We start from the raw sequence: 51410 nt of genomic DNA on the forward strand, positions 1-51410 counted from the left end.
GATATTATGAATATATATGTATCAATTTGTTTTTAATAAAACTAAGTTAGAGTCATAGATGTTAGATAAATTTCAAGCTTGATCCAATTTTTAACTAGGGTATTACGAAGATTCACTGGTTAACTAGAGCTGTACCGTACCAAACATTAACGGTCTCTCGTGTAGTTCGTTAACGTTTGGTACGGTACAGCTCCTGTTCTCCGATATTTTGGATGTTGTCCATCTAGGTACACATTAATATGTGTATTATACCGCAGTACTATTATATATACGTATTGCCGAATGTAACATGGCCATCAAGCTGTAACATGCTTGTGAGTTGTGGCCATACAAAACGAATCTTGTCGCGGTCATCTCCCTCGATCGATCACTCTGAGATGCTTCATTCGTCTCAGATCCTTTTCGACCGCGGCCTGCGGCAATACGCCAGTACTAGCTGGCCGGCGGTGCATGAATCGTGAACATGAACAACGTACGTACGTACGTACGTCTTGAGAAGAACAGCGGAATTCATTCCAGGAAGCGCCACAGTTCCTTGAAAGCTCATGGCCCCGTTTATTTCCTAACACGTATTCATATATTATGCGGACGTAGGTACGCACTGTTCCGCCAGACACTCGACGTTTCTTGCACTGCTAGAAAACCAGAAATTTCTTGTACGACTACTTGAAAACCAGGAAATTCTGAGAGTCGGTTTCTGTAAGGTCTGCATCCACGTACGGTGTTGTGTTTTTTCTTGGTTTGCTTGATTGCTTATAAAAAAAAGGGAACAGGCTGTATTTGGGGGAGAAATAGGAAATTGGCTCGTGACAGTGTGATATTGAGAACCGAGAACGTTGTTTCTATGTTCGCAAAAAAACAGAAAACCTTGTTTCTACGATAAAAGTTGGCATCTTTCACATGTACAACCATGCCTATATATGCAAGTGCGGCTTAGATAAGTCGACCTTCATATGCTGATACATGTGCATGGGCGCGCCCCCGTGGTGCATATATACACATACATGAAGCATGAACGTGCAAGGTAAGTTTTTTTCAGGCAATCACCGGAAGGAAGAGAGTCCCCACCTGAATATATGCCTTCAAAGCAAGAGTTTTACAATATAAAAAAATATAGTCACGCCACAGACTGGCGGCTATCCTTTTATCGTTACATTTCAATCTGAAAATCCAAATGTTAAGTCATCGACAATGAGTCAAAGAAAAGCCTGCAGTGGAATGTTTTCATTTGAGAATACTTTTGCGTTTCTAGTCATTCAAATTCTCCATAAGACGATCATTAGCATCGATGGCCAAAAAATCGTTGGGAAGTGCATAGGAGTAGGGATCGTCCATAGTGTGCCAAATATGAGGGTGTCCGGCTGAATATTGATCAAAACCCAGAGTGTTGACCAGAGAAAATCATGTACGTACGTATCTATCCGACGAGAGCAAATCCGAGCTTGTTCAACGTGTACGTCACTTATCGATTTTGGTGAGAAGTTGTCTTTTAGAGATCAGTGTCGGCGTGATTGGCGTAGAATCTTAATACAACGACAATATGTGAGTGAGAGATGAGGAAGCGGAGATGAAATCTAGATCTTAATCCAGTTGATGTGTCCACTGAGATTTAAGATTTTTGTTTAAAAAATCAGGTGACTTGGATATACCCACACCCTTAACTTAGCGAGTACTTAATTTATCAGGATGTTTAATCGTATACAAGAAAAGTGGCCTTCAAAAATGTAAACCAATTGTCAAAAAAACGTTAACTTAAAGAAAACTTATCTATATTGAATATGATTAAAGTGTACGTTTGATATATAATACTCACAATACTATTCATGCATTAAAAATCTTGATGCAATGAACCCCACAAAGTATACTTGCCATAAGTTTTGACGTCACAGCGAACAATCAGGGCCACGGGAAAATCGTCCATGGCATTCGATAAGCTAGCAGCATTTTCGCCCGATAAAAAAAAACCTAGCAGCATTTTCATGTGCGGCCTGTCCTTTCTTCATATTTCCTTCTCTGATTAACACGGCAAGAGCAAATTTACCAGCTAGATAAAGTCATGCATGCTAGGTTGAAATGAGCGGTGGATAGGAGAGGGCAAGGCACTCCGTGCCCTGTCAGAGCCTCTGGCAGGGCACTGGATCTCAGTCCATGCATCTAAGTCTATCCCTCCCATGTGTGTACAGTGTACCGTGTACTACTACTATATGTATGACTGCATCCTCTGGAATTCTCTCATGTCGCACGTGCACTTTCTGATCATATGACATTGGGATTACAGTGAAAATCTGAAAACTTGCGGGCAGAGCCATTAGATGATAGATGGACGGACCAGGTGAAAAGGTGGGATGGCCCCGTAGCCACCTAAAACACAATTTACGGAAACCTCCTTGCTTTGCTGAGTAAATTTCAAGAAACCACAGGTTTTGGGGTTAGGTTTTCACGGAGACACAGGTTTTGCGTCTTGCCACAGAAAACCACAGGTCCAGAACCTAATTGTTTCAGAAAACCCAAATGACCCGGTTTAGCCGTTTTGACAGAAATTCCGACATGAGCGGCCCACATCTCAGACACCACGTAGGTTCTTAACGGGCGCCCGCCCGACCCGACCCGATAAGCTCTTTAATCCTTCTCTTTGCTCGACCTGATTCACGAGTGTTTGTCCGAGGCCGACCGACCGCGTGTTCTTGTCGGAGGCGAAGCAGCGGCGACGAAGGTGCTGCCGCCGTCGAGCCATGGCGTGGTGGCCGCCAAAGAAGTCGCTGGACTGGTTGGATCCAATCGCCGGGCTCGAGTAAGTTCTCCTCCTCTCCGCCTCATTTCTGCCTTCTCTATTTCGATTCCCCCCTGACCCCGAGCCATGTCCGTAGAACCCTAGCCTTTTGTAATTTGAAATCCGCAATGATTGACGTGAAGTTGACAAATCCTTAGATTCTCGGTGAAATGGCGCTAAGATTTTACTCTATTAGCCGATTTTGCTTCCAGATTTCTACCGAGGGCACTAGGGTTCCCAAATTGGGGATTTCTCGAGCTAGGTGTATCCTCTTCATTTCTAGCTTTTGCAATCCGCAACGATCGACGTGAATTTGATGAGAAATCCTCAGATTCTCGGTGAAATGGCACTAAGATTGAACTCTATTAGGCGATTTTGCCTCCAGATTCCTGCCGAGAGAGCTAGGGTTCACAAATTGGGGATTTCTCGAACTAGGTGTAGTCTTTTTACAATTTTTACAACATTTTTGCAATGTCTCTTTCGTAGTTTCGACGACCAGTTGTGGTCGGTGAAGGTTATGTACCGTGGCAGAGAGATGGTACAGAGGATAGTGGGAAGAGCTCATCTTACCTTCGTCAATATACGTCAGTTGGTTGGTTTATCAGGAATGGCGTGTTGGGATCATATATATTATGTTGAAACACCAGATTTAGGGATAACAGGATGGGAATTGCTGAACCATCAGAAACAAATGGCACATATTTTGGAGAAGTTTGGGAAAGAAAGGGCGTTAACCCTGTATGTTCTGGAAAGGGGCAGCCAAGAGATTAATTTCTCTCCTGTCAGGCCATGTTCTGTGAGCAGCTCTTTTCAGGAGTTTTATGCTGATGTACCAGTTGGTGGGAAGCAGAGAATGGCTAAGCCACCTGGTGCTGATGAGGAGAGTGTCAACAAAGACCATGCAGGGGAGAGCAATGCCACAGCAAAGAGGAAGAAGATACACCGAAAGAATAAAGGAAAGAAGAAAGCTGAGGAAGAAGAATCAGAAGTCAGTGAGGGATATGCACCTGAGTACAATGAGTTCGATGGTGAGGTATATGAAGGAGACACAGAAGTTGATGATTTGTATGCAGCAGATCATCAGAAGAAGAAGATGATGAGGAATCAGATGAAGATTATGAGCCAGAGCCTGTTCATGTTGTCCCTGAAGCAGGGATTGACTAGGAGAATCCTAAAAAGAAAAAGAATTATGCAGAGAGATGCAAGGTTGCAAAGGAGAAAAGAAGGAAACATTTGCAGAAGGCATCACAGAGGAATAGTTCAGATGAGGAATATATCAATGCACAAGATAGTGAGGACTGTGTTGACCTTGTACATTCTTGTGATGATGATGGTGCTCAGCCCATTCCTACCTTCTTACCAAAACCACAGAGGAAGAGCAGAGCAAAGCCAATTAAGGTTAGGGTTTGGTACAATGAGAAACTGCCACTTGCACATGAACAATTTCAGGAACAGTTATGCTTCAAGGATGTGTATCAGTTCAGAGATGCTTGTAAGAACTATCACATTGTGAACAGAAGAGACTACACTTATCTTAGGAATGACAAAGATAGGGTCATAGTATGCTGCAGAAGTGATGGTCCCTATCCATTTTAAATGGCATCATCACAGATTGCAAGAGAGAGGACACATTGATTGAGGGAGGTGGTTATGCCACATACATGTGGGATAACCGATGAGAGTTCAAGGATAAATAGCACTTGGCTAGCTAAAGCATACCAAGAAAATGTGAGATCTGATCCAGATTATAAAGTGCAGTCCATCATTGATGACACAATGAGAGCACATGGTGTTGATGTGCACAAGATGATGGCATACAGAGCTAGGGAAAAAGCATGGACAGAAGTTTTAGGTGATCACAAGGGCCAGTACAAAAGGATAAGAGATTATGTGCAGACAGTTATGGATACCAACCCTGGAAGCAGAGCTACAGTTTGCACAATTAATCATCCTAATCCAGCTAGGAACTCCAGGTTTCATGGGCTGTTCATGATGTTGAATGCATAGAAGGAGGGGTTCCTTAATGGTTGCAGGCCTTTTATTGGTATGAAATAGTCTCAATTAGAAAATTTATAAATCCACAAAAACAGTTGATGCATATAACTGACAATATGATTAATGCAGATGTTGATGGATGCTTTGTCAAGCTAACCACAGGTGCACGAGTGCTGGCTGCCACAGGAAGGGATGGGAACAACAACCTATTCCCACTTGCATTTTGTGTAGTTGGGAAAGAGGACACCCAGTCCTGGTGTTGGTTCCTGGAGCAACTCAAGTATGCTCTTGGTGGAGACAGCAGCAAGTTTGGTAGATTCATATTCATGTCTGACAGACAGAAGGTAAGCTTTGTCTTACTTAACTGCATTGTTATCTTTAGATTATTAGGGTTTGCTTACTGCAATGGATATCTGCCTCTACTGCAATGCTTTGTTATTCCCACTTGAACATTCATGTGCTACTTAACTGCAATCTTATCTTTAAATTAATAGAGTTTGCTTACTGCAATGCATAGAGTATTCCCAAACTGTCCTCAGAGATATTGCACAAGACATAACTATGCCAAGGAATTGAAAACACATTTTGATGTTGCTGCCTATTCTTGGAACAAAGCATATTTTGATGCTGCAATGGGTAGGCTTAAAGATGAATCCGAAGAAGCTTGGGAATGGCTTAGTAAAATCAACCCAAAACACTGGGCTAGGTATGCCATGGATACTAATTGCAAAACTGACCTAGTAGTTAACAATCTGAGTGAAGTGTTCAACAACTTCATTATCAAGGTTAGGGACAAGCCAATAGTGACAATGATAGATGGCATTAGGACAAAATTAATGGCTAGGTTCCATGCAAAGAGAGTTGGACTTGAGAAGGCAGAATGGGACATAACACCACACTATGCAGAGAAGCTGGAAACTGAGAAGAAGTGGTACAAATTCTGCAAGCCTGTGTTTGCAGCAAAAGGACTATGGCAAGTAATATCTGGAAACAATGCATATGTAGTGAACTTGGAGAACAAGACTTGTGGCTGCAAGAAGTGGGACCTCACTGGAATTCCCTGCAAGCATGATGTTTATGCCATCTACAAGGCTAAAGAATCACCAGAAGATTATGTCAGTGATTTCTTTAAGAAGCCTCTGTACATAAGCACACACAGCCACACTGTATTCACAGTGCCAGGGCATCTAGATTGGACAAAGACAGGAACAAGAGATGTAGATCCACCAGTTTTCCTAGTCCATGTTGGTAGGAAAAAGAAAAACAGAAAGAAGAGCCAGTTTGAAAATCAGAATCCAGTTGAAATAGGAAGGATGACCACATCCACTTGCTCAAACTGTCACAAGTTAGGGCATAAATATACTACATGTGCAGTACCTCTGAAGCCTGAACTTGCATTGAGAAAGAGCAAGCACAAGGTATAAATTGTCAGTGCCACATTTTAATGCTATAATGGTTTTTGACATATCTAACCCAACACTCTTTTTTGTGTGACAGAGGAATTATGCTTCTACTATGCATGATGGAACAGCAGGGCAATCAGAGGCAGCCCCATCTTTCAGAAATGAAGCTGGACAATCTTCCAAGCATGATGCAACTCCCCCTGGTCCCTCACCTCCTGCTCCACCAGCACCAAAGAAAGCTCCAGCACCAAGGAAAAGGGCAGAATCAATACCAACAGTGAAAGTTGCCTTCAAGCCACCAAGGAAGAACTCTGCCTCTACTGCTCTAGCCGCTTCTACTGCTCCTGTTCCTACTGCCCCAATGACAAGATCAAGGAAAGCAGCCCAACAACTAGAAGCTCCAGCCAGACCAAGTGTCGCACCAGTGGCACCCGGGGTACCACCGCTGCGCGACGCGTGGGCCCCTCCCCCGGGTTCCCGGGAAGGTCTCATCCCGGGGAGCGCCGACGAGCTCCCCGACAAGCTACCAGCCCGAAAGGGGCTAGCGGGGCTTCTGGGAATATTCCCGCTTAGGCATCTCCCGGGAAGCTGCTTCCCGGGAGGAGGTTCCCGGGTGCACTAGTCCCGGGTGCTTCCCGGGCCGACTTGCGGGGACTGGGGGTTCCCGGACGCGTGCCCCCGCCTCGGGTCGTGGGGCCCACTGGACAGCGCCACACGGGCGCGTGACGGGCGTGGAACGCACGGTTCCACCAAGGCAAGGGGTAAGGCGCGCGGCTCAGTAAACGAGCCGACCGACGGGTAGTTACCTGTCCGATCCAAGGAATAGTGGTTGTCCAATCCTACCCTAGGGCCCTAGGCCCCTAGCAGCGGAGGTGGCACCCATGCATGCCACCAGCTCACCAGGGAGAGTTGCGTGCCTCCCCGTTGGACACTTGTAGCCCATGCACCGTGGCACGTGTGGCATCCCCTTGTGTATAAACGGAGGACCCATGCCAACGGTCAAGGGGGTTAGAGGGTTGACGGGTCAGACAGTTGGGGGATAGTGAGTTGATCAGTTGGTTCCAGTAGACAGCAAGCAGAGAATAGCAAGGAGTACTTAGACATTGAGAGGAAGCCCGGGAACTGGCCCGGCAAGAGCTTGTAAATGCTTGATCCGCAATCAATATCAGCTCAGACAGGCAGGACGTAGGGTTTTACACCTCCGGGTGGCCCGAACCTGGGTAAAAAACGTGCGTGCATTTGTTCTTGGACTAGCGCGTACCCCTAGCACTTCGTCTCGCCGGCCCTGTAGGGCCTCATCGGCCGTCCCGGCGATCACCGGGTCTCCGCCCCAGACGCCCCTACCGAACCTAAAAGGGGGACGTGGCCGCACGCCCCCGGTGTCGGAGCACCGAGCGACGACACCAAGTAGGGCCACAACAAGTAGATTGCCTGCCAGGTATGCCCTCCCATGAATGAAGGAGGTGGCTGCAAGTCCAAGGATGTTGAATGTTGTGATGAAGATGATGTAAAACTAAGTTGTGATGAAACTTGTTGCCTTTTGGTGATGTTTTGTTGGGATGAGATGATGTAAAACAATGAAGTGAGTTTGCTGTCAAACTAAGTTTGATGTCATTTGCTGTAAAACTATGTTTAACTTTCCTGTCATTTGCTATAAAACTATGTTTAACTGTTGCTGTCAAACTAAGTTACACTGTTGCTGTGATGATGGTGCTCTTTTCTTGCATTTTGGTGCTCTTTTGCTGTGATCATTTTCATATCTCAGAAAAGTATGCTGTGATCATTATCAATTTCATTCACTGTCAAACTATGTAGAACTATGAAGCTTGTGATTTGCTAGTGTTTTATCATAAATGGCTCCATACATGGACACTCAAAAAATGCTACCTCATTCACTGTCAAAAAATGCAGCTTAGCTAGTGTTCTATCACAAGCTTCATTCACTGTCAATAAATGCAGCTTAGCTAGTGTTCTATCACAAGCTTCATTCACTGTCAAAAAATCCAGCTTACCTAGTGTTCTATCACAAGCTTCATTCACTGTAAAACAATGCAAATTAGCTACTGTTGTATCATTATCACAGGTTAATGGTTAATTTTCATTCATTGTCCTATGAATACTTTGAACATACACCCAAAACTCAACTCCCACTGCATCAACATTAACAGTACATACGCATTACAGTTGCATGGATACATCAGCCATTATAGTGGCTACCATTACAAGTTCATGGATACTAAAACATTACAGGTTCTCTGTTACATGAACCATTACAACAGCCATTACTTCAGAACTAATGCAACTACTAAAACAGCTACTGTCACAGATACCAGCAACCAGTGTCCAACTGTCCTGTTATTCTGTTTATGTTTTGAAGCTTTCTCCATTTCAAACCTCAGCTCTGCCATCTCCAATTCCAGCCTCATCCTGTCTTCAGTTGCTTTCTCCTTCTCTGCGATGGCTTCTTTCAAATCTTGAAGGAGAAATCTTATATCAGTTCCAGTCAGCTTAGGAATGGCATCATATCTCTGCCAGAGCTCACGCAGAGCAATCTCTAAATGTGGCGGCCATTTTGGATCAATCCAATAGACATAACCACAGTCATCTACTTCCTACAGAACAAGTGGAGCATGGTTCACATTTTGATACAAGGTTCACACAAAAGGTTCACATTTTCCTACAGACACTACACCAAAAAGGCCTTGTAGAGTCGTTTTTTTAAAGACGCCAATGTACTTCGTCTCAATACTCAACGATGAACCCCACATAAAGACGTTTTTTGAAACGTTTTACATAACGTCACAACAGTCTCTTACAAAACAAGAATTTATTAAAGAAAATCATATTCACGTTTAACATAGAGACGATATTTGAGACGCTATATAAAACGACTCTTAATTTTTATTAGCAATTAGTTAAACAATTATATTTATGTTTAAGGTAAAGATGACATTTGAGACGCTATATAAGAGATGAGTCTTAATCTTTCTACTGTAAGTAATTAAATCTCTTTGCCGCTCGCAATTTTTTATGTTTGCCGGCCTCGTTTTTCTTTTTTTTCTTTTTTTGATAAGTTTGCCGCTAAGATGAAATCTCCGCATTTTTGTAGGAAGAAAATGTAATACCCCGAAATTTATAAAGTTAACCGTTGGATACACCGGAAGGGTTGACCAAAATCTGACCTTTTGGAACGTAAGACGTTTGGAAAATCTGAGAACATGGTTGGATTCGTCTCATCGAGTCAATCGAAAATAAAGTATATGTTTGTTAACTTTGAAGTCCCAACTAATAATTTGGAGGACCTTTTATTTTCAGTCTTTAAATGGATTTAGGGTCAAACAGAAATAAAATGATTCAACGGAGGATTTTCAGATAAATTCCCTTGGGCCTTGCCTTGCAACCGGAAGCCCACACGCACATCCCCTGTTTATTCCCCAACTGCCAGACGCCGCCGCCTAGGTTCCTCTAGCTTCTGCCGTCAACTTGTCGTGGCCTCCTGCCTGCACCTCTGTTCTGCTTCTTGGCCGTGATCTGGCCAACCCGATGGCTGCCGAAGGCCACCCTGAGCATCCGCTTGTCATCTTGATCCATCCCCTTGCAATCCTTATCAGGTATGAGTTTGAGCATGAGATTGATCTAGACCGAAGCCTTTTGTTCTAGGGATTTGATTGGAGATGGATTAGATTGTTTTTCTGCCGGCATTTAGTTCTATTGTTTGTGCTCAACTTTGTCGTTTCTGGTGTGACTAGTAATTTAGTACTACTTGCAATCAACTATTTAGTATTACTTGCAATCGAAGAAGAGAAACATGTTTAGAACTGGAGCCTACTGCGGTTGTAATTGGAGGGTTTGATCTTCTAGTTGTGTCGCCGCTTATCAATTCAGTGGCTAATTTTGTGTGTAGCTATTTAATCTAAGCTACTAGATAGCTCTCTGTACAAATGAAAGCATCGAGTAAATTTTGTATTTGTGTGGGCTACTGTGTCATGTTTGGTTGCTTCAATCGGTATAACTCATAGGCAGCAACAACTTAGATTCAAAACTGGGTTTAAACGGCTGAGAATTTGGAGATGCTACTTAAAGAAAAGTCGTAGATGTCTTCAGTAGCTTTCCATCGATATATTGCTTTCTCAATTCCGATAATCTATGTTGAAGTTATTGGCAAAACAGTTGTACTCCTTGACCGTTTTTTCTTGTCCACACAGGTTATTGTCAACATTCCTTTTAGAAAAAATAGTGTCATACCTGAACTAATGCCATAACCTGAAAGTTGTAGTTATGTTCCTGCTAGTCATCATAGTGTGCTTGTTCTCTTGGTTTGCTGGACTTTGACCATTACTTAGTCAAGAAACAAAACTGTACAGAAAAGGTTTCAGAGGCTAAATTAAAGAGAAAGTTACTAGTCTGGTTTTGTCGGAGTGCCATGTGAGTTATATTTACCTCTTGGTTATCAAAGGGCTAGTTCTAAAGAGGCCTTTATACAGGTTTTGGATGTTCTAGGGCGAAGGCTATTTGCTGGATCGTTAACAGGAATTGAGGCAAGTGCATGACAAACCTCTTGTGGTATTGTTTGCCATTGTGGGTTGGTTATTCGAGTTTCTATTTGTCCCCTTTGGTGTTCATGCTATTGGAAAGATGTGTTTTAAGCCAGGGCGGTGGGTAAGTTACAAGTAACGGCCTGACTATTATTCTTTTACCTGAAATTGCAGTAGTGCAAATAGTTCTCAAGAAATGCAGATCATGGGATCTTTGGTTATGCACATAATTACCTGTCATTAGATTGTTGTCTGACATATGTTCTTGCATTACTGTAGTGAAGATATTATGGCAAGGCTACCTAGATGGCTACAAAACTTGAATATTCCATTAGAGGATGCAGAAAATGTGGAATCAGATGGTGGAAATTTACAAGGCACTCCATAGATTTTCTAAGATTGGAGAAATGCAGCTATAACTACAGAACATAATGAAGTTAGTATTTGAACTCCATCTCTAATTCTGCAAATATAATTTGTTCTTTATCAGTATACTATGATCATGTTCTCATTTCAGAATGCTCTCTATGAAAGAGGTGCTGGCAGTGACATCCCATATGAATCAGAGCATGAAGTTTAAGAATCATATCGCAATCCTCATGCTCCACCTAATATTATGCAGGTGTTGTTTGTAGTCTATTTGTAGGCTATGTTGTTTGTAGTCTTTCAACGCTAGGTCTTTAGTGTTTAAAAAAAACATGAAGTTGAAGAATTATATCGCAATCCTCATGCTCAACCAAATATTATGCAGGTGCTGTTACAAAATTCAAAACAAAAGATTGCCTGGACCATATGAAAATTATCAAATGCTACAAGATGCTATTGGTTGTGTTATTTTTGGGCCTTGGTCACACATAAGTCTATTTTAATTCAAGCATGAAACAACTTAGTATTGACATATCTGACAGGGTATTGTGATGTACAGGTCAAAAGAGTTCGTAAGAGAATGACTTCAAGCTAGCCAACAAACAAGGTATTTTAATTTCATCACAAAATTAAACATGTCATTTTACACTGCCAAAAGAGCTTATATTTTTATGTGGTTTATTCATTTTATATGCCTACTTTGCAGGACTGTTGGGGCCAAGAGGCATGGAAAGATGGATGAGCAAAAAAGATTTAGTTCAGCAAAAGCTTATAGATATTACAACTATCTAGAAAGAAAATGTACATATATGATCTTTTCTTGATGTATTGCACCTTCATCTGCATAGATGTTTGATTTAGCTGTGATTTGTGGGCTCTGTAATGTATCATATTTGTTGTTGCAGTCAATCGAAGGCTGTAGTATTTGCTAGTCTTGTTATGAGAATATGGTCATATATATGAAAGGAAGATGCATATTATATATTATATATTACAATTGATTGTGTTGTGTGATTGTCCGTCAAATTTAAGAAAACATCATTTTCCTAGAAAATTTGAAATTTAAAATAGGCTACCCAAATATATTTTACAGAAATGGCTTGGCATGTGCCATGAGTTTTCAATTATGATGGGCCGACAGAAAGGTGGGCCCCACTACAGCCCAAGCCAACCCAATACTGACTCATAAGATGGGCTAGGCCAAATTTGTAAAAGCGTCTCTACCTTTGTTGTCACGCAAATTGAGCGTGTCAAAATGTTGATAGAGACGTGATTGAAACGTGTCAAATAAAACGTCCTTACATGTATAGACACGAATTTGAACGTCTCTATGAAACGTCTCATATCCTGTAGTCACGCTTAGCTAGCGTCTCTACGTAACTTGACACTGTCTCAGAGGAGACGCTCCGAAGACGCTTTGTGGAAGCGACTCTATAATCCACTAGAGATGAAATATCATGTCTTTAGCCTGCTAATTCAGCGTCTCTACAGGCTTGTTTTGTTGTAGTGAGAGACCGCATTTTGATACAAGGTTCACACAAAAGCTTACCTCAAATGGACACCCAAGGAACCTTCGGCCGGTTGAATCCCCTTCGAACGTAATCCTAGTCATCGGTAGTAGGCCATGGTTGCACCTGAGACCCACGGCCAGATCTGCTATCTTCGTGGGGATATCGTCGATGTAGGTGGGCATCCTACTGCCTAAACCGCCTCCATCCTTCAATACAAGCCAGTTATTAGACTCATTCCCCCTGAATCGCAACACCCCCGAAGAACCCTAAATTCTAACCAAATCGCAACACAAATCGGGTAATGCGGCGTACCTCACAAGCACCAGCGAACGGATCCGGCCGGAGCTTCCTCCCGCCTCCCTCTTCCATCGTTCTCCCCAAGCCGGAAGCAAGAAAACGCCGCCCAGAACTTGCCGCCGCCCACTGCTCTGTCGCCGGAAGAGAAGGAGGAAGAAGAACAAGAACAGGACAAGATGTGGGCCGCCCTTGTCGGAAGAGAAGGATTAAAGAGCTTACCGGGTCGAGTCGGGTCGGGCGGGCGCCCGTTAAGAACCTACGTGGCGTCTGAGATGTGGACCGCCCTTGTCGGAATTTCTTTCAAAATGGCTAAACCGGATCATTTGGGTTTTCTGAAACAATTAGGCTCTGGACCTGTGGTTTTCTGTGGCAAGACGCAAAACCTGTGCCTCCGTAAAAACCTAACCCCAAAACTTGTGGTTTCTTGAAATTTACTCTGCTTTGCCTGCCGAACTCGAAACTTTCTCTCATTATTCATCGGTCTCCTCGGGGCCCTTCTTCTTCCTCTAAACAAAATCCCCTTTCTACAGGCTCATTAGCTTCCAACAGATCCAGGCACAAAATGAATTCAGCAATGGCAGGCACAATCTGGGATGCAGACGGGCAGAGGAACGCACCAAGGACGGACCTTCCACCCACGGCCCACGCGCCACCAGCGCCCAACAACATCTGTTGATTTTCTTGCGGGAACAAAACCATACTGCTCCTTTCCTTTCCTTGGATGTGCTCGTCGTTGCACAGGGAAATCACGCGCCTGAAGAACCTTGAGCTTGGTAAAAATTCAACTCCCGAAGTCGTACTGATGCACTGCTCGCTGGTCTAGTCTATCAGATTAGATGTTGTTGAATGTACAAAGAGACCATGAGCAGCAGCTCCTAACCAGATCCAAAATTGCTCAAAAAATTAATTCGCGCGACATAAAATCATGAGATAAATCACATGAGTCTCTTAAGGCAACGAAAGTCTAGATCCATAATTAATTTGACTTCGGATAAAAGAAGAGCAATTTAGATCAGAAATTCGAAATCTCTTTCACAAAACCAAGATAATTATCAGCACGGATCCCAGCAGCTGGTCGACTTGGTCCATCCTATGAGCTGCTAGTGCTCATTCCGTGCGTCATGGCGCCAGGCTGCGCACGCCTGGCCGACGCCCATCAGCTAGTCAGGCTTGGTCAGCCCTGCGTACGTAACAAGATGAGAAGCACGCGTCCTGCGTGCGGGGGCTCCATCCAGTGTTGCGTGGAGGTTGTGATGGCCGGATTCCAAGGGTGACGAGACAGCCGCAAGCGCGCGGTAGCGATAGGACGGTGCGCGGGTGCGAGCTGAGCTGAGCTTGATGGGCGCCGGGCCGCCGGTGGAGGAGGGGAGGAGGCGAGCGCAAGAAGGTAGAAGATCAAGCACACGAGGGGTTTTCCATCAGTTCGGCGGGGGTTTACTATAAAAAGCAGTTGAGCGGCTACGGGGCGTCCCACCTTTTATTTAGTCCGTCGATCTTCCATCTAATGGCTCTGCCCGCAAGTTTTCAGATTTTCACTGGAATCCTGTTTTCACCTGATACATCCCCTATTGAATATGATTAAAGTGTACGTTTGATATATAATACTCACAATACTATTCATGCATTAAAAATCTTGATGCAATGAACCCCACAAAATATACTTTCCATAAGTTTTGACATCACAGCGAACAATCAGGGCCACGGGAAAATCGTCCATGGCATTTGATAAGCTAGCAGCATTTTCGCCCGATAAAAAAAAACCTAGCAGCATTTTCATGTGCGGCATGTCCTTTCTTCATATTTCCTTCGCTGATTAACACAGCAAGAGCAAATTTACCAGCTAGATAAAGTCATGCATGCTAGGTTGAAATGAGGGTGGATAGGAGAGGGCACGGCACTCCGTGCCCTGCCAGAGCCTCTGACAGGACACTGGATCTCAGTACATGCATCTAAGTCTATCCCTCCCATGTGTGTAAGTACCGTGTACTGCTATATGTATGATTGCATCCTCTGGAATTTTCTCATGTCCCACGTGCACTTTCTGATCATATGACATTGGGATGTTTTTTTTTGCAAGGATATGACATTGGGATGTCCATCCTCTACTATTCGACAAACCGTGCAGTCCTGCAGACCCCCGTCATATACGCGTCCTTTATAGGAACGGCGTACATGTAGATTTGGACCAAAGTCGTTGGAGATTCCAGGTAGATTTGGTCCAAAGTCGTTGGAGATTCCAGGTAGATATATATGTATTTGGAACGTGTGTAGATTTGGTCCAAAGTCGTTGGAGATTCCAGGTAGATATATATGTATTTGGATAAGGATTTTGGAGCAACAAGAGCCAGCGACAGAGTTGGTGACCGATCGATGAAAACGAAAACGGATGGAGCTAAGGTATTTCAAGCTAAGGAGGCCGGACCTTAGGTTCACTCTATATGTTGATGGTTGCAAAGCATGGTCAAACTAGCAGTGTGGTACATCGACACGTAGATGAAAGTACGTGACAAAATGTTTCGGATATGATCTCTTCAACGTGTCTAGCAGGACCCATTTAAAAAAGAGAGGAAATTAAATTTGATTTTTTTTAAAAAAAAGGGCAACTCTGCCTCTGCATCGATCGATGCACACAACCATAGGAAATTAAATTTGATGATTGATAAACGATAATGAAAACTCCTTATACATAAATATCAAGCTGCTTTATAAATGTTATTCTTTCATTTTCTAAAAAAACTCATCAGTGTGGCCCAAGAAATCTGAAACAAACCTACGCATCACTCATGTTCCTACTCCATTGTACCTACGTCCGGGATAAGCAAAGAAATGGAGGCAAACAAGAATAAATTTCTTTAGGCTCGATTGGTACAAAAAAAATCGATAAAAGGAACTTTTCTTTTGAACTTAAAGCCGCATTAAGAAAATACATCAAGCAAGTCCACACCCGGCCTCTGCATAATAAGATGTAGAGAGCGCAACAAGTTTCTAACACCTTGTTGAGCCCCCATGATCAAAAGTTTGAACACTACATCTACAAGAACGTGCTGCACCTGCTCGGATGGCGGCGTCGTTATCTCAAAAACTTGCTCTGCTATATGCACCTAGTCATCTCTAAATGTTTTAGACAATTCATGACTTTTTTTTATGTGTGGACACGAAGTACCAAAAGTTGCCACGCAAAGTAGCTCCTCTTCACGTTAAGTGCGTATGAAATTCCACCTAATTTTTAGACAAGATTACAAGATTATAGGATGAACGTCGGTTTAAATTCTAAATACTGATATCTACAAAATCCATTTCAAATGTGACCGCCAAATATTAAAATGGAACATTCTGGAATGAAGAAGAAAATTTTATCAGAATAAAGTTTGGAACCTACTAGAACGATCGAATTTAATTCCTGAGAGCGCCATATGAGGTGCAAGGGAGAGGAGGATCCGGAGGAGTGCCACTAGAAAAGAGAAGATCCATCCAGCATGATCCCACTAGCTAATTCCACCCATTGCATTTATCCGATCCTCATCTTGCTCATTATTATCGCCGTCGAGAACAAGTGGAAGACCACTGCGGCCGCCATGCAAGTCTCCCGCCCGCCCTCGACATTGTCGATCGGTCAAGCTGTGTTTCCCGGCCCGGTCGTTAATTACCCGCGATTACACGAGTGATCAGGCGACATATGCATCCCAGGGAAACCTTTGCTTGCTTCTTATCACACCAGCTCGTGCTCCTCGTGTTTTCATCTTCCATGGAATGTTTATCAGTGCGCGCCAGACAAAAGCGAGCATTTCGAATACGTGTTTACCAAATTAACTTTCGACACTGAACTCCCAAAAAGACCAAACAACGTAATAACATGGGGATCGTCAACTGGCTTTGATGCCGTGCTACCAGCTGGAGCAAGTTGTCAGGGATATTTTTATCCATCATGGGTGGCGGTGTAGTGTCAGCTTGGGTCGTTATATTTTTTTCATTGTAATAAGTTTATTCGATACTTTTTGGCTGTGTGCGTTTCGGCGCAGAAGCCGGGGGTGTGATACTCTGTGATTATATCGCTCGATATAACATTGAGATTAAAACATCATAGTGTTTCCAGCGAACATCATCAGATTCAATCGATATACTGATATACTCCGTAGTACAGTACGCCTCGGCTTAGAGGAGAGAGGAATTAATGGAAAGAAACACTGACACCGAAAGGGAAGTTTTTTCCCTCAAACAAAAGGGAAGTTTTATCCATCCGGAGTTCAATACGGGAAGGACAATCAAAGCTGGTAAATTCAAGCAGTGGGGATATATACAGCTATTCCGATATCAGTGCTATTGGACTGGTGTTTATCCCGTGTCTTTTATCTTTATCTTTACTATTCCTTAATTGGCAGTTGGGGTCCGTCCCAAAAAAATGGTTCTCTTCTGCCACCAAGAGCAGAAAAAAGAAATTGCATCCCCAGATTATTGCTGCCGCTTAGAAAGAGGAAACTCGCCCAGAAAAAGAAAACTGCATTTCCAGATTATTTCCACTCGCCCAAAACAAATAACATGGTTCCAATTCTGCCGCTCAGAAAGAAGAAACACGCTAGAACAATCAATCCGACGCTCGTACAAACTCGTCCACAAATATCATGGCAAATCTCATGTCTCATAACTTTGCAAAGAAAATAACAAACATGAAAAACTAAGATGTAGTCTATCCGTTGTAACGCACGTACGCTTAGCTAGTTTATATACTAATGGAAAGAAACAATGAACAAGATACGCACGTGGCTTAATTATCTCCAATTAGCAGAAGGGGAATGGAAAGAAACATGAACTTTTTTTTATATATGTCAACCGGACTAGCTAATGGATTCAATCGATTGATTTGGTGCGTGTCTCACAATAAATCCCGCTTTGTTTGTTTACAAATTCATCCAAGACAGCGGGATGCAAAGCACTGGTCCAGACAATCCCCACAAATGACGACCCATCCAAATTACTTCATGTTGACTGAATGACTGTAACCAAGCTGTGAACCGGTGGTAAATAAAAGGAAAAAATAATAATATAATGATATACATATCCAAAACGTGCGGCACGAGAAGAAGACAACATTTGCGCTTGCGCAAGAGGGTTCAGAGGGGCATGTCGAGGTTGACATCTCTGCTTGATGCCCTCGTGTCCCTCCCTCCCCTGCCGTGCACCCTTGCGATGCGGAGGCCGCCCTTCCTGACCCCATTATAGGTTCTGCCCCTCTGATTCTCGCCTCCGCTCCGCGCTTTTAAATACGCCATCACGCCCTTCCTCCCCATCCAGCCAGGCATATTAGCGCTCCCCTGAGTCCTCTGTCCTGTCCACCCGGCAGCTCACAGTTTCCTAACAAGACACCTCAGAAAAATCGCGCCTTGACGCAACGCGGAGAAGCAAGCGGCGTCATGGTGAGATTCCCCTGATGACCCGATATGTCTGCAATTCTTGATCCTTGGGGCCAGAAATGATATGCAGCAACGATTAATTCTAGTTCTCCCGTGCTGCTGCTGCTGCTGCTGCTGTTGTTGTTGATTTGTTGGGCCTTGTGTTGGTGACATGCAGGAGGATGGGGTGGCGCAGTGGGAGGGGTACGTGGACTGGAGGAACCGGCCGGCGACGAAGGCCCGGCACGGCGGCATGGTCGCAGCCTCCTTCGTGCTCGGTAAGCAAATCCGGCTCCCGCCGTCACCTACTCGTTTTGATCTTGCAGTGGTATCCGTTCGGTCTAGATTCTTCCAGTGCCATCTCGATCAGGAGAGGTCGACGAAGCAGGGGACCTGGTGGGGAAAGGAGCTAGACAGAGCCAATAGCAGGAATAGGATACTCGAAACACTGCATCGATCTCCATCCTTCCTTCTACTCTTCCTCCCCCGGTCCTCTCTCTTTCTCAGTCCTGAAAGCCACCGCACGGCCACACCTTCCCTTTCTTGACAGGATCGACCTGCACACTTTTCCTCTCTGATTTTTCTGCTTTCAGACATGTAGTGCTCCATAGCCTTCTCCCTTTCTTTCTCTCCCTGGTTTCTGTTGGGGCTCCATTTCCCTCGTTCCTTCCTTCTTCTCAAAAGGCACAGAACTGTTTCCATCCGTTTCCCGGGTTCGTGCAACTTGGCAGAAATCTGGGCACCTTTACCGCCTAGTTGCAAGACAAGAAGGATACCCAACCCAAGTTGCGCGCAGCTAATAGTTCCATGGAAGCTTTTGCATGAGCTTTCGCATCCGATCTTCTCCAATGCGCCCCCGCGAAACCGATGGCTACTGTGTCGGGACGGCGATCTCTCCTGCTTCCAGAAGCCTCACGACTTCCTGGTTCTGACAAACAAACGAGCCGGCCCCCTCTTGGAAAGGCGTTACTACTTGCATGTGTGGTGGGGAAACTGGCTTGTGATGAAGCTGGCCTCCTCTGTTTTCCTTTTTTTCTCCTTCCTTTTGGTGGTTGACGACGACAGAAGAAGAAAAAATGGTGGCGTGAAAAAAAAAGTTTAAATTTCCCTTCCGTTTTTTACGCGTCGGGAGCCGTCCAAACCACGCGCATTGAAAACGGCACGAATCGCAAGGCGGAAAACGGCGAGCAGATTGGCCGGCGTGCGTCGGGAACGACACGCATGTAATGAGGGGACGTTATGTCAGTTATCGCCGCATCCGGCGATGCTCACATGTGCTAATTCTGGACTGCTTTTACTAGAGCGCTCACCGTCCAGTCGATCTGCCGCAAAGCTAGCTCAAAATTAGTACTGGTGCGGATCCTACTGGACCTTGATTGATTAATTGATTGATTTAGCCTGAACCGGGTAAAAGATCTCACTGCTCCTCCATGTGTGTGTCGTCTGAAAATTGTGCAGTTGTGGAGGTGCTTGAGAACCTGGCGTTCCTGGCGAACGCGAGCAACCTGGTGACTTACCTGATGAAGACCATGCACTACTCGCCGGCCCAGTCGGCCACCACGGTGACCAACTTCATGGGCACGGCCTTCCTGCTCGCCCTCCTCGGCGGCTTCCTCTCCGACGCCGTCTGCACCACCTACGTCGCCTACCTCATCAGCGCCTTCGTCGAGTTCATGGTACGCATTGCACATCATTCTCCTTTGACTTGTTGGCCCCTGTCTTAATTTGCTCACTATACTGCAGAAACTCCTGTAGTATTTACCAGCTGTCTGCCCATTAATTTGTTTATTGTACTAATTCGCGTCATCCACCGACTAAACGAATGCTACCGCCAGCGTTTGCTACTCCGATTATTAATATGCAAGTATCATGATACTAGTAGATGGTTCCGGATATACGCTGATTAAATATAGTCAGATTTGTAGTCAGATATCCGAGCTGGCATAGAGATATGGAATACCGGAATATTCTGTCCAGCTGGGCTGCCACGTAGCCGCATTGACTTTTCACCTTTTCCTTTTCCTAGCTTTTCCGTTTCCCTTGGAGGGCTGCATACTGCATACACGTACGATCGACATCTTTGACCTGCGAGACAGCTTGTTTAGACTCTAAAAGGTTTAACTAATTCATTATGGCGCGATCGATATGGATCGAGGCACTAAGATACGCGCGTGCCAGGGGAAGAGGCGACACCTGTCCAAAAGATAATCGCACATCAGATTTAAAAGCCTGTCACGATCAGATACTAATCTCCACCAGCTTGATCCCCCAACACGTACGTGGTCTTATATATAGGCGCGCGCACTTCACGCACGTCCATCGATCTTGTCCAAGATTTTCCTTGTTATTACAAGGAAACCATGGGACGTTCCATCTGACCATTGGCCGCTATATATACGCCACAGATGAATTAACCGGAGCTCATAATTCCCTGCGGTTTGGGTCAGGACTCAGGAGAGAAAACGAGAGGGGGCAAATGATTAATTGTAGCCATCACTTTATTCGCCAACGATCGAGCAGGATCCATGGGCAGAATCAGATAGCCTGGGTCAAAGGGAAACTAGTCTGATCTAATCACGTCCTACGTACTGTGACAGCATGCACTAGGCTATCAACTGTGCCTAGCCAGGGCATGGGCTTCATTTGGCGTTACCATGAGTAGGCTTTCGCTAGGTATTAACTGCATGCCTTTTAATTTAGCGACGGGGGAGGAAAAGAACAACCGGGGCAACAATATCCACGTTTCGGTGCCAGCTTTAAAATCTCCATCCTATTTCACGGTCTTGTGTACGTACTGTCGTACTTGGTTGTATGTAGTATGATGGATACGGGTGTGTACGGCGTAGAGGGTATAGAGACAGGTGCGGTGGATCACGTGGGGCAGGCGCAAAAACGCAAGTTGAACATAATTGTACTTGAGAAAACGAGAACATGCATGCGGTCACTATGCACACGTCGTTTACATCAAGACCGATCTTGTTGCTTGGTCTTTTCGATTATGATTGGTATACGCAGCTGCTTTGATTTGAGACTACAATTGCCTTGTCAAAAAAAATTGTTGTCAATTTTTTTTTGTTAAATTCTTTTTCCCTGAATTGGTCAACACTCTGACATAAAAATGAACGAGAGTTCCTAGTGAGACGTTGGTTTAGCGTCCAAAAGGTTGTCATCCATATAAGGACCAAATCTTGAATAATGATCAAAACTTTGGTAGAGTGGAGTTTGGTCCAAAACAGATCCTATATATGCCGAAATACAATTCTCGTGCTTGTCTATAAAAAATATTTCGTGAGTACTACTTTAAAAATGGAGTAGGTCCTTGGAAATCATGCATATCCAGAAATCTGTCTTTAATTAGAAATACAAATGTGAATGTGTCTGTGTCTAAAAAATAGATACATCTAATATTTTGACAATTAATATAGATCGGAGGAAGTAATTAACACGTTGAAGCAGTCCAATAGTCTTTTGTCCACAGAGCCGCGCCTGCAGCCCCGCACGCCTGCGGCGCCGCTTTCTGATTACTACGTACGTCGTGGTCGCGGGAAGCGGGCCACAGTTAAACCCACCGGCCGGGGCGACAGGTAAAATCCGATTCCGTGGCCGGTTCATCAGGCATGCGGCAATTAATCCGGGCCACTCACTCAGTCACTCACTCACCTGTGCACGCGTCGTCGACTCGTCGTGTGAGCGACAGATCCCCGATCGGTTACCACCGAGATCCTCGGTGAGCACCGACCGCGCACAGAACCCTGCTTCTTTTGCCTTTGCGATGCATGCCCACGAGTGGTCTGTCTAATCCTTCACTGACTCTCCACTGAGTAGTATGCCACGAAAGCACTTCCAGCTCTTCGATCTGTAGCATCTGTCTTGCTGCACCTTTTGTTGTTGGGATTAGTCGGTTGTCAGCGAGGAAAGGATGGCCGGGTTCGGTAGGTAGGAGAGACGGCCGGGCGGGCACGCGTCGACCCATTGTTTACTTATCAGACTCACTTGATCGCAGCCATCCAGCTTAGTTTGTTACTCCACAATCCACTGGCACATTGACACAAGTAGACATGAGAACAAGAATGGCACGGCGCCGTAGTTTTGTCAGTACCCGCACGCAAATGGCAAAGCACGCAACACATATCTGCCTGCGGAAAGGTGGATTCCAGCAGAAACCTCTCTTGAGCTGTACGCAGTGTTACCGGCCCCCAAAGACCCGGCCAGGTAACGACAGGATCGGAGCAAGCCAGATGCAAGTTGCCCCCGCCCACCACGTTGGCCCGGCGTATCACCTAGCTAGTCTAGTGGGGGCAGGATCGACCGACGCGCATGCAGATAGCGTATCATTGGTTCATCGTTATCATCATCAGTCAATCAGTGACAGGTCGCTCTTCACACGGACCGATCGGTCTCACGTGTGTGGCGTCGGGTCGCTGGGCTGTGCAAGCAAGGCTAGCTTCCTCGATTCTTCTGGTGCCTCAAGTCCGGTGGTGGCTTGGCCTTGGCCGGGAGACATATGCGGTTCCAACGGGCCGGAGAGAGCGACGGCACATGCAGTGCTTGCCACCTCGATTAATCAAGATCGTCTCTTCGGTCGACTTCTGGACAATAGAGCGATCAATAGTATCAGTAGTTTGGGAACATGTGGCCGTGAACAAATCTAACATCCCACGATCGAAGCTGATTAGCTGAAGCTAACACGGGCAGTGGGACTAGTTGCCAGTTGCCACGATCGATCTGTGATCATGGCAAGAGGCGGTACCGTACGAACATGTCGAAAGGAACCACTAGTAGTAGTAAAAGCACGAACGCCTAGCTAGTTGCACTTGGCACCTGTGCCTCACAGTCTCTCGGAGCAGCTAGCCGCTTACTTTTGCCTGCTTTCTGACCTCAGCACCCAACAATGGTCACAGGCTCACAGTTTGACCTTGCAAAGCCAGCCAAGCCTCCCAATCTTTAGGAACCAAACATTGCTGTCCTTGCACACGCACGCTCTGCCCATGCATTTTTTGTTTAGTCAACGCGCTGACGAAAACAAAGCAAATTATTAGGACAACTGACCGTCGATCCTCCGAGCAACGTCGCTGGTCGAATAACTCCATCTGCAGTGGGTCGGTGTCCTCTGATCCTCCTTTAGGCTTTAGCGCTCAACTCACGGGCAATGGCGAGAGAGCTAGCTAGCTGCAGGCCAAAGCGACGGTAGCGCACGGGCAGCCCGGCGCGATCAGCAGGATAGCACGCCGGCCACTTGCCTGGTCCCTGAACTTTATAGCTTTCGTTTGCTTGATACTGTCTTTCGACATGATAACTTGATCTGCAGTTCTGTAAATGGCAAGTACTTCACCTTTTTTCTTTTTGAGGGAAGCAAGTTTTTTTTCTTTTTCGGAGCGACTTTGAGGGAAGCAAGTAGAATCTGTTTTCCTTCAGATTAGCCAAAAGCCCAAAAACCAATGAAATGAAAGCACTTGGGCCTGGCCCAAAGAACACTTGTTTGCGACAAGCCCACTTATCCCGTACCAGAATTAATTTTTTTCCTTTCATCCGCTACATTTCTGATTTCTGAATGCAACGCAAGCTAAACTGTTCTGATTGCACGCGTGCAGGGCCTGGTGATCCTGACGATCCAGGCGCGATCTTCGTCCCTGATGCCGGCGCAGTGCGACAAGGGCGCTCCAGGCTGCTTACCGGTGGGAGGGAGCAAGAAGGCGATGCTGTTCGTGGGCCTGTACCTGACGGCTCTGGGCGTGGGGGGAATCAAGGGCTCCCTGCCGCCGCACGGCGCGGAGCAGTTCGACGAGGACACCCCGCGAGGCCGCAAGGGCCGCTCCACTTTCTTCAACTACTACGTCTTCTGCCTCTCCTGCGGCGCGCTGGTCGCGGTCACCTTCGGCGTGTGGGTGGAGGACAACATGGGGTGGCAATGGGGGTTCGGCATCTCCACCGTCGCCATCCTGCTCTCCATCCCGGTCTTCCTCGCCGGATCCGGGCGCTACCGAAGCAAGGTGCCCACGGGCAGCCCGCTCACAACGATCGCCAAGGTGCTCCTGGCTGCCGCTTCGGCACGCAGCCGAGGCAGCGGCACGCAGAACGGGGCCAGCAATGGCGCCGTCATCGACCGCGCGCCCAGCCCCACGGGCAGCACCGACATGAAGGAATATTATGGTAACAAGGAGTCGTGCGAGGCCGTGGAGCCGTCGCAGGAGCTGAAGGCGCTGAACAGGGCCGTGCAGTGCCAGCCGCGGCACAGGGCGCTGGCGTGCTCGGTGCAGGAGGTGGAGGACGTGAAGATCGTGCTCATGGTGCTCCCCATCTTCCTGGCCACCATCATGCTCAACTGCTGCCTGGCGCAGCTGTCCACCTTCTCCGTGGAGCAGGCGGCGACCATGGACACCCGAGTGGGGGGGCTCAAGGTGCCCCCGGCGTCTCTCCCGGTGTTCCCCGTCACGTTCATCATCCTCCTGGCGCCGATCTACGACCACGTCATCGTCCCGTTGGCGCGCCGGGTGACCGGGACGGAGATGGGGATCACGCACCTGCAGCGCATCGGCACGGGTTTGGTCCTCTCCATCGTGGCAATGGCGGTGGCAGCCGTCGTCGAGGTGAAGCGGAAGAAGGTGGCGACCGATGCCGGGATGGTCGACTCCACGGCAGGCACGCCTCCTCTGCCAATCACCTTCTTCTGGATCGCGTTCCAATACCTGTTCCTGGGCTCGGCGGATCTCTTCACGCTGGCAGGATTGCTGGAGTTCTTCTTCAGCGAGGCGCCGCCGCGGATGCGGTCGCTGGCGACGTCGCTGTCGTGGGCGTCGCTGGCGCTGGGGTACTACATGAGCTCGGTGCTCGTCGCGGTGGTGAACAGCGCCACGGGCCGCGGCGGGCACCAGCCGTGGCTGGAAGGGGCCAAGGATAACCTGAACCGGTACCACCTCGAGAGGTTCTACTGGCTCATGTGCGTGCTCAGCGCGCTCAACTATGTCTTCTTCTTGGTCCTGGCCATCCGGTACAAGTACAGAAACGCCGGGGTCATCAAGGGGTGATCCATGCTATTCCTCATGCGCGCAGTTTGTGTAATGTAGGGAACGTCGTTGGGTACTGCTGTTCGTAATATCGGGCATGATATATGGAGGTTTGTTGGGTTCGCTGGTTTTCACTTTTCATCGTTCTTGTGTCTCTTTTTAGTTGGCTAACGAGTAAACTCAAGAGTTTTGCTTGGCAGGACGAACAAAACATTCACATTCCGCTGCAAAGAGATAATTTCCTTGACTACCACTGTTGTGGTAAAATAAACCTCTTATATGGGCCGGGCCGTAAATCCTACATGGTGATGACCAAGTCAACATTTCGCAAGCACGGGTCAAAACGCCCCCGTGGCGCAGTCAATCCTACGTAGTAAAAGAAGACTAGTCAATGAGTCAAGCCTCTCATTTCATGGTCAAATGATCAAATGAGTTAGAGTATGGGACAAGAAAGGTGTGAGGAGGGGGCCCTTAGTCCATGGCGGACCATGGATCAAGCTCTACTTTTCTCACATGGTGCACATAAAAGTTATGGACCAAAGAAACTACTTTTACCATTTTACCCTCACTTTTCTCTCTCCCTCAAGGTAGCCATGGTATTTTGTCATGAACCCCTATGCTATAAATACCTCCCATGGGGGCATGTATCATTCACTCTCACTTGAATAAACTCAAGGGGAGAGGTCTAGAGAGTCTCTTTGAGAGGAGCTCTAGTTTCGAGATTTCGGGAAGCCTCATTCGGCCCGAGCCCGAAGGAGAGGGAATCGGGTTAGAGTCCTATCGCTACTTGGGAAGCCTTGTTCGGCTCAAGTACAAGGCGGCCCCTTTCGACCTCTCGCTAAGTGATTCGGAGAGCCTCGATCGACCCGAAACACTTTAGCCACTCCTAAGATAGGACTAAGTCGCACCCACAGGGTCGACCGAACCTATTCAAAAAATATCGACGTGCCAACTTGTCCAAGTGTACGGCGACCTTCGCTATAAGACCGGCGTACACGCCCTACTTTTATACTCGTACTTGTGCCATTGAGCTTTGGCACCCCTTACTCCAATTGTTGTCGAGAACAACAACAGTGGCGCCGACCGTGGGGAACCCTCGCCGCAATTGAAAATCTAATAGCCCCGACGAAGCCTACTTCATCAGATCTCCAACTTGCCGCGAAGTCTATACGGTTGCAAATAAAGAAAGCAAGTGCCTCGGGGGCTCCCGAGGAAGAAGGAAACCTCACCAATCCGGACGTTGCCGCAAGCATGGTCGCCGCGACGGAAGTCGCGGTCGCCCCTCCGCTACTGACCGTCCCGGAAGGACCCGAGGTGCTCGAAACCGTCGTAGGCGGTCTCTCGACACTCACCAACGTGGTGGCAAGGATCGACGAGCTGCCTACGGTTGCTGCCCCCGCAGGGGATACGGAACTCGGCATGCCTCGCTCCATGGGCTTCGCACCATCTTCTCTACAACCGGTGGTGACCCTGCCCTCGGAACGTACAAGAGGAAACAATATGGCGTCCGGAGGATCCGCGCAAGAAAACCAAGGAGTCCCGGCTTACGACCCCTCCAACTCGGAATTACCTCGACTGGCGCTCACCGCGATCGCCCAAGGAGCTCCTTGGTATCATCCTTATTGGGGGCTTCCGCCGCAAGGCGCTCTCCAAGTCGCACACACTCAACATCAACCTCGCTTTGCGAGTGCCCCGCAAGCGCCTCCTGCTCCTCCCGTCGGGGTCGAACAAGGCGGCCACCAGGTACCACCTCAAGCTGCGCCTCGTGGGGAACAAGACCCCAGCGTGCACGAAAACGAGCAAGTGGCGGAATCCGGAGCTCGTGCCGACGGCGAAAGGAATTCCCGTCGACGCTCTGACCCTCCGAGAAAACGTCGAGATCATTCTCCAAGCGACCCCTCTAGCGATGAAAGCGACGAGGGAGGACCTCGCCACCGAAGGAACGAAAAGAATCAACCGACTTGCAATCCGCTCACGCGGGAGATCCAAGACACGCCTTTTCCGCCAAGGTTCAAGCCACCCACAAAACAGCCGTACGACGGGGAGTCAAATCCTCTTCAATTCTTGGATGTCTACTCCACCGCCATACGAGCCGTTGGGGGAGGTCTCGTCGAGATGTGCAACCTCTTTCCGCTCGCGCTCACCGGGATGGCGCAAACTTGGTTTTATAACCTGCGGAAAAACTCCATGCACTCGTGGGAACGCCTCCAAGAGGTCTTCATGGCCAACTTCTAAGGAAACTTTAAAGAAGCCGTGCAGGCTCACGAGCTATACGCCGTGAAACAAAAGCCGGGGGAATCCCTCCGAAGCTTTTTCCATCGCTTCGCGAAGGTACGAAGCCAAATCACCAATCCGCCATCAACCACCGTGATTGATGCGTGCATGCAAGGCCTTCTCCAAGGAGAAGTAAATCGGGTCATAAGTCACAATCCTCCGAAGACGACCGAGGAGCTCTATCGGATCTTGCAGGAATACGCCCGGGGCGAAGACGGGGACATTGCTAAGAAGGACACGCCACGCGCCGCTCCCGAAGGAACTCCCTCGTCCGACAAACCCCCTGCGCCCGCTTCGTCTTCTAAGAAGAAGAGGAGGTGGGGGGAAAAGGGCGCTGGTGACCAAGCCCGGAAAATCTTCGCCGTCAAAGGACAAGCACCGTCCCAAAAGACTTGGCAACCCAAGAAGCCACCTCGTCCGACCGAGGGAGGAACTGGAAGATGCCTCATCCACAACTCGGCAAGCCATACCACCGAGGAGTGCAACACTCTCATCACGGCCCGCGAAGAATTCTAGGCGCGAATGCAGGCCCGACGCAAGGATGAAAAAACTGCCGAGGCTCCGCGCCCTGCCCACGTCCTCGTAGCTGACCCAGCACCTAAGGAGGACAACCTCCCGTTTCAGGAACCCGCGCATCACGTCGGAGTGATCCTCGGGGGCTCCGCCACAGGCCGGGGATCGAAGCGACAGCGCAAGGAGTATGCTCACAAAGTCAATGTCGTGGGAACCTTCACCCTGACACCACCGCCGAAATGGGAAAGCGTGCCAATTGCCTTCACCGAGGAAGATGCCAAGGGGATACGCTTCCCGCCCGACGACGCCCTCTTCGTGACGGCGATCGTCGCCAATTGTGAGCTCAAAAAGATTCTTGTAGATGGCGGAAGCTCCGCCGACATCCTATAACTGGGCACTTTGAATAAGCTGATGGAACCACAAGGGGGATACAAGAACGGCTCGGTGCAGCCATCCCTTTATCCTCTCACCGGCTTCATACCGGGGAAGTCCATTCAGCCGCTCGGACAGATTGAGCTCCTTACGACCTTCGGGGACGCCACAAATCATCGAACCGAGCTCGTGCGCTTCGACGTGGTGGACATGGAAGCCTCCTTTTTCACCAATCCTGTCTTGGTGAAAAAGGCCAACGGCAAGTGGTGAATGTGTGCCGATTTTACCGACCTGAACAAGGCGTGCCCCAAGGACGACTACCCGCTCCCTTGGATCGACCAACTGGTCAACTCCACGGTGGGATGCGAGAGGTTAAGTTTCTTGGATGCCTATTCCGAATATCACCAAGTCCACATGGCCAAGGAAGACGAACAAAAAACCAGCTTCATCACTCCCATCGGCACCTTCTGCTATCGCAGGATGCCTTTTGGTTTGAGGAACGCCGGTGCAACTTTCCAACGCCTTGTCAGCCTCATCCTCAAGGAACAATTGGGGAGGAACACCTAAGTGTACGTTGATGACGCCGTCATCAAAATTCAAATTGCAGGAACTCAACCCAAGGACCTGCAGGAAACCTTCGACAATTTCCGCAAATACGGCATGAAGTTCAATCCGGAAAAATGCGCATTTGGAGTTCGAGGAGGGAAACTCTTAGGCTTCCTTGTCTCCCAACGGGGGATCGAGGCCAACCCGGAAAAAATTCGGGCCATCCTGGAGATGGAACCTCCTCGGTCCGTCAAAGATGTGCAACACCTGGCAGGAAGAATGGCGGCCCTAGGACGATTCGTCGCCCGGTCAGCCGAAAAGGGTCTTCCTTTCTTCAAAGCCCTGAGGAGCCTCAACAACTTTGAGTGGACCGACGAAGCCCAAAGTCCCTTCGAGGAGCTCAAGACCTACTTGTCGACCCCTCCACTTCTCACGAGCCCAAAACAGGGGGAGCCTCTGCTTCTATACCTCGCCGCGACCCCGGTCGCCGTAAGCGCAGTGCTCGTGAAGGAAGAAGATGGGTCACAACGCCCGGTGTACTACGTGAGCGAAGCCTTGGGAGGAGCAAAGGGTCGATACACCCAGATCGAGAAGATCGCGTATGCCCTCCTCATGGCCTCTCGAAAGCTCCGCTATTACTTCATGGGCCACACCATCATGCTGCCAACTACCTTCCCACTCCAGGAAATCTTCAGTAACAAGGAGGCCACCGAAAGAATCGCCAAATGGGCAACGGAATTGGCACCTTTCTCGTTGGAACTCACGGCGAGAACGGCCAGAAAATCCCAAATCCTAGCTGACTTCGTGGCCGAGTGGCACGCTCCACCAGTCTCGCCCGAAGAAATCACATCCAAGACCAAGCTCCCCGAACCGCATTGGATAATGAGGTTCGACGGCTCTAAGCGCCTCGACGGTGCGGGGGATGGGGTTATACTCATTAGTCCCGAAGGCAAGATCTTGGAGTACACCGCGCCTATTGACTTCAATGTCACCAACAATATGGCAGAATACGAGGCGTTGCTTCTCGGACTTCGGCTGGCCAAGGCCATGGGAGTCTGTCCGACGCCTCCTTATCCAAGGAGACTCCCAACTGGTGATAAACCAAATGGACAAGTCATATCAATGCCTTGATGAAAGGATGAAGAAATACATTGAAGAAGTTCGCAAGATGGAACGGTATCTCCTGGGCATGGAGGCGCGGCGCATTCCGCGAGAAGAAAATCACCTGGCTGACAAGTTAGCCCGAACGGCCGGTTCGAAAGAACCGCTGCCACCCGGTGCATTCTTTGAAGTAATTCGAGCCCCATCCATAAAGGAAGAAGCCGACACCCTTGACGAAGCTCCAAAGATCAGCATGGTCATCGACGCTCCACTCTCTTGGATGACACCGATTATCCGCACCTTGAAAGGCAAGGTGGACGAAGAAGCAGAAGGCCCAAGAGCCAAAACTCTGTTCGCAAAAGCAAAGATATACGTCCTCCTCGACGGCATCCTATACAAAAAAGGAGCGGCCGCGTTGCTTAAGTGCATAACTTCTGACAGGGGAGCCGAGCTCCTCCTGGAAATCCATTCAAAAATATGTGGCCACCATCTTGAGCCAAGGGCCACCGCGGCAAAAGCCTTACGTCAGGGATTCTATTGGCCCACCATGGTGCAAGACGCAATTACCATATTGTGGAAATACGAAGCTTGCCAGAAAATGGCTAAGTCAATCCAAGCGCCCGTGACTTCCCTAAAGAATATCCCGATAACATGGCCATTCGCACGCTGGGGAATGGACCTCCTCGGACCTTTCCCCGCATGCAACGGGGCTGCAAGTACCTCGTGATGATGATTGATTACTTCTCCAAATGGATAGAAGCAGCGCCGCTCGGCAAGATCACGTCACAGGCCGTTCAAATTTTTTTCTGGGAAAACATTATATGCCGATATGACGTCCCGCGAGAGCTAACCGTGGACAATGGCAAACAGTTCGACTCTGCGGAATTCATCAAATTCTGTGAATGCCTTGAGATCAAGCTGCATTTCGCATCCGTAGCTTACCCCAAAAGCAACAGCGCATGCGAAAGGGCAAATGGATTAATCCTCCAAGGACTCTGCCGAAGGGTAGAGCACACGGTTAGCAAAGCAAGGGGAGAGTGGGGAGATGAACTTGCTAGCGTGGTTTGGGGCATACGCACCTCCGTAAGCCGTTCCACGGGCCGAACACCATTCTCTTTGGTGTATGGAGCCGAAGCAGTTCTTCCCGCCGAGGTTGAGTTCCGCTCGCCTCGGGTCGAAAGGCTCCAAGAAGCCACCCCAATGGCCTTCATCGAAAATGAAGAGCATCACAAGACGGCCGTCGATCTTGTGGAAGAAGCTCGTGACAAAGCCCTCATGAGGCACGTCGTCTACGAGCAAAGCGCAGCACGCTTCTACAACACAAGGGTGCGGGAACGAGCCTTCTCCCAAGGAGATCTCGTACTGAAAAAGAATGTCGACCCAAAGCTCCAGCGCAAACTCGACCCTAAATGGGAAGGACCGTACCGCATCGCCGCAGTATTGGGAAATGGTGCATGCCACCTTGAGAACATGAAAGGGCAAACTCTTGTCCATGCCTGGAACGGTGACAAGCTTGGGCGTTTCTACGCCTAAGGAGGATCTTCAAGGGCAATCCTTGCCGCTCCCAAAAGGAGATCATTCGCGCCCAACCGGCCTCTTCCCTACGAAACTTCAAGGGATCATAAGCGCCAACGAGGCTGCGTCTACATAAGGCTTGTAGGTGCCCATCAGGCCATACCTTAAGACAAGGAAGCAAGGATAAATAAAGCAAGTTCTTGAGGAAAAATAAAGAGTGACATGAGACACTCACACGACTCATCGTCGTAAAAGAGCCGCTTCCCTTGTGCCGCTCATCGAGGAACGCGAAAAGGCCTCCATTGGCCCGAGCATCCTCTAAAAAATGTCCACAGACATAGGTCGCTACTAGCGACTTGTTCCTTGATGGATCCTAGCGTGCCTCGAGGCCATCCGCCAAGTAGAACCAAGTCCCCCGAGGGCCGGAAGCTCCCTAAAACGCATTTAAGGGGAACTGTAAATAAGCGAGTTATGCACGAGCTTACTTACCTCGGAGAACCATGCTACCCGTGTGCGAGACGTCGTGCGCGGGCCTGCATGATAGTAACCGGGTTAAGGCTTCATAATAATCGCGGGAAAGCATAGCTTCCTGAAGTCCGAAGAGGAAAAATTCCGCATGAAATTTTCCGAACGGCAGGTCGAAATGTCCGGATCACTACCGGCATATCGATAGCGACCCTCACAAGGGTACTAGGACCCATGGCTCGTAAACATGGCCTAAGGCACCGAAGCCAAATTGTATCCCAACGGCGACAGCAATTGATGACGCAAAAGTGTAATCATAGCAAATGATCACGAGCTGTATAAACTGAGGAAATATAGTACTTCACAAGAAGGAAATATAGTACTCCGAGAAACACATGTTGAGCCATGTTAACATTTCCGATAATGTCGACTACATGGTGAAACATGAGAAATACATGTTGAGCTAAGTTAACATTTCCGATAACGTTGACCACATAGTGAAGCATGAAACACAACAAAAAAAGTTGCCTTACAACCTCTACGACTAAAAGCCTAAAACATGCTGGCCATAAGTCAAGTGGAGATATGCAACATCGCATAAGTAAGCAGCTAAGGTACATCACCACCTCCGAGGGCAACGAGGCTCACGCCTTACCATCACCCTCCTGAAGAGCGCGCTCAAGGCAACGCACGAAGCGTCGAGCCCGGGCGCGAAGAGGAGCACCCTGGTCCGCCAGAAACCTCTTCGCCCCGTGAGACATCTCACCCTCAAGCCCGCTCATCCCGGCACCGCCGTCCAGGACTGCCACAACCGCTGACGAAACAAGTCGAGCACCCGTACTCAGGAGGCACTTCTTCACGGTAGGCTCAATGAGCTTCACCTGGGAAGTAAGCACCCTGCTCGCCTCATCCACCGTGCGACACGGAGGAAGGTCCGGCTGGGAAACGCTCCTCAAGCAAATCATCGTCTCCCGAATCTCGGTGGCTTGAGCAACCAAAAGCGAAACCACCTTGGGACGACGATCCGAAGGAGGGCGAGCACGGGAAGCGAGCATCGGGCCGTCACTCGCTGCAGCCAACTCCACCTTGAGGGAAGCAGCCTCCGCTCGAGCGTGCTCCCTATCAAGGTTGGCCACCACCAAGTCCTCCTCAACTCGACGAGTCTTCGCAAGCTCGTCCTCCTGGAGCTCCTCAGCAAGCCGAGCCCTGGTCTCCAAGGCCGCGAGCTTCGCCGAAATGCGGGAAAGCTCGGCCTCCACGGCCTCACGCCACACCCTCTACGAAGCCAACTCGCTCAAGGCAAGGGTAGACTTGGACATCTCCACGTCCAAAGCAGCAGAAAGCGCCCCCACCTGAGTCTTGAGGGCAGGAAGGGCGCCCACAGCCTCGACCAAACCCCTCACCTACAAAGAGGACGGAGTTAGCTCAAAAGGAAAACCGAAGGACCGAGGGAGGCATGTCACGGACGTCACCAGCTCCAGTGTCACGAGAGGGTCTCTCACCCCATCCTCGGTCGTCAGAAGCTCTCCGCCCCTCGCTTGAGTCAGGGGCTCGCCCTCGGGAACCTCGGGAGCCGCGACCCTCGCACCTGAAAGCAAACCAAGGAAATCGTGTCAGAATCTTCGAGGAAGATCGACACCGCCAAAGAGAAAGGCACTCACCCGAGATAGGAGCATCCTCCTCAGAATGCTCGCGACCGATGGAGAACACCGGGACGCCCGTACCGCTGGCACCGGTCGACAACTCCACCACCGAGTCGATCCGCAGCCGAAGCCCTGTCTCGCGAGTCAAAGCCTTAACCTCGTGGCTCGAAGGAAGAAGCACGTGCTCAAGTCCAATCTTCCCCTTCATGTGCAGATTCAAGGTCACCCTCAAAGGGGACCTCGACTCACCCACGACGGGATCCGCCGAATCCGCTAGGGTGTAGTCGTAAGAAGGAGAAGGAGTCGGGGGAGCCTTCCTCTTGCATCCGCTCGACGGACGAGGTACCTTGGGGACCGGTGCAACAGGCACCGCCAGGCCCAGCACCGCCATCCCCGTCTTCACCTTCCCGCAGGTGTCCCGCAACTTGGACCCTACCACCAGCATCGACGGTGTCGCCAAGCGGGAGTAGCGATCGCCCACTCGAACGAGGCGCCCGAACTTCGGATCCTGTCGCATTGGCACCATCTTCCCGAAGCACTTCGCGATGATGTCGTGACATCCCCCGCCGCTGATCTTGGTCTCGTAGCCACGGTGCTCCGGCCCACCATACGGACCTATCAGCTGCGCGGCCCACAGCGCCGCCCCCTCCTCGGAAAACGTCGCTGAAAAAAGACAAGCCAAAGTTGTTGAGTACCACCGCAAGGGAAAAACAACCAAGGCCCGAAAGGAAAAAAGAAGCAACACTCACGTGTGGTGACAGCATGCGGAGGACGGAAGGCCCGAGGAATCTCAAGCTCGGACCTCGGACGACTACTCATCATGAAGCGCTCCGCCATCACCATCTCCTCCATGAGGTCACGAAAGCTCCTCTCGGCGGACACCTCCTTGATCTTGGTCACCTTCCAAAGGTCGGTCGACCGAAGCTCGCCAGGGTGAGGCACCTCCTTGAGGCCTCCAGCCCCCGAGGGTCGAGGAAGATACGAGTGTCGAAGACGCGTCTTCGAAGCCCAAAGAGAGAACCACTGGGACTCCCACTTGCCGAACAGCTTCGTCGTGCTCCTCCCCGGCATGAGCAGAAAGTCGTCTCCAAAGGCGAAGCGAAGCCTCAGGTTCACCGAACCAAAGGCGCTCAGGGTACAGCCGTCAGGAGTGAGCGACTCCCTCACCTCCACGGTGAAGTAGAACAGCAGCAGCTTCATCAAAGGCTCCTCGTGAAGCGCCGTCTCGCACAGCCAGCGAAACACGTTCAACTTCACGATCGCAGAAGGGTGTAGCTGGGCCAACTCGATGTCGTACGTCTCCAAGAACTCCATCAGGAAGGGGTGGACGGGCACACACAAGCCGGCATGGAACCAAGCCGAAAACACTATGATGCACCCTGGACGCCGCTTGTGGTCGAGCTTGAACTCCTCCCCATCGCGCAAGACACCGTCCCCCTTGGGGAAGTATCCCGCCTCCTCCAGCTAGACAAGGTCCTCAGGGCTCGTCGAAGACGGGAGAAGGTAGTCGTGAGCCCAACCGCCCTCCATCGGAGCCATCGGGACCACCGGAGGATCCCCACGCGGACGAAAGGCGACCTTCTTCTTCCTCAACAGTCGGTTCGCCGCACGCTCCGCCGCGGAGCCCTTGGACGGCCCCCTCTCAGTCACAGGATCGACGTCAGGACCCGCCATCCCACCTACGCAAACAAGGAATCGACAGCGGTTAATTGGAGATACGGGGAAATCTCAAAGAGACTAGCAAGCAAAAAATGGGGGGGGGGAGCCAAGCTCCCCGGGCCGCTCATGTACAGGAACAGGGTCCAAGCCCCGCGGGCCAACGCCCTCGGCCTGCCTCACGTGCACAAAAGGAAGAAGGGGGAGCCCCAGCTCCATGGGCCTCCGGCCCACCAGCCCTCCGGCCCGCTCACGTCTGCAGCTCAAAAAAAAAGGGAAGGAAGGGTGGGGGAACTGTCCCCCACGCCCGCCAACCGTTCGGCCAAATGCCCGCGCGCGCGTCCTTGCGCCCGCACCACGCCCGAGCCACGCCCGCCCGCGACGCGTTGGCCGCGCCTGTGCCGCGCATAACCGTGCCCGCACTCGCCCCCGAGCCGCACCGTGCCTGCCCGTGCCCGCGCCGCACTTGCTCTCGCCCGGCCGCCCGCGCTCGCCGTCGAGCCGCGGAATGATTGCCCGTGCCCGTGCCACACTTGCTCGCGCTCGGCCTCCTGCGCTCGCCGCCTAGCCGCGCCGCGCGCATCCAAGCCGCCCGCGCCTCGCCCCGTGCACCCGCGTCGACACCAAAAGGTGCCCGCGGTCGCACCCAGGCCGCGCCAGGCCGCACGGAGCCTCGCCCGAGCCCCTCGCGCGTCCTAACCTCGACGCCGACGGCAAGCCCCAAGGGTGTTCGACGAAATAACCAAGAAGCCGGCCGGCGTCAAGGAGAAGGAAGTTCGCCACGGTGGGGCTCCTCTCACCTTCACACTAGCAGGGGGAACGGCGAAGCCGACGAAGGTCTCCGGGGAAGACCTGGAGGCACCACCTACACCTTGCTCCTAGCGGCCTTGCCCGCGCACCACGTCCCCACGACGCCTCAACAAGGACAAGCTTCCGCAATGACTCCCCGGGTACCAAGACCACCGCCATCGCGACCGAGGAGTGGCCGATGCCCTACAAAACACATAAGAACACCAAGTCCCAAAGAAGTTTCGGGCGCCGCCGAATGAGGCTTCGGCGCCGGAAAAACCAAACAAGACCGGCGTGGAAGCTCCACCATGAGCTCTTGGCTCCATTTTATAGGCCGTAGGGAGCTTCTTGGCGTCCGGGCCGGCCAATGCCGCAGCGACACATCGTCGTCCTCCCCACTATCCAAGCCTAGTAAAAATGGAAGGAAGACAAGCCATCCTTTTCGAAAAGAAGAAAAGGAGGATGGGGAGCCCCCCCCCTCCCGCCCGCGCGGTCCCGACCAGGGCTGGAGCTCCCCCGTCACCCACAGTGACGCCGGCGTCAGCTAAAGGGAGGAAAAGAAAGCCAAGCCGGCCACCTTTTTCTCCTACCCGTACCGAGGAGGAAGAAGGTCTTCCGGCCATCGGATCTAGGGTTGGGGATTGTCCCTAGCCGTCAGATCCTCATAACAAAATCGAACCAGTATCGGGCCCTGTTGGGCCGTGGCCCAAAAAATCGGCATAACGAAAAAAAAACCTGGGCGCCGGCCCAGCTAACAGCCCATCTCGCACGCCGGCGGCCCAGTCAGGCCACGCGGCCAGCGGGTTTTTTCCCTTTTTGCAGGAAAGCCCAAATTTTTGGGAAAATTGCAGCCGAGCCCTCAGAAATTTTGGGGAGACCCTCAGGGTCCCTGATTTTTGCAAAAAGGTCCTTCCGGACACGGTTTTCTCGCGGAAAGGCCCCTAGGGTCCTGATTTTTGCTAAAATACCCCCGAAATCCAATTTTTCCCAAAGAAGACCACCGAAGGCATGGAATTTTCCCTGAAACAACTCGAAGGCTCCTTTTTTGCAGGAAAGCCACCAAAGTACCATTGCTTCTCGCAAATGGAAGATCTCAGGAGTCTCGCATCGAAGGTTGACCCGAAGGCATTCTCAATGCCTCCAGCTCAAGGGGGCTACTGTTGTAGTAAAATAAAACCCTTATATGGCCCGGAGCGTAAATCCTACGTGGTGACGACCAAGTCAACATTTCGCAAGCACGAGTCAAGACGGCCCCATGGCGCGGTCAATTCTACATGGCAAAAAAAGACTAGTCAATGAGTCAAGCCTCTCCTGCCATGGTCAAATGGTCAAATTAAGTCCTAGTTTTTCACATGGTGCACACAAAAGTTATGAACCAAAGAAGCTACTTTTACCATTTTGCCCCCACTTTTCTCTCTCCCTTAAGGGTAGCCATGGTCTTTTGTCATGGACCCCTAGGCTATAAATACCTCTCATGGGGGCATGTATCATTCACTCTCACTTGAATAAACTCAAGGGGAGAGGGCCAGAGAGCCTCTTTGAGAGGAGCTCTAGTTTCGGGATCTCGGGAAGCCTCGTTCGGCCCGAGCCCGAAGGAGAGGGAATCGGGTTAGAGTCCTAAGGATATCTCAACCTCGTTACTTGGAAAGCCTCGTTCGGCCCAAGTACGAGGCGGCCCCTTTCGACCTCTCGCTAAGTGATTCGGGGAGCCTCGATCGACCCGAAACACTTTGGCTAACGATCCCCTTGTAGCCACTCCTAACATAGGACTAAGTCGCACCCGCAGGGTCGACCGAACCTATTCAAAAAATATCGACGTGTCAATTTGTCCAAGTGTACGGCAACTTTCGCTATAAGGCCGACGTACACGCCCTACTTTTATACTCGTACTTGTGCCATTGAGCTTTGGCACCCCTTACTCCAATTGTTATCGAGAACAACAACCACCAAATTTCTTAAGTATTTTTTTTTGTAATTCTGAATATATAAGGGCGAAGCGAGGCGTCAGCCGGGCGGAAGTAGCGCAAGGATCGGCCCCCTCGCCAGCCGTTCATCAAGCCGCATCACAGACCATCGATTCACTACAATATTACTTGTCTCAAATTTACCCAAATATAAATGTATCTATGTTTAAAAAACATTTAGATATATGTAATATTTGGACGACCAATATGGGTTGGAGGGAGTACTGTTCAAACTAGAAGTCGTGGACGCCAAACCAATCACTTGCTGGTGACGGTGAATGTCAAGTTATTGTCGGACATTTCTTGAAGGCACAAGATTGGAATAAACAACGGCTGACCGACTTGGAAGATAAGACCACAAATACAAGTCCCTTGTAACATAACCAAATTACTGGGTTGGTTTGGGCAAAGCGAGCCACCATCTATCAAGAAATCATGGTCCTCCGAATACAAAATTCTAGCACTGCTATACCTGTAGCTCTACAAGAAAGGAAAGGTACTGCTTAGCAGTTAGCAGCTTCCCCGATCCTACACAAACTTAAAAACTGAAGACTGCGACTATCAGTTTTGGGCCACGCGGCACGCAGAAAAACATTCTTCGCTTTTAGAAATGTGGGATTTCTTTTCACACTTCCTGCGAAAAATAAACTGACCATCCAAACAGGAGCTCCATGTTGTTAAGCCAAGCTGAAGAATAATTTTGAGTCGCAGAAAATCACAGAATTGTCATGGAAATTCCAGCACTTGTCCACATTGACAGACGCTTTTGTAGAATGGTTATTCACAATTTCCAACGGCTTAATTTCTCCTGTACAGTTCTTCTATTTAAGAACCTCATATTGTATTAAGCTGAGAAAAGTTTTTGAAACAAACTACTACAGTACGTGCCAGTATTTGAGTATAACAGATTGTGAAAAAAGAGGTGGGCAGGAAGAAACAAACTAGATTGCTGAGCCGGAACAATGCGGAATGCAGAACTCTTAATAGGGCACTATAGATTGCATTATACATACGTGCTCAAGAACTTATAAAACCCATGTTACAATGAAGGGGATGGGGACAACAATAATACAGTACGTGCCAGTAGTGATGTACTTAACCTGGACCATCAAGCATACTCTGAGAACCAGCGGGAGCTCGATGAAGCAGCGTTGACCGACATACGATATAAGCATACATAGACATATTACAATTTACAGAAATTCTACACTTCATAGCATGTAGATAGACGGTGCATTTTATTTAAATTAAAACTTGTAATAGGGCAGGTTGGGAACTTGCTACAGCTCAGTACATGCATCAGGCAACAGCGACAACAATTCAGATTTGGGCAAACTAGAGGTTTATATATCTTGGCCTTTTCTCTTTCCTTAAAAAAAAGATAAGTTCTCACCTGGCTCTCAGCTTGCCTAGCGTGACAAAAAATTAGCATAGGAATTGGCATTGGCATCAGCATCGTCATAGCATTTGACGGCCCTCGAATATCCGCTGCTGTGCGATTGTCTGTCTTGTATCCCCTCATATGTGCCCTCCATTACTATTGATCATGTAATTCAATGACCATTTCATGGATCCTACTAGACATAGTTATATCGATATTCAAATGAACTGAAACATACAAACTGGAGAAAACTTCTCTCATTGTCCTTCTAGCTCTCCACTCTGCATGCAATCTAGTTTGCTATATTTTCTTGACAAGAGGAAATACTTTGTGAATGATCTCCGCACACAGCCAAGTTTGTTAAATGATTCATGAAAATATTTTCTTCAGGAGCTGAATTGATTCCGTGCATATACTTTTGCATGGAGTTAGAGAGTAATCAGGCTGCTCTTTGCAATCAGGGACATAAATCAGCTGAAATTTTTAAGAGAGCTCACAAGCAACTGCATGCTGAAGAGGACATCTATGGTTGAACGGCTGACATCTATGTTCAATCTAGAGTTCCCATCGGCATACTGCAGCAACTGATGGCTGCATCAGATTTTTTTTTTCCCACCTGCCCGCCAAACACAGCGAGTGCACTGCATTCCAATTTTCTACTTTGCAGGTGAAGTTAAATTGTATCTGCAATTTTCACTTGCATCTCTGCCTGTTCCATCAACTGTTGTCCTCCGGTTCTTCCAAGGTACAGCATCAACCTTTGCCGTTTTCATCTTCTTTGGCCCTTATAATCATCCTCGGTATTCATATCTATGCCCTCCATGTACGATGTGATCTCCCAATCTGCATTCACACACTCAAATTTTAAGCAAAGTATCTTCAGTTGCACATCACCTCTGTACCAACAGGTTCTGCCTCCGTTCCTCTTCTCTCCTCCTGAGCCCCCGTTCCACTCCTCTCTTCCTGATGCAAATTAAGCCCGTACGCAAACACGATCCGCTCACCTTACCTCAAGCGATTGCAGTTTCTTCCTCCTCCCGGGGAAGCACACGCCCAACTTGAAGGCCAGAGAGTCTAATAAGCAATTTGCAGCAAGCCAAACTCACATGTCAACGGGGATCGGCCGCGTTGCTTTGACCAAAAGCACAGCAAACTCGAAAGAAGTCCTCTGCCCGCGGCAGCAGCAGCGAGGATCTGCCGATGCCAAATTCCAGATCTACTAATCTTAGCACGCCGGCAAGCTGAAGGCGACCATGTGACAGCAAAAACGGCAGAAAAGGCCAAAAGGGAAGAGAAACGGCCAAGATATGCAAGAACGACCTAGTACTAGGCCCTGAGATCTAAAGTGCGCCGCCGCTGTTAGCACTGAAGCACGTACCTCGCGGCGGCAAGCGCCCAGCCGACTAGATCTACTCGTTGGAGCCATCCCCGCGCTCGGCCGCAGCCGGCGCGACCTGCTGCAGCTGTTGGTACTGCTTTTCGTCGTGGATGAAGAAGGCATAGAATCCCCCGCAGGTGGTGGCGGCGGCCATCGCCCAGACCAAGACCTTGACGGCGAGGGGCATGAGCTCGGCGACTTTATAGCTGAACATGACGGTGAGGAGCGTCGTGAGCGCCCAGACGGCGGCCTTGACCGTGTCCCGGCGAGGGGAGTGGCGGTCCAGGCGCTCGTAGAGGCGCAGGCAGGCGAAGAGGGCGACGAGGTCGAGGTAGGAGACGGCGACGAAGATGACGGAGCCCGCGTCGCGGTTGGAGCGGTAGATGGCCATGCCGGAGTTGAAGGTCAGGAAGGCGAATCCCAGACCCGTGAGCCACGAGAACTCGGCCATAGCTGCGGCAGACGGCGTCTCTGTACTACCTGCGATTCATATACAAGAACCATGGTGAACAAGGGACGGAATCCATGGTGGAGCACCAGCAGAATCGCCAAAGGTCGACGGACAAAATTATACCTCTGTAATTTTTTTGGGAGTACCGTGAACGGCGGTTTTGGAGAGCGCAAATGGCGCTTTGGGGAGATACTGCGCGACGCACCTTCCTTTTTTCTTCGCGAAGGGCCAGTGGCCGAAAAAATTTATTAGAGAGGAAAAGAAAGAGTACAGTAAGAGCAACGAGGTGCCGCCCACTAGGTTCAGAGAACAGCGACTACAGACAGACTGGAAGTGCGACATCACAGAGGAAGAAAACACAGGACTCTAACAAGTTAACAAAACAACCAGCCAGAAGGGACAGAAACACCAACAACCGGCCCCTTACAAAGCAACAATACAACCAGCTGCTCTCCAAGATTGAAGGTCGTCAATTATAAGATCAAAAACGTGGTTGAGTGTGTTAGCCTCATGCTGAAAAATTCTGGAATTACGTTCTTTCCAAATCCTCCAGTGCACCAGAATCGTGAATGTGTCAAAATCCTTGCGCAGGTGCTTGGGTGCTTGATTTTTGGCCGAGGTCCACCAGTCTTCAGTGCACAAGAAAGGGCTTCCTGGAATGGGGAAGTTGGCACCCGACCAGAGTCTGAGGCGAGCCCAAAGCTGCTGAGTGAAGCTGCAATGAACAAACAGGTGAGAGCAATCTTCATTTTCGGACGCGCACAGGGTGCAATGCTGGTTATTTGGCCAGCCTCGCCGTTCTAAATTATCGGAGGTAAGGCAGCGTTTGTGAACGACAAGCCACATGAAGAATTTACACGTCGTAGGAGACATGGATTTCCAAATGGGCTTGGCGCAGGCGAAGCGAGTGTTTGCCATAAAAAAGAGTCGGTAGGCGAGCTGACCGAGAAATCTCCATTGGGCGAGCATCGCCAGATCGCTTTGTCGGGCTGGCCAACCAAAAGGAATGTCGCGGAAGCAATGTCCCAAAGCTTGAGATAATCAACAAGCGCCTGCGTTGAGATGCCACCTCTAATGTCGCCAACCGATCTGTTGTTGTGGAGGGCGGTAGCTACGGAGATGCCAGAGTCGCGGACATAGGAAAAGAGTACCGGAACCCAATCTCGCACGGTGCGTCCACCTGGAAGCCAATTATCAGTCCAGAATCTGGCTCGATTATCGTCCCCCAATTGAATATATATGGCAGCATTGCAAATAGAGACAGTGTCACTATCGTCCCTGGTCTGGGTGAGGGACCATGGGCGCGGCAGGGTTGCCCAACGCAGCCAGGGCCATCTGCAACAGAGAGCGGTGCCAAAGAGTTGTAAATTGAGGACACCAAGACCACCAACCTCCAGGGGGCGGCAAACTCTGGACCACGGAATGAGACAGTGGCCACCATTAATCTCTTCTTCTCCTCGCCACACAAATGCACGGCATCTGCGATTCAGAATAGTCAGTGCCCATTTAGGGGGTTGGAGGACCGAGAGCAGGTGGAGAGGAAGCGCCATCAGCACCGAGCGAGCAAGAGTGAGTCTACCACCAGTGGAGAGAAGCTTCGGCTTCCGGCCCTTCAGCTTGCAAGTGAACTTATCAACCAACGGCCAAGGATCCGCCCTGCGCAGACGACCGGTAGACAACGGGAGGCCCAGATATGTGATAGGAAAATCTTTTCGGATGCACTGAAAATGGTCAGCCACCCGATCTGAGGTATCATCGTCACAACGAATGCAGGAGATGGAACACTTCTGGAGGTTGATTTTGAGGACAGAAGAGTCACCAAACAGACCAAGGATCGACAAAATAACTGTCAGGTCAGAGGGGAGTGGCCGGAAGAAGAGCACCGCGTCATCTGCATAAATGGAAGATCTCGGGACATCCCGGTGGAGGCCCAAATCAGCCAGCAAGTTGTGGCAAGATGCCCAATGAAGCATAGCATGCAAGGCATCCATCGCAAGAATAAAAAGAGCCGGGGAGAGAGGGTCTCCTTGCCAAACGCCCCGGGCGAGACAAATGGGGTCACCCCTCCTGCCATTGATCATGATTGAGGTTTGAGCAGATGCAAGAAGGCCACAAATCCAGGATCTCCAACGGGAACCGAAGCCTCTTTTTTGGAGCATCTCTAAAAGAAATTCCCAAGAGAGAGTATCGAACGCCTTGGAGATATCAATCTTCATCAGCTGGCGGGATGGCTTTTAAACCGAGAGTCAATTCATATTCGTTTTCCTTTGCGCCAGCAGGTATTGAATCCAGTTCCGAATAAACTGATACCGGTGAACGCTTTTTTGAAAGGAACGCTTTTCAGAGTCGGGGATAATAGACCCATGATATCAATTCAAGTAGGTTGTCAATAACTCTATTCTTTCCTAAAGCACGGCCACCATATTCTTCCTGTGAAGGGACTTTGCAACATTAGACATCAATTTGAAATTTTCGTGGATGCTTCTGGCTTGCACGAAGGCACTCTGAGCATTGGGGATCAATAAAGGGAGCTTGGGTGCCAGTCTTGACGCAAGAAGCTTGGCGAAAATCTTGGAGAAGCTGTGGATCAAGCTTATGGGTCTGAATTCCTGAATATCCAGCGGGTTCTCTTTCGTTGGAAGCAAGGTCAGAATGGAAGTGTTCAATCACCTGAAATTACGGAAGCTTCCATTATGCAGCAAATTAAGAGCAGCCAACATATCCTCTGCGATCACATCCCAGCAAACTTTAAAAAAGAGACCAGAAAAACCGTCGGGGCCGAGTGCTCGGTCAGATGGCATGTCCATGATCACTTTTCTAACTTCCTCCCGGGAGAACGGGACCTCGAGGTCTCTGGCATCAGAAGCAGACAGAGAGTGGAGGTTGATAGCTTCCAGATTGAGGCGGCGATGGCGGGGGGCAACGGATCCAAAGATGTTGGAGAAGTAATTATGAGCAAGATCCAACTTATCATCCACAGAGGAAGCGAGATGATTGTTAGAACGCAGGAGAGGGATGAGATGCTTGCGTCTCCGGGCATTAGCTTTCATATGGAAGTACTTCGAATTTGCATCCCCTTCTTTCAGGTCACGTACGCGGGCACGCTGCTTGAGCCTCGTCCGCTCCAGAGATGCCAGTGCTAAACATTTCCCTTTCAAGAAGGCTCGTAATTTTCTTTCATCCTCTGAAAGATTCCGTGTCTCACTTGCCACATCAAAACGCAAAATAACTTCATTGGCCACCTGGAAAAGAAGGGACATCTGGCTTTGATTATTTTGTCCCCAGCTGCGAAGAGCTTTGGCAGTGTCCGTCAGCTTGGAATTGATGATGCAGAGCGCATCTCCAACAGGGCCGGAGGAGGACCAAGTATTCTTAACCACATCCAGGAAACTAGGGATCTTGGGCCAGAAGTTTTCAAAGCGGAATCGGAATGACCTCGGGCTGGCTGAAGAGCAGGAGACGAGCAGTGGGCAGTGATCGGAGATGTTGGTGCTTAGAGCCATCAGGTCACTGATCGAATAGATATCTTCCCATTGAGAATTAAACAGAACTCTATCAAGCTTCGCCATAATTTGGGAATTTTGCTCATTGCTCCACGTAAAAGTTCTCCCTTGCAAAGGCATGTCCAGAAGAGCCAAAGAATTGATTGAGTGGCGGAACTTGCTCATCATTCTTCTGTTGACCCTAACATTGCTTTTGTCAGCCACGTCGCAAACGAAGTTAAAATCACCATTGAGCAGCCAAGGACCAAGAATACTAGCACCAATGTCAACAAGCTCTTGAAGGAATCTTTCCTTGCCAGCAAGATCATGCGGACCATAAACAGAGGTCACGGTCCAGGACTTCGCATCAGCCAAAGAGACTACATCAGCAGAGATAGAAAATTCCCCCTTGTGCCTCACTGAAACCTGAAAAAAGGCTGACTTCCAAGCAAGAATAATACCACCCTGAGTACCATCAGCAGGGAGAAAATCAAAACCATCCAATGAAGACCCAAAAGTTTGCGAAATCACAGCAGCATCAACATCCTGGACCTTAGACTCTTGTACACAAACAAGAGACGGATTAAACGACTGAAGAAAAAGTCGGATAGAACTCCTCCTACCAGGGTTATTCAGCCCCCTGAGATTCCACACGACAAGGCTAAAATTACAATCTATAAGAAAAAGGAAGCTGCAACGGCTACCAAGGAAACCGGGCGACTAGGCGCACGGCTCCACTTCATCGGGCAGAGAGAGCGCCTGGAAGCCTGAATAAGCTGGCTCGTTGAAGTCGACATCTCCCGAGGCAAACAGAGCAGCGATGGCTCTCAAGTGTTGGGGAGCGAGCGGTTTGGAGAATAATTGTAGGTATTGATCCAATGCTTCCTGCGAGACCACTTCGCTTTTAGGGACTAGGCCCAGTCGCTTGGAGAGCACCGAGTGAGCGTGGTGATAAGGGCCCCTATTCAGTCTGTCATCTTTCATATGCAGGCGCTCGCTTCGGCGAGGAGTGAAGTCCGGGGGCAGCGTCTTTTTCCTTCTCGTTGGTGCGGAAGCAGCAGGCCGCGGGCCCAGCACCAAACAGGGAGGGGAGAGGCCCGGAGACTCATTGAGAGCCTCACTGGCCAGCCGAGAGCGTCGTTGGCTGAAGAGGACGGCCCAGTTGGCACCGGTTCGACGGATGGGGCCTCCGGGCCAACAGGCGAACATGGGCCACTTTCTTGGGGCCCAGACGAGGATACTTGGACCTCAACGCTTGGAGTCATCAAGGTTGGGCCTTCACCGGCCCAACCGGTGAGCCCGAGATGAGAGGGTGCTGGAAGGATCCAGACATCACTGCCCTAGGTGAGCGAGACCCCACCGCAATGGACGACGAAGTTGCGGGCCCTACCAAGTTTGACGAGCGGCCAGGAACGTATTGGTCCAGGGCAGCGACGGCAGGCCCCGCGGGTGGGGAGCCAGTTGCTGACCCCACTGGCCAGTAGGAGAGGGGAGGAGCACTCCGGGGCGACACCGGCGGCGAGCTTCGGGGCGGAGAAGCATGGCGAGGCGGAGTCCTCCAGGGCCTCGACATGGGTTTGACTTGGGTGCGGAGAAGCAGCCGAGGAAGCCCATGGGAGACCGGGGTCTGAACCCGTGTCGCCGAACCCATGGCCGTGGACGGTACAGACATCGGTGATGCTCCAAGCAGGGGATTCAGCGGGGCTTGGGTAGGCGTCTCGACCGGAACGGTCGCGCATGCCACCGTAGACTCGGCCGAGGCAGGAGAGCAAGGTGAAGAATCTTCAGCATGGAGACGCACCAAGGAGAGGGGGATGCCACCCGCCGGCACGAGGAGACCATGAGAGCGTGCCCTTCCCCATTCGCCACTGGAGCAGTTATGCCCCCATCCTCTACCGCCGCCGTCCGCCGCAGGGCTGACGAACGCATGACCGCCACCACGAGTGGCCCCTCGTCCAGAACCATCAATCTGCCTGCCCCAGCATGGGCAAACATGACGGCGGGTGGTGTCTGCGTCTTCATTGATGTACTGAGGCGGCAGGTCGGTGCAGAGCGGCAAGCGATCCACCACCTCGAGCACGTGAATGATGAGTGGGTGGATGAGGGTGCGCCTGAAGGTCGGGGCTTGCGGAAGCGGAGGCGAGGAAGGGTCGTCGGAGAAGGCCGGCGAGTCCGGCAACCCCACCGGCTCTGGGATCTCCAAATCATACTCCTAAGGGCGTTGGGATCCCGCATCCAGGCCAAGGCCACCAGGCACCAGCGGTCGGAGAAGGGGAGAATCTCCACCAGCTGGCTCACTGCCTCCCATTCCCAGGAATCCATCGGCAAGCCCTCAAAGCTGAGTTTAGTGAGAAACTCGAGCTTAGCGCCCACCGCTTGAGCGCTCCTATGCCAGCGCCTGAAGCTGATGCCGACACCTTTGCAACGGAAGTGGCCAGAGAGGTCCAAGACGCGAGCGCAGTCCTCCGACGAGGCGAAGGAGATAAAAAGTCAGCCGGGAAGGTGACTTCCACCCTGACCATCTGACGCTGAACACCATAGTTGCTCTCCAGAGCACGAACCATGGCCTCCGAGGAGACAGGTGGCCTAGCACCTTGCACAGTGGCCAGCAGTGCGTGGCCGTAGAAGTCCGCCTGCAAAGCATCCATCCCCGGTGTGCGGGAGATGAGGCCACGCCCTCTTGCGAGCCGAAATTCAGGGTCGGCTCTGGTAACAATCTATTGGGGGAAGCGTACATGAGCCAAAGGGGGGTAGTGCTCCATGGAGTTGGCTGGCGGTGGGGGGTGGGTAGGGGTGGAGCTCTGGGGCCAAGTTCTTGCCGAGACGCTAGAGTGCGTCGAGGAGAGAGATGAAGAGGAGCGGGAGGGGCAGTTGCGTTCAAGGTGTCCGGAGAACCAGCAGGAGTAGCACCTCACTTCTTCTTGGTAGGAGGATTTACGGTGGTCCAGGCCAAGGCACTTAAAGCAACGGCCAACGAGCCACCGAGGAATCTGAGCCACGGTGGCAGGAGGAGTAATTCCATCAAGGGGAGGGGCGGTATGATGAGCACCTTGGGAACGTCGGCGGCGTCGATTGTTGACCTAGATCCACCCTTCATTGTCGTCTTCCAGGTCCTGAGAAGCGGGGCGGGACCGTCCGGGCAGGGGAGCTGCAGCGTCCGCCTCAGATCTGGAGAGCTGACCAGAGCCGAAGGGGTGAGGGCAGGAGGTCTATCTGGCCGTCGGTCGCCGCAGCGAACGGCCGACGGGGAGTGCTGTGGGGCTGAGGTAGGGGCTGAGCGGCGACGGACGCCGGAGCAGGACGCCGGCGCACGGGGATTGGGTGGTTGGTAGGTGGAAGGGGCGTGGATGGAGAGCCGTTGAGGAGCCATCACGCGCGCAGTGTACCTTCCTTTTTTCTTTTGAAGCATCGCCACGCAGCTTCCTGGCCTCCTTTTATTTTTACCGAGGAAGCTTCCTGGTCTATTTTTAGAGTAAAATACACCACTAGTTCATGAATTCAGTAAAAAAAATATTTTAGTCCATGAACTCGGAAAACGCACATTTTAGTCCTTAAGCTGGGATTAATGTGTCACTTTAGTCCAAAAACAGTTCGGCGGGGCTTAAAGACGTCACGTGGCAGCCACGTCGGATTGTGCCGGGACCGCGCGCTGCTACTCAGTTTTCTCAAGGGGGTTATTTGCAAAATTACCGCTCTGGTGGGTCTCACAGGAGACGAACCGTTCGGCTTCCACGCCCTTCGCAATTCCAGTCCGCTCTTCTCACCATCGACGACGTCGAGGCAATCAAGAACCAGGCAATCTTCATTGACCGTCGGCAAGGCGACTGACGAAGGCGGCGCTGGCGCGCCGAAAACCTGGCGACCCGCCTCCCATATACGGTTAGTACCTTGGCATTCTCCTCTCGCATTGGGGTTCGGGGTTTTGTAGGGTTTCAGATACGGATAATCTGTGCGTATATGAAGTGTTTTAGGTTCAATTTTGTGGGATATTAGATGCGGAGGTGTATTCTTTACTCTTGACCGAACAAAATCTTCGCCTTTTCCTTAGACATTAGGGTTTGATTTGGTTCAATCCGTGCATGATAATAGATGTGTTGCTACAACTGAAATTTGTTTGTTCATATCACATTGTAGATAACGTTGATGGCCAATTTTCTGTTGAGATACATCACGGTGGTTTTTTCTGTGGAATTGACGAGAACAGATCATACTTAGAGGAAAAGGTTGATGTTTTTTATTACTGTGATGTGGATACTTGGTCAATATTATTAGACATCTTGCAAGAACAGCTAGGCTATAGTGATAGTGCTTTGACTAAGATTTATTGGTGCCTGCCTGGGGAGTCTATTAAAACAGGGTTATATTATGTCTGGTGTGATGTTGACATAAACAAGATGACAGAAAGTGATTTGCTTCATTTGAACAATCCAACAGTGATATACATTGATCATGTCAGCATGTTAGCAAGTAAACATTGGGATGATGTTCTTATTGAAGGTTCCGGCACTCCACTGCCAAAGGTGATGATAAGTCCACTAGTTTTAATTTATGTTGTTCCAGCCACACATGTATGAGCCACCTCTTAACCCAACACGGTGTAGTAGCACATTGGTGGATGAAATGATCCTGAAACAGGTCAGTTTTCATTGCTCATGTTTTTTTTTGCATATATTCATGCTGGAATATTAATGTTTTATTTGTTTGTTCAACTCTATAGATAGAACAGCTTGACAACTCCCCATCATACCATACCCATGGTCTTCTGCCAAAGATCAAATATGTTTGTGCAAGATCATAGGAATTCTATTCCTACTGGAAGGGTTACAACAGCCACAAGGGAAGGCATGGCTACAACAAGAGGCAGAGCTCCAGATCAAAATGACATAGCTGTTGAACTTGCTCCATCAAGAGGAAGAGGCAGAGGGAGAGCTCTAGATCAAAATGACATAGCTGCTGCACCTGCTCCATCAAGAGGAAGAGGCAATACAACTGATGTTCCTGCTCCATCAAGAGGCAATACAGCTGCTGCTCCTGCACCATCAAGAGGCAGGAAAAGAAAACAAACTTACAAGGGCAGGCTTTATAGGCTTATGTTTGGAGATGATGATGCAGGACCATCTACACAGAATAGTGCCACTGCAAATGATGAAGATGATGATGTTCTGTGATAAATATGTAAGATGGTATATTTTTTGATACTATGTGTTGATCCTAGATGGATCACTTGATCCTATATTTTGTGACACCAACTGTGGATGCTTTATTTTGTGATACATCAGTTTTGATGCTATATGGTTAAGTTTGTTCAGTTCTGTTATATTTCTGTCAATTTTTAATGCTGTGGATGCTATATGGTTAAATCCTGCCATTTTCAATCATTTTTCTGTGCTGTGGATTACATATGATTAAATTCTGTTATTTCTGTCATGAAGTTCTGTTGTGGATGCTAACTGCTACCAGAATCAAATTGTCTCAAATTTCAAATATCACAAATTTATTCAACAAAGTTTCAACATTCATCCTTCCATTACAAACAGCCTAAACTACCACTTAATGAGCTTAATGATCTCCAGAAGAAGGATCAACACAACTAACAACCCGATGTCCTTAAGTACATCACATAAAGCATCTATTTTTGCCAGTAGCCTAACATCTTCAGGTTGGCCTTGCTGCTTCTTCTCCTTCTGGACATACACATTGCTCTTGTTCTCCACTTCAGGTGTTCCCATGAAACATTCATCTCCAGGTTTCAAAAAACGAATTGGAACTCCAATTGATTTCAAATACGCCATATACTCTGCCTCCCACTCCCAGAAATCACACGGAGTATCCCCAACCTACAGAAGAAGAAGAAGAGCAAAGCCGTTGTGATGAAAGGTCACACAGAAAATAGCCAAACCAAATGAAGAAGCACCTGATGATTGCTACACTTGTAAAAATCCCAATTTGGATGGTCCACCGTCGTGGAGGTGTACACCTTCACCCTCCTCCATCCGCAGCTGCCGCATTTCACCAGAGGGAGATGGGGCTTCGTCCTAGGTGCCAGTGAAGACCTCGATGAGCTGCCTGCCATGGCAAGGAGAGCTGAGGCAATCGAGGGAGCGAGAGGAAGGGCACGGGCGGCGCAGAAAGAGGAACTAGGGTTAGGGATTTGCCGCTGATTTGGGGGAGCCCTGGGCCGGATTTAACCAGATAGGTAATTTTTCAAATAACCCCCTGAGAAAACTAAGTAGAAGCGTGCGGTCCCGGCACAATCCGACATGGCTGCCACATGACGTCTTTAAGCCCCGCCAAACCGTTTTTGGACTAAAGTGACACAGTAATCCCAATTTAAGGACTAAAGTGTGCGTTTTCCGAGTTCTTGGACTAAAGTGTTCTTTTTTGCCGAGTTCATGGACTAGTGGTGTATTTTACTCCCATTTTTAATCATCTTTATTTTTTAGCTGATATAAATATGATGTTATGCTATTTACATGAAAAGTATAATTGATCAATCTCATAACCCTTAGAAGTACGAAAATATACTGAGTTAAATCATGAGGCAATATTTTATTTAAGATGTTTACTGGCATGAATCATGACTAATTCCAAAGGCTGGTTTGATGACCGAAA

The 51410-nt window shown here is 49.4% G+C and overlaps 3 protein-coding genes and 1 pseudogene across 5 annotated transcripts; 2 read left to right on the forward strand and 2 right to left on the reverse strand.

The window, feature by feature from the left end:
* Positions 1–2732: 2732 nt before the first annotated feature.
* On the forward strand, positions 2733–7948 carry LOC112270070 (annotated as a pseudogene).
* A 10069-nt stretch (positions 7949–18017) lies between these two features.
* On the forward strand, positions 18018–25849 carry LOC100829990 (protein NRT1/ PTR FAMILY 4.6). 3 transcript variants are annotated; one of them, XM_003563662.4, is made up of 4 exons: positions 18018–18288; positions 18443–18542; positions 19723–19940; positions 23856–25409. In XM_003563662.4, exons 1-4 carry the CDS (start codon positions 18286–18288, stop codon positions 25287–25289), a joined length of 1755 nt encoding a protein of 584 aa, XP_003563710.1. In that variant the 5' UTR covers positions 18018–18285; the 3' UTR covers positions 25290–25409. The 3 variants fall into 3 exon arrangements, 2 of the variants coding, with proteins under 2 accessions (XP_003563710.1, XP_010227575.1); XR_002962351.1 differs by lacking the exon at positions 18018–18288 and adding an exon at positions 25469–25849 and having other exon boundaries at positions 18437–18542; positions 23856–25378; XM_010229273.2 differs by lacking the exon at positions 18018–18288 and having other exon boundaries at positions 18437–18542.
* Positions 25850–33006: 7157 nt separating this feature from the next.
* Positions 33007–34100, reverse strand: LOC112270115. The gene is made up of 3 exons (XM_024457824.1): positions 33716–34100; positions 33527–33642; positions 33007–33457 (listed from the first exon to the last, which is right to left on the reverse strand). Exons 1-3 carry the CDS (start codon positions 34086–34088, stop codon positions 33332–33334), a joined length of 615 nt encoding a protein of 204 aa, XP_024313592.1. The 5' UTR covers positions 34089–34100; the 3' UTR covers positions 33007–33331.
* Positions 34101–39068: 4968 nt separating this feature from the next.
* On the reverse strand, positions 39069–41596 carry LOC100830294. Its single transcript, XM_003563663.3, has 2 exons — positions 41440–41596; positions 39069–41345 (listed from the first exon to the last, which is right to left on the reverse strand). Exon 2 carries the CDS (start codon positions 41314–41316, stop codon positions 40897–40899), a length of 420 nt encoding a protein of 139 aa, XP_003563711.1. The 5' UTR covers positions 41317–41345; positions 41440–41596; the 3' UTR covers positions 39069–40896.
* Between the last annotated feature and the right edge of the window lie 9814 nt (positions 41597–51410).

The sequence above is a fragment of the Brachypodium distachyon genome, chromosome 1 (assembly GCF_000005505.3).
Source record: "Brachypodium distachyon strain Bd21 chromosome 1, Brachypodium_distachyon_v3.0, whole genome shotgun sequence".
Lineage (NCBI taxonomy): Eukaryota > Viridiplantae > Streptophyta > Magnoliopsida > Poales > Poaceae > Brachypodium > Brachypodium distachyon.

What these genes read in the sequence shown, in the direction of transcription:
- LOC100830294 (XM_003563663.3), bottom strand. Translation starts at nt 41,316, where the DNA reads ATGGCCGAGTTCTCGTGGCTCACGGGTCTGGGATTCGCCTTCCTGACC.
- LOC100829990 (XM_010229273.2), top strand. Translation starts at nt 18,437, where the DNA reads ATGCAGGAGGATGGGGTGGCGCAGTGGGAGGGGTACGTGGACTGGAGG. An exon ending in CGCAGCCTCCTTCGTGCTCG is followed by an intron (nt 18,543 to 19,722) that starts GTAAGCAAATCC and finishes AAAATTGTGCAG; the next exon opens with TTGTGGAGGTGCTTGAGAAC. An exon ending in GCGCCTTCGTCGAGTTCATG is followed by an intron (nt 19,941 to 23,855) that starts GTACGCATTGCA and finishes GCACGCGTGCAG; the next exon opens with GGCCTGGTGATCCTGACGAT.
- LOC112270115 (XM_024457824.1), bottom strand. Translation starts at nt 34,088, where the DNA reads ATGGCGGTGCTGGGCCTGGCGGTGCCTGTTGCACCGGTCCCCAAGGTA. An exon ending in GGAGGATGCTCCTATCTCGG is followed by an intron (nt 33,643 to 33,715) that starts GTGAGTGCCTTT and finishes GTTTGCTTTCAG; the next exon opens with GTGCGAGGGTCGCGGCTCCC. An exon ending in CTCTCGTGACACTGGAGCTG is followed by an intron (nt 33,458 to 33,526) that starts GTGACGTCCGTG and finishes TCCTCTTTGTAG; the next exon opens with GTGAGGGGTTTGGTCGAGGC.